General features: G+C 55.6%; 1 long non-coding RNA gene across 1 annotated transcript; it reads left to right on the top strand.

Moving 5' to 3' along the window:
- The first annotated feature begins 1538 nt into the window (after positions 1 to 1538).
- Positions 1539 to 45484, top strand: LOC119091290 (uncharacterized). The gene is made up of 3 exons (XR_005093398.1): positions 1539 to 1774; positions 32120 to 32425; positions 45358 to 45484. It is a non-coding gene; the product is annotated as an uncharacterized LOC119091290 (long non-coding RNA).
- Positions 45485 to 71721: the final 26237 nt, after the last annotated feature.

Below are 71721 nucleotides of genomic sequence, written 5' to 3' on the forward strand. Positions count from 1 at the left end.
ACCGACGTTTGGGCACTCCTCCGCTGAGGGGGGGGGGGCGGCCCCGTCGGCGCCCGGGGGGAGGGGGGGGGGGGCAGTGCGGCCTCTGCACCGGCGCGGTCTGAGCCTGACTGGGCCCAGATTGCGCTTCGGTGCCCATGACGGATAGCCGAGCCACCGGGCGAATTTATTGCGCGGTGGGGAGCGGTGATGGGGCGCCCCAGCCGGCTCCAGTCCGCCCCAGCTGCTGTCCAGACGGACCGGAAGCTCGCCGGCGCGGCGGCGGCGGCGCGCTCTAAGGACGGCGTCTGCTCCTGCGTGCGCCAGCCTCGGGGCTTTTGATGGGGAGGCTACGGGCAGAGCGCGCTGATTACGGTGACTGGGTGCGTCTGACATGCAGGGAGATTGGTCTTCACCAGCTGAGTGTGATCCGTGGAGGTTTGGAGTAAGGGCTCGTTGCGTGAACAATTCTAGAAGGTGTTCAGTCGGCTTACATGTGTCCTAGCTTGATGTCCAGATTTAAAGGTCTCTTGTCTTTTGGTTTATGACATAAGTGTCTCATGTGTTGAAGGTCTTTTAGTTTTTTTGAGCTATCGCTAACCGGGTAAAGTCACCTTAAATTCGTGGCAAAAATCCTCTTCTGTCATCCTGCCGTGCAGTATTAAATGAGTTGATGAAACGTATCGACAGTCGTCAAAAGTTTAGCGGACATTTAATGTGGATTGATTATTCACATTTCATTTAGTGTGCATAGCTTGTTTAGCTCTTCAGACAACTAAAATGTAACTAGACGGTATTTAGATATAGTATGGCTTGAAAAATCGCTGGTATTCATGGTTGACACAATCTTCAATAACAATTGTTTCATACATCAAGACGCATATCGTGTACCAGCCGTTACCGATTTTTGAGGATTGGTCTCAATAAACATCACCTTAACTCCCACATAGGGCACTGTAATTTTTGCTCCGACATTGGGAAAATCGTGGACAGTTTGCTGGCGTCATGCACGTTCGTTCCACTCTGGCGAGGAGGTTTCTGAAGCCCACCAACCTTGCTCAAAACGTTTGCCCCACGAGCATTACTCCACGTAGATATGAGGTGACGCGCTCTGCGCACACTGGATACCTTAAAAGGATATGCTAACGAATTAATAGAAGACCCAGGATTACTGCGACATCATCATATCAACTATCTTCCCCATGTTTGCTCAGTCGAGACGCGCTCCCGAGACGCGGCGACACTGTTTGCGCATACTTAGCGGGATTGAAATGCATACGCCCCATGAGAGCCGTCCAAACTTACTCGAGCACGTCTTACTGATCGATTCCAGGAGCAGGTGCTAGCGACAGGCCCTTCACAATGTTAATTCATGCTCACAGGCTTTGACAGCGTTTTAAATGCGTGCAACCTTCTCTGCCTTCCGAGCAACGGCTTCGACGCTGCCCGCCTCTCGGATTTCGGTGCGAAGCCCGGCGACGCGACGGTAGCGCCGCCAAGTGGCGGCCGGCGGCGACAACCCAGCGCCTCCGAAGCCGTCGCAGTACGGCCGCCGGCAGGCTCGCGGGTGGAGCGCGACAGGGGGCGATACGCGCGGCGGTGTCGGAGGACACGAGCTTCTCGCCAGAGGGTGAGGTCGGCCCGGCGGGGTCGGCGCCGTGACCGGTGACAAGTGACAGGCGAGTGCGAGCCGCGGGACGACGCCAAGGATCGGCCGGACCGAGTGAGGCTCCAAGGGCAGGCGGCGCAACGATCGGCTTTACGAACGACATAGGCGCGACCTTCAGGTTTTCAGGTGAGAATTACATGATTCGTGGCCTTGAATTGGCTGCAGCTTTGCGTTCCATCGACGTAAGAGGGGCTGACGCGCCTGCAATGTTCTCGCCGGTGATACGACAGCCCGTGTTGATTTACGGGCAGGCAACACACCGGAAGCCTGAGTCGGTCTCTTTACATTGTGCCGTTTGCTTTTTTAATATTTCAGACTCGGACACGGCTTATGCCGGGTGAGATACAAGGGTCTGCATTGCAAATACGGCGGTAGAATACTTGGTCCCTCGCAGTGGAACTGAGGCGCCAGACAATGGCTCGCTGGCTGCGTCGGTGGCCGTAATGGGCATTCCTGTGTAAAACTGGCTGCACCCGTTCGCCCCACTCGGCCATTACCCGGGCTCGTGGGAACCGACCTGAACACGAGGCGCATCTGCGGTGGAGCGCGCCGACCGCACAGCCTCGCTGAAGCCATCATACGCGGCGGCCGCCCGCCGGTGCATCGTCCGGTTCTCCCGTCCCCGCCCCGCCCCCACCTGCCGCCGCCACCGGCCGCCGGCGCCAGCTCCGGCTCTTGCCGATCGGGCCCGATGGGTTCAGTGACTGCGGCCGATCGGCCGGCCTCACCGCTGTGTCGGCGCCGGGCCGGTCATTAATTAGCGGCGGCGTCCTACCGGCGGGCGTCTGCAGGTGCGGCGCGCAGCGGCGCGCCGCGCCGCGCCCGGCGCCCGCCGCCCGCCGCCCCGCGCTGACAGCCGACCATCGGCTCGGAGAAGGCGGGGATGTCGGGTGGCGGGGACCGACGACGGGTGGCGGCATGGCAGCGTGGGATCTGCCTTGAGTTCAGATGTGGGGCCCAACTCGACGCTCAAGTCAGTCCTCTTTCTCTTAGGACTGATGCTGAACTTCCGTGACAAATTTTTCGGGGTGGGGCCAGCACGCCTCCCGACCCATCGTTTCCACGCGTGTGACGGCAGGTATCCCGGGAGGAGACCTTACTGCGAACGGACGGTGCCGCACTGTCGACAGTGAGAAAGAGAGACAGAGCAGAGAGCCGCTGGAGAGCACGGGGAGAGATAGGCGATTCGCACCCGACGCGGCGTCAGTTGGGGCTCGCTGGCAGGCCTCGATCCCCGGCACGCACGACGGTGTTGGTCGGTGTACGCCGTCGACGGCGGCGTGATTTGACAGACCACCTTGGTCCTCGCGCCTCGCTGCTGCGTCGCCACCCCGAGACCGAGCCGTTTTTGGAAGACCCGACACGAGACATCAGCGTTTTATGGCCAGATAAGATCGCCCAGGCTGTTTTGCACGCTCCCCGTCGGCGCACGGATCATTAATCATTTCGGAAATATATTTTCTTTATCGGAGTGGCTGTCGGTTTGACATGGCGCGGTAATTCGTGCCGGCGTTGACAGCATGTGGTGTTGCAAAACACACCGTTTAGCCCCAGCGTGCATATTATCATCGGAACTGCATGCCTTGGCCCGTACCCGTGCACAAGCCACGCCTGATGACATGAAGATGTCTCCGCGTGTACCGCTCTTCCGCCTGCACGCTGCGCGGCTGATGTCGGCCTGTTGAGCAGCGAGGGCAGATGCTGCGAGTCACGCAGCGCAAGGCGGCGGGTCCAGCGGAGACATGGAATGGGCGCTGCAGAGCGCGGCCGCGTCACAACCTGTGGCGCCTGTGCAGAGAGCGTTCAGAGGCGTGCTTTGCGCCGTGCAGCCGCCGCTTTGCATATAAATTCGTGGATGATGGCACCATCCAAATTATAGAGCCGCCCGCCGCGAAGTGGGCGTTCGATTGATGCTGTGTGGACTCGGCTGTAATCGGACTGTTCTCACCGGCTCCGTGGCCCTCGGTCTCCAGGCGGAATGGGCGACCCAGCGCGGTCCCAGTCCCCAGAGACCCGACGGCATGACTAACGCAGCACAGTCTGGGGCTCCGGATGCGCCGACCGAACGGCTTCCGCCTGGTCCGCGATGTTCTGCCGAATGGACGCGCGGGCGGCATCCACGCGGTCCTCGGCGCCCTGACCGGACGGCCGAGTGACCGTCCCGGAGGCTGTCCTCGCGATTCGGTGCCTCGCGTCGTGCCAGCTAATGGCGCGTGATACGCGGGCACCTCGCCGGCCTGTCCGGAACCGAGAGGGACCTGATGACGTCACCGCGCTAACGGCGGCGCCGCCGCCCGTCGACACCGCGAGACGGATCGCACGAGGAAGGCGCGATAAGTTATGACCTCGGTGAGTGAGCCAACCGGCGCGGTGCGATGCCGCGGCGGCTGGGCCGGATAATGGGCTTCCGTGGTCACGGGTTGGTCGGTCTGCCAAATCAAGATACGATGAGTGGAAGTGTGAGCTAATTAATGATGTAGGCAATGTGTCTGGCGCTGCCATGGAAGGTAGAACCCCCAGTAACAACATATTCCAATTTTGTCGGTTTTAAACATCTTCTTTCTTCCGGTCCGCTCGTCACTCTAACATCACCCATTAGTACTACTTTCCTTTTGCAAACAACAGAAAAAAACTATGCGTCATTTTTCGCCACTAATCCCGGTTTCGACCTTCGCCCTATGCCTGCCCTGCGGAACTATCACTGTATATCTGACGTGCTAAGAGATCTAGGGTGGTCCACCACCCGTCAGATGTATGATCCTCACTTTCCTGGTTTGCAAAGCTTCACCATAAGCCACATACCGATGAACCGTAAGCTTTCGCGTCGCAACTTTGGCCGACTGCCAGCTTTGGTCACAAAATACCCGGATGGATGCTGATCAGGCCTCCTGACGTCACACATTCTGGAACAGGAGCTCTCAAGTGCCGGCTTCGTGCGAAATCGTGTTGATATATGTATATATATATATATATATATATATATATATATATATATATATATATATATATATATATATCAAAAGTGAGGTAATCATACTTTAGGTTGATATGTGCGCGTGTGCGTGCGTGCGTGCGTACGTGTGTGTGCACCTGTGTAGGCCTGTACGACTGAATGTAACAACTTTTTTAAAGGTCGCTACCGGCTGGTGCTTTTAGTGTCTTGCCTGTTTTGATCTGGTGTGACACTTGGAATAGATCGTGGTGTGCAGGAAGGTTGAATGATTTTTTAAGTGCATTTGCGAGGAACGTTATACATATAGATAAGACAACATTATACATATAGGATAAATAGTTTTATTCCTAATAAAATTAAAAAGAGATTAGAGAGATAGATATAGTATTTCGTCTTCATGCCTTTATCGAAACGAGTATCAGAAGTAAATTCAAAGTTACCTGCCGATCCTACTCGATTTTTTAGTTTTCTTTTAAACAACGAGCTACAGCATTTACAGGTCACCAACATTCAGGGGTTAGAAAAGGAGCAAATGCCAGCCATTTTTATGATACATTGCACATTTAAGAATTAAAATTAGCGAAAAATACTTACACGTGCAAACGAATTCACACTAACAGGCATCTACATAACTAACTAACTAACAGGCATAACAGGCATCACACCTAGCATATCACCCATGAACGCAAACGATTTCAAGTTAGCGATCTTTAGTAAACAGGCATCACGTATCACGTATCACTTTAACACACAAACGATTTCAATTCAGCAGGCATCGCGAATGACGCGACACGCGTCACTTATACACGTCAGCCATTTTAAGCTAGCACACATCACACATCAATGCACTAACACATTCGCATAATCGGTGACAACGAACCCTGTACATTGATGTTTGGTCACCGACATTTTATGACAGAAGGTTCACTTATCTTCCTGCCTTGATGGTCCTGTGCTCTGTAGATGAATTTGAGCTCTAAAAGGGGTACAGGGTTCCTACCTCCCTGGATCTCAGCCTGAGCGTGTTTTGTCAGAAAATGCTCGCCGAAAGGGGTATTCTCTGTTTTGTTTTTAGCATCTCGCAGACAGTAGCGCAGGCAGGGGGCACAGGAGAGACGTGCCCCCCCCCCCTTAGGTTTAGAGGGGTCCGGAGGGCCCCTCAGGACCTACGATTAAGGGCCCTATTGAGGGCCCAAAGGTCCCGAAAAACCGACCGGAAGTCGTATTCAGGGGTCCGGCCCGCGGGGCCGTACACTTATGCCATCCAGAGGGCCTCGCGCGCTGATCAGGGGCCCTTAGTCGATAAGGGCCTATACGTCGGTCAGACCCTACCAATTACGCACAATTAGCTCCGTGTCGGCATGGGCCTGAGGGCCTATTCCCCAAGCAGGGACAAAGCAGGAGCCAGCGATGTACATTGGTCGAGGTCCCTGCGTCTGTCAAGGGCTCCACAGCACCTAACAGGAGGCCCTGTTTAGCAAGGGGCCCGAGTCAGCCAGAAGCAGTGTTCGAGAAGACCTGAAGAGCCCGGAGCGCCCACCAGAACCAACGATCAGAAGCCCGCTTGGAGGGCTTAAGGGCACGAAGTGCTGGTCGGGTTTTATTCAGGGTCCCCAGCCTGCAAGGACGGGCCTTTAAATAACAGTCAAAGGGCCCTTTGCGCAGGTCGGGGACCACTGAGTCGATATGGGCATGTCTAATGGTCATGAACCACTAGCACAACACAGTCAGCTCCGTGTTGAAATGATATTAAGAGCCCACTTTCCAATCAGCTACAAAGCCGGGGATAGCGATTTACACTGGTCGGTGCACCTGTATCTATCAGTAGCACCCAGTGCCTAATAGAGGGCCCTATACTCGCAATGGGTCCGAACCGACCATGGACAATGTTCGATGAGGCCCGAAGAGGGTCCCGGGCGGCCCAGCAGCACAGACTTTCAAAGGCCCGGCTGAAGGCGATAAGGGCCCACAAGATTGGCTGTAGATCACGTAAAGAATCGCGGCCCGTACGGTTTTGACCCAAAATATCAGTCAAAGGTTCTCTTGCACCGTTTGGGAACCTCCTCAGACAATGCGGATGTCTCGGTCGGCCAGAGACTACGAGCACCGAACGTTTGGATCCCTGTCAGTCTGAACCCTGGGGGGCGATTTCTCAAGCAGGAACAAGGTCGGGGCCACGATTTGTGTTGTTCTGGGCAACTGAAACAATGGCTGGAACCCCTGCATCAGTCAGCGGCCAACAGTGCCAAACAGAGGGTCATATGTCAGAAAGTGGTCCCGAGTCGGTCACAGACCTTTTGGAAGAGGTCCGAAGAGGGAACGAAAGACCCCTCGAGACCAAAGGTCAAGGGCCCGATTGAAAGGCTGACGGGCCCGAAGGGCTGGCTGCACCGGATGGCAGAGGACCTCTTGTGCTGGTCGGGGCCCTCTGACAATGAAAGGGAATATGATAATTCATTGTAGTGCCCATATTGAGACAACAGAAGAGTCTTGTGCCAGTTAGGGCTTCCAGTATCAAGCGGCGGGTCCCCGATCTAATTTCAGCATAGGCCCGTTAAGCCGAACTGGAGCATACGCGCCAATCGTCGGATAACCCGTGGCAACCAGATATGTTGCGGCAATGCGGGTTCCTCCGTCGATCCGGGGCCAACTGTGCGAGTCAGGAGGCCTTCTACGTCAGGAAGGGACCAATGTGATATGATGTATCCCTCTAAGTGCCTCCAGACCGACCAGGGGATTCGACCCGCGTCGCCAGAATGACAGCCGGAAGACACCTTGCGTTGAAACGGAATGGCCGTTCAGCTCCTGACCGGGACCACTAGTGTGCCTCCTAATGTTCTACTCAAGAGACTCTCTTGCCCACAAACAAATACAGAGCTTCATTAGCTTGAAAATAGTGGGTTGAAGTAAGTTTAAAGCGAACAAGGCCATCACATGTTTGCCTGAGAATGGTCATTCTTTTGCAGAATCAGTTAACGAAACGAATTACATCAAAAGGTCTGAGCCTGCGCGCTCGAAATCTCGGGAGCAAGGAAAACGATGGTCTGAGTCGCAATTTCCGGAAAACCGGCCGGCGTTGGCCGCTGCTAGTAACACTACGCACCACGCGCGAGAACGACCATCGAAAAGTAATGGCTCTGTATTTCTTTCAAAATTAATTCACACCACTTAAACATAAGACTGAGCGTGTTTTTCTCAACTTTGAAGCTGTTCTCTGGACAAATGAACAATTGCAGCTCCACAAAAATAGAGATTTTACCTTTACCCTTCCAGTTCCACCACCACATTCCAGCCAGTACCACTTTGCGGTACTGTAAATGCCAATCGGCTTTTAACATGAATTTAAAAATCGCACTGTTGAAATATACGTCCGGACTACTTTCTAAATGTACGGTTTTGTGTCCTAAAGCCTTCAAAGGTATTTCTTTCAGATTCATAATCATTTTCATCTACCAGTTGGCCGTAACTTAATGTCAGCTACCGGGCCGACACTGCGCGGCCTCCACCGGACAGACGTTGTGCGGCCTATGGAGACTGCAACGCCTGGCGTGGAGATCTCTGTTACTTAGATTTGCGAGCGCGCATGTTCAAAACTTCGTGCATAATTCGTGTCACTGATCGAGTTCGGCCAAATCTTGAATATTTCAAGACAAACAGGGCTTGGATAATTGTAGACCCATTTCGACCTAAAATCTACAATCGCGGGATCCCTTATATATATATATATATATATATATATATATATATATATATATATGTAGAACTTAAATACAAATTATGACAAAGCTTCTGAGCTCTATCGGTTTCGCAATAACCCACGGGACCATTGTGAAATAAGAGCACCGCCGTTGTATTTCATTCAGTCGTTTAACGCATGATTTTTTCAGTTAACTACACAAGTCAATCAGAATTGACCTGGCGGAAGCTTCTGACTTCTACTCCAGCTATGAAAAAAGAAGGAAAAGCATCAATGACAAGCATATTGTCATTGTAAAATGGGGCAAAACCTGCCGATTTTTGGGAAGCCTTTTCACTATCAGGGGCCCCTTGTCAACCATTCGCCCCCCCCCCCCCCAAGAATCTCGCTGCGTGACTGTTCGCAGGTGTTCATTATATATCAAACGAATAGGGCGCATGGACTCCCTGACAGAGACTATGTCCGTTCCATGTTTTTCACAGTTAACACTTAATTGTAAGCCACGTTTCTTGCGTGCAGACCTCTTGGAATGCAACATGCATAAATGATACCTGTTGCCCCCTAGGCACTAACAATTTGATACCAAGGATGGTGGGAAGACGGGACCACGCCCTGTCGGACGACGGCTTCTTAACAATACCTTGCATAGATGAACACTTGCTTTGGAAAAAACGTACCGTTAGCAAATCAGAATTGCGTGTGCGCATAACTTGAGAGAATGACAATAAGCTAAAAAGATTCTGTTGAAATTTTCTTTCTTGAGGCGAAGTGTCCCGGGGGCAACAGGTGTCATTTATGCAAGTCTGTGTTTCAAGAGGTTGCGCGCGGAAAAACGTGGCTTACGAAATTACGTGTAAGTGATGGGGAAAACATGGGAGGAACATAGCCTATGTCGGGGAGTCCATGCACCCTACTCGTCTAAGATATAGTAAACATCTGCGAGATGCTAAAAACAAAACAGAGTATACACCTTTTGGCGAGCATTTTCTGACCGAACACGCTCAGGCTGAAATTCAGAGAGGTACGGACCATTTACCCCTTTTAGAGCTTAAAGTCATGTACAAAACAAATGACCCTCCAGGCAGGAAAATAATTGGATGTATTATATAAGAAGTCAGAGACCGGACCTAAAAGTACGGGACTCATCATAGCCGATCATGCCAATGTGATTAGTGCCTTGATGTGTGATGCGTGCTAGCGTTAAGTCGTTTATATGTATGAGTGATGCCTGACGCGTGATGCCTGATGCCTGATTGCTTCAGTTCATTTGCATATATAATTGTTGCGTGTGCGTGATAGCTGCTTATGTGAAATTAGTTACTTGAAATCACCTGCGTGTGTCAATGATGTGTTGTGTGTGATGCCTGGTAACTTGAGTTCGTTTGCATGTACACGTATTTTTGCTAATCTTTATTCTTAGTTACATTTGCACTGTATCATAGACATGGCTGGCAATTGCTCCACATTCAACCTCCTGAACGTTGGTGACCTTTAAAAACTGGCTCGCTGTTTCAGAAATTACCTTGAAAAATCTAGTAGAGAGATCGGCAGGCAATTTTGAATTTACACCGATAATCGCTTTGATAAAGGCATGTGGCCGAAATACCGCATATGTCTTTCCATTCTTCTGTTTATTCCACGAGCCATTAGGCCATTAATACTATCTTATCTATATGCAGGAAAATTATTTGGCCTAAAATTCCACCCAGAAACAAATTGACTTGTTGCTAAATGAAGCGTACACGGCACAAGTTTACTCTGTTACTTTCTATCAAATGCAATGCACTCCTTCATTTTTAGCCATACCTAGACCGTTGAGCGATATTTTAAGTATCGCAAACGGATGGGGTCCCTTTCGTGCGGCACTGCATTCTTGCTTCCCGCTATTTACGGTCAGATCATGGTCAATGCTTGCATCAAAACCGTTGCATTTATTATCCACTAAACATAATCTCTCTTCATAGGCTCAATCTGAATCTCCGCCTCAGAATGCAATTTCTAATCCCGTTCGGTATATTTTATATGATTTTATTCAACTCATAGTGATGCGGTATAGGCTGGTTATTTTTTTGTTATCAACGAACAGTGACGTACCACGCAAACAGGATTTTATAAATACATTAAAACATTTGCTCATACCACCCAAACAGCTTTTACGCCTGATGACGCTGACTATTCTTCCCAAGTGGCGGATCTCACGGATTGTGGTCACATCCAATCGCTAGCGCGCTTCAACCGCACACCGAGGATAGGCCTGCGATGGCGCAAACTAGTACAAATTATCAGCACGATCGGTGCGGTCGATTTCCAGAACCTATGCGTGCCACATGCATTGCCGCTTTACGTCATACCACATCGCTGTAAGTTTAGCCGTCACGTGACATTGATAGCAAGCCTGGTGTTGGGTGCTGCTGCGTAGTAGTGTGCACCCGGTCAGTGGCTGGATGAGCGCATCTGGTTCGCCGCGACCTCGAGGCTCCTAACCTGGCCAAACGCCGGCTGCAGGCGTCGCACCACGCTCCTGTGGTCAGCCTGAGCCGTTGAACGTCACGATGGGGAGATCAGAAGGGACCGAGTTCGCTCGGCTCCGTCTCATCTGCGATCTGTGCTCTCCGTGCCGTGCCTGGCAGCAGGACCGAATGGGTCGTCGAAACACAGCAGTTGGTATTCTAGGACTATTGAAATGTTTTGTGCCCTTAATCTCATTTTGAAATTAGCAAGCTGCACTGTGGGCTTGGTATATCATAAGGCTGGGATCGAATATTGCCGCCTAGCCTGCTCGGCGTCCAATGCTGCATTACAATAGGTAAGGTTGCTGGGCACGCATTCATGGCCTGTCTGACGGCGTTGCCTTCCTTGTTCGGCGCAGCCTCCCCGCCTATATAAGTATCGTTCTCGGCTCTCAGTATATGTGCTCACGCTGCTGTGTCTCAGAGTAATTTGATCATTGTGGCCGCTGCACTTCTGTTCTGATACATATACGACGCACTACAAGAGCATTACCGTTCATGCCTCTCCGCATAGCTGTGCATTACAAGCATGCCTCGAATACGTGTGCACTCAGCCCAGCTTTGGCAGCACGGATGCACGGAAAAACGACAGAAAACAGCCGGGCCGCACTGTCGTCACATGCAGATGTGCTGAATTCACGTGTGTAATGGACTTATCGCAGAAATAGCTGTGATTAAATATATGCCAACGTAAAATGTGATACCAATTAGGGGAGAATTAAGCTCAGCGAAGTGCCAAGCAGAGCCCGGGACCACTTACGTCAAATGAATACGGAGAATGGCAGCTGGCCCCGCGTATTGCGGAACACAAAGTCTGGAGAGAGGAGAGGATGGGAGAGGAGGGGAGAGGAGAGGAGAGGAGAGGAGAGGAGAGGGAGAGGAGAGGAGAGGAGAGGAGAGGAGAGGAGAGGAGAGGAGAGGAGAGGAGAGGGAGAGGAGAGGAGAGAGAGGAGACGAGGAGAGGAGAGGAGAGGAGGAGAGGAGAGGATGGATGGGGGAGAGGAGAGAGGAGGGAGGAGGGGAGAGGCGACGGGAGAGGAGAGGAGTAGGGAGGAGAGGAGAGGAGAGGAGGGAGAGGGGGAGGAGGAGGGAGGAGGGAGAGGAGAGGAGAGGAGAGGAGAGGGAGAGGATGAGGGAGGCGGAGAGGAGAGGAGAGGAGGAGGGAAAGGAGAGAGGAGAGGAGAGGAGAGGATGAGGGGAGGAGAGGAGAGGACGAGGAGAGGAGAGGAGAGGAGAGAGGAGAGGAGAGGGAGGAGAGGAGAGGGAGGAGGGAGGAGAGGAGAGGAGAGGATGGGAGAGAGAGGAGGGGAGAGGAGAGGAGAGGAGAGGAGAGGAGAGGAGAGGAGAGGGAGAGGAGAGGAGAGGGGAGGAGAGGAGAGGAGAGGAGAGAGGAGAGGAGAGGAGAGGAGAGGAGAGGGAGGAGGAGAGGAGGGAGAGGAGGGGAGAGGAGGGGAGAGGAGAGGAGAGAAGAGGAGAGGAGAGGAGAGGAGAGGAGAGAAGAGGAGAGGAGAGGAGAGGATGAGGAGAGGAAAGGAGAGGGGAGGAGATGGGGAGGAGAGGAGAGGAGAGGAGAGGAGAGGAGAGGAGAGGAGAGGAGAGGAGAGGGAGGGGAGGGGAGGGGAGGGGAGGAGAGGGGAGGGGAGGGGAAGGGAGGGTGAGGAGAGGAGAGGAGAGGAGGAGGAGGAGGAGAGGAGAGGGGAGGGGAGGGGAGGGGAGGGGAGGGGAGGGGAGGGGAGGGGGAGGGGGGAGGGGGAGGGGAGGGGAGGGGAGGGGAGAGGGAGAGGGATGGGAGGGAGGGGAGGGGAGGGGAGGGGAGGGGAGGGAGGGGAGGGGAGGGGAGAGGAGAGGATGGGAGGGGAGGGGAGGGGAGGGGAGGGGAGGGGAGGGGAGGGGAGAGGAGAGGAGGGGCGGGGAGGGGAGGGGAGGGGAGGGGAGGGGAGAGGAGAGGATGGGAGGGGAGGAGAGGGAGGAGGAGAGGAGAGGAGAGGAGGAGGGAGAGGAGAGGAGAGGAGAGGAGAGGAGAGGAGAGGAGAGGAGAGAGGAGAGGAGAGGAGAGGAGGAGGGAGGGGAGGGGAGGGGAGGGAGGGGAGGGGAGAGGAGAGGCTGGGAGGGGAGGGAGGGGAGGGAGAGGAGGAGGATGGGAGGGGGAGGGGACGGGGAGGGGAGGGAGGGGAGGGGAGGGGGAGGGGAGCGGAGAGGGAGGGATGGGAGGGAGGAGAGGAGGGGAGAGGAGAGGAGAGAGGAGGGGAGGAGGAGGAGGAGAGGAGAGGAGAGGAGAGGAAGAGGAGAGGAGAGGAGAGGAGAGGAGAGGGGAGGAGAGAAGAGGAGAGGAGGAGGAGAGGAGAGGAGAGGAGAGGGGAGGAGAGGAGAGGAGAGGAGGAGAGGAGGAGAGGAGAGGAGAGGAGAGGAGAGGAGAGGGAGAGGAGAGGAGAGGAGAGGGAGGGGAGGGGAGGGGAGGGGAGGGGAGGGGAGAGGAGAGGATGGGAGGGGAGGGGGAGGGGAGGGGAGGGGAGGGGGGGAGAGGAGAGAGGAGAGGATGGGAGGGAGGGGAGGGGAGGGGAGGGGAGGGGAGGGGAGGGGAGGGGAGGGGAGAGGAGGAGGATGGGAGGGGAGGGGAGGGGAGGGGAGGGGGAGGGGAGGGGCGGGGGAGGGGAGGAGAGGAGAGGATGGGAGGGGGAGAGGATGGGAGGGGAGGGGAGGAGGGAGAGGAGAGATGGGAGGGAGGAGAGGAGAGGAGGGGAGAGGAGAGGAGGAGAGGAGAGGAGAGGAGAGGAGAGGACGGAGGAGGGAGAGATGAGGAGAGGAGAGGAGAGGAGAGGGGGAGGGGAGGGGAGGGGAGGGGAGGGAGAGGAGAGGATGGGAGGGGAGGGGAGGGGAGGGGAGGGGAGGGGAGAGGAGAGGATGGGAGGGGAGGGGAGGGGAGGGGAGGGGAGGGGAGGGGAGGGGAGAGGAGAGGATGGGAGGGGAGGAGGAGGAGGGGAGAGGAGAGGAGGAGAGGAGGGGAGGGGAGAGGAGAGGAGAGGGAGAGGAGGAGGAGAGGAGAGGAGAGGAGAGGAGAGGAGAGGAGAGGAGAGGAGAGGAGAGGGGAGGAGGGAGTCGGTCTCTGGGGCCACTGTCTCCTCGCCACTGTCGTGCTGTCTGTTGGTGTTCCGGCAGCTTCCGCGATGGCTTAAAGTGTTTCCAGGTGAAAACAAGACCCCTTAGGAGCATGGACAGCCTTGCCATAACCCGGATTGACCCGACCCGACCTGACCCGACTCGGACCGCGACCCGGCCCGGCCTGGCCCGACCCGACCCGACCCGACTCAACCCGAGCGGCTTCAGTAGCCCCGCCAGCTGACTGACCGTGCTCATCTGCTCCCCGCCGGCGGCCGGCCGCTGCTGACCCCCGCCCCCGCGGTGCCCAGCCGGTGCGGACGGACCGCCAGTGCCCTATCGCACCCGATCGGCCGAGGAATGTCACGTGTCGTGCGGTGGTCGCCGCCGCCGTTGGCACGCTATCTGTCACGCTCGGGACGACGTCGGCGGTCGGCGCCGGACACGGCAGTCGTTGCCGCGCTCACCTGCTCTGGAAGCGTGCAGTGAGCCGGTTGCACGAGATCTGCAAAAATGGCGACCAGCCGAACGCGGTGCGAGGCTTTCCGAATTTGCTCTGCGCTAATTGGGTGCAGGGAAGCACGTCAGGGGATTTAAAATTCTCCGCAGGGGTCAGCAGCAAAGGCGTCTCTCTAAAAAATATCTTTGGAAAAGGATTGGGGAAAATTAGTCTGCGTCGCCAGATTTTCCGGTCTTCCATCACAAAAGAGGCCGACAGCGCATGAATCAGTTAAAGGAAGCGCTCCCTCTCTCGTTTAAGTTGAATGCTATCATGGCTCATTTACCGGGACCATTGAGATGAATCCTACATTACTTCCACTGCATTTTACCCCGCGTCACAGGCTTGGTTAAATTTTGAAATTATGGCCATAAAACTACTCTTTACATATTCATTATGGAAGGTGATAAACTTGCCTATACACATATCCACGCTGGGATGGCACAGTTAAATGCGTGCGTGCATGTGTCAACGATTAAGCATGCGTACCTTGACCCCAGCACACCTCGCTTGTTGTGTTAGGGCAAAGAGGCTAATAAGTACTGCGGAGAAATGAGGGTGGCATGCAACTCACTGCCTCCAAAGGAGTAAATGGCTTAGCACTTTGCGGCAACACTCTGCTGTGGGACGCTTGTGTACTGCACGCTAAAACACCACCAGCGTTTTCATCGAATGACTGAAACAGGTGAGCACAGGCCAGACGCGCGGTGGCGGTCATCTGGCTGGGGCGGGTGGCCGGGGTGAGTCTCGTGCGACAGCCAAACACCGGTGCTGAGGGGTGCCGTGTACGCTCGCCCCATACAAAGCGGCCGCATCCCAGGTGATGCTCGTCCGAAAGCGCCGTAAAATGCCTGACTAATTACCGCGCCGTGGCCGCGCCGGCTCCGCCGACCTTTGCATGCCGCCGCCGCCTTCTGAGAAAGGTGCTCACCTTCGACGCCGTAATGATGGGCGAATTAGTGGGCGGCGGGCGCGCCCGCCCGGCCACGTACCGATCTGTTAAACGGCCGGAAACCCTGCAGAGTGACCCGCCAGCTGGCCGAACGAGTGAGTGCCCTGAGCAGCCGAGCGGGTGCCCTGAACGACCGCGTGAGTGCCCTCTTTGGCGTGGGTGCCCGTCTCGAAGCAGCGCCGGCCAGGGGCGTGCTCCGAACTGGGAGCACCTGCCGTACGGAGAGAATGCTCGTTGTGGAATGCTCGCTGAAACAGACATGAACGGAAACAGGCGCTGCCCGACGGGATGTCCTGGGGGAGGGGGGGCTTGCAGGTCGGAGTGCATAGCTGCCGGCTGGGACAAGTGATCGCCCCAGTAGCGAGCAACATGGGAATGTTTGAGCGCCTGCCAGGAGCAAATACCGCAACGTGGACGCTCGCCAACAGTCCAGCAGACCGAGGCCGCTGGCGAAGTAATCCTGGGCGTTAGACGCCGCCCGTGCAGCCGCCATCGGCGAGCAAAGAACGGCACATTTACAATGTTTACGTTTGCGGAAGACAAGCGGCAGACGGTGGAAGCAACCGGCTAATATTTAGACCCGCGTGTCCGCGAGATCACGGCAGACGCGTGAGCAAGAGGGCGGGGGGGGGGGGGGCAGCGTGCGTACGTTCCCCTTGTACGCACGCTGTCAATGCGTGGAGACGGACCGCGAGAAACTGAGCACTGGGTGAACCACGACACCCTAGAGACATGGTGCTGGAGTGGCGGGATCGTGGCTGCTTGGTACTGAGGACGGCGGGCGCTGCGAGCAGCCTCGGGTGGTGTGTCGGGCAGGTGGCAGCGCCGTCTGCCGGCTCCGTGTTATGTGGGCGGCGGCGCCGGGCGGCTGCTAATGACCCGAGCGATGCCGGCTCTGCGGAGGCGCCCTGCTGAACTATTGGCCTCCAGCGGCGTCTGGCGCCTGCCACGTGTGAACCGCCGGCGCCGGGACCGCTCGGCGCGGCGGCTGCGGCCGCTCGTACCGCCACCGCACACCGGGACGGCCGGCGCCGACAGAGGCGGGGCCGCCGTGTCACACCGCCCACGCTGGCAGACACTGGCCGTCCTTGCTGCCCGCCGTCCGACGACGTGGTGAGAGTCGTCTGTCGTCAGCGGGGTGGGGCGGGGCGGGGAGGGGACGTGACCCGCCTGCGACACAGCGACGATGGCAGCCCCCGAGCTCGGGTCGGGGACCGGGTCTCCCGGCCGACCAGGTGCCGACGTCCCCGCGCTGAACACGTCGGCTTACAGAACCGGCTCGATGACGGTCTTATCCGGGCAGTGCTCGCTATAATCGCATTATGGCTGTGAGATCTAGAGTACTTGAGAGGGAGACAGGCTAGCGTCATTACTGGGCCGGTGCCGCCAGAGCTCCCATAACTCATGCTTCAGTTGCAAGCGCTGTAAAAATAAATTTGGATAAGAACGACCTCTCCAGCACGGAGCCAGGGGAGATGCGCTCTGCGTCTTCAAAAGTCTCGCCAGAGATATGTCAGCACTGCTGTCCGTGCCAGAACTGGATTTCGTGCATATCTCGCCCACAATCTGTGACCGATTGCGTTTTCAGCCACGAGCCACGTCTGCGCAAGATGGCGTGAAATGACAAGCAGTCGCAGTTAATTCGAGTCGATGTATTTAGACACTCAAAAGCCTGCTAAGTGTTAATCTTCGTGTATAAGTTTCAACACCAGAAATGGTACGAGTCCTTTATCTTTGGTCAATGAACTGGTTTCTTGGCCCGGACTTATGCCCCGTATTCAGCCTTTGAAAGCCTCGTTTGATACAAGTGATATGCTTGACGTCTCACTTAGACACCACGGCTTATCAGCAACCTATGCTTTTCCCGTTCAAAGTTTCCGGAAACAGCGAGCTCTTTCAGCGTGTAATATGCACTTATGCCTGCTTATTGGACTGCGGTACTCTGTGTTGTGCGGTGCTAGTATGTTCCACGTGTCACGACGCGTATCATTTACGTGCTCTAGAATGGGAATATTAGCTCAAACATTTCAGGGCGTTTAGCCCATAACACCCATCAAGGTTGGCTTGTTGAGAGGTGATCGTCACCACCCTGGCCTCTGATCATGCCGTCAAATTGCCCTGCAGCCGCCATTTCAGCACAACACATGAGCAGTTTTGACAGAGCTTGACAATTAGTCATCTGGATGGTCTGGAAATTTTCGTCACTCTCATAACATGTCTGACCTTTTGAAACTGGGCGTCTGTACAAACTGAAAGATTGTTTGTTACGCTGTGCGGTTGAACTTTAATCCTTTCCTTCCACTCGCTTGAACGCGTTCTTTTTAGCTTTTAGGACAAACGGTCTTCCCGACATCAGGTCTCTTGTCCACATCCCTCTGCTTAATAACCATCGGCCGGGCCAGCCGAAGGATGCATCAAAGAGTTTATGCTATTGGTATTCCAAGCGCATAGTGGGACACGCAATTACAGAACAAGCTATCGATTCGTTAACTATCAACGCATGAGATATCGACCGAAAAGGTACTGATACGCGAAGCGTCGTCACGCAAAACATCGGCTCAGCAAATTATCGACATAGAATATTGTTGTGCAAAACATCCTCTCTGCAAAATATCGACCTTACAAGATATTGATATGCGACGCGCCGACTCCAAAAAATATGGAGAGGCAACATGCTAACTTGATAAAACATGAACACTCATAATATCGACGTGTTAGATATTGACAACATGAGCCATTGATATCCACTGTTGCATGTTGACATTAAAACGCTGTTATATCTGATAACATATTTATAATTGATCTCCCAGCGTACAATCACAGCAGGATGGTGATAATTCATTCTACTTCTGATGCTGGAGAGAATCGCTGAATTTAATGTGTTAGTAAGAATTGGTCTTGAACTGAGTGCGTGTAATTTATGCAACTGTGCAATGCACGGCGGATCTCACAAACGTACTCATTATTATTTTTGGGAAAAAAATGGCGCATTACTTTCTTGTATCAAGTGTATTATTTTTTTGTATGTGACATGGCCAAAAACGAAACAAGGGAATCTGGCAACATTTGACGATGGGGCTCAGAATGCCGCAACTGTTTCTGCTAGGCGCGGCACCCAGTATATCGTGTGGCTGCGAACGTGCATTTCGAGGGACGGTACCTACATACGAATCGCCACATCAGGACCCAAGGCTGAAGATCAGGCCTTGGCGGGCGTCATACTAGGGCAATGCTGACGTCTGTTCAGCTCTATGAAGGCAGCATGCCAGTCAGAGCAACTCCTTTGCCTGAGAAACAAAAGCAACGAAATTGGTAAAAATCGACAGGTTTGAACACATTAACCCTGGCCTGCCCACCGCGTTTCAACATTTATGTTTGCCGAGGTGAGAAAGATAACAACTTCCCTCCCCCACGAGGTGAGATGGTTACCAACTTCCCTCTCTCCTCCAACAAGGCATTTGGTCCGTGACCGAGCCAAGGAAAGCAAAAAAGTGAATGCTGACTTTTGCCACGAGACGAACGCATTAGCGTTGAGGTTTGGTTCTTGTTGTCAACGGACGACCTGCAAGTCCAGGTCGAAGGTAAATATTTTGAGTATACCAGATTTTTGGCTCAGCTTACAATTTCTGCCGAGATGATTGAGCAAACGGCGCCGAATTTGCACACATGTATGGCTTTGGCTCTTAAAAACTTGCGATTCACACACAATTTGTTCGTACACATGTCACCGTTTTTAGCACCATGTTAGTGAATCATTGCGCCTAGCAGCTTGTAAACCTGTTCCTGACCACATGCGTATATATATTTAGACTGGCGATCTCTTAAGTTGTTAATACTCTTCAGTGTCGATATTTTATGCCATCAATCTTTTTCCCGTCGACGTTTTGCCCGTCGATAGTTCGGGTGCCGATGTTTCCTTTTGCGCATCGTGCACGAGACGGGTCAAAGTTTCGCCTCTTAATCCGTCCGCTGTGCCTATCCACACGCCAGCAAAATCCGTTTCCCACGCCACAGCCGCTTCCAGCGGCCCGGAGCGGGACCACATCGGGACGGGCCTGTCCCGCTATCCACTTCCAGTTCCTTTGTTACCGCTTCCTCGAATCGGAAGCGCTGATGCCCATCTGGCCGGAGCGCGCTGCGCGCACCTTCGTGCGGCGTGATCGCCGCCGATAGCCCGGCTAGCCGGGTGCATGCGGCGAGCGGGTGTGGCCGCCCTTTCTGCGGCGGGGCCGCCATCTCCGGCGGGCGCCGATCGGGCTTCTCCTGCAGGGGCTGACGGCAGGAGTGGCCGGCCCACCACCCCCCGCGGCACGCTCCGGCCGCGGCACCCGCCCACAGACCGTCAGATAGGCCACGGACGCTCCTGAAGGTCGCTGCACCACCTGTCCACGCCGTCGCGCCGCGTCCGCCGCGGCTGCGTGTCCGCGGCTCGCTCCCTCTCCGCGTCCGGCGGTGAGGCGCTGACGTGGTGCGGAGCTCCCGAAGGCATGGCTAGGAGCCTGCACTGATCGCCGAAGGGGCGTTCACTCATGTCTCACTGTGAGCGTGCTCTCTCGCCGCACGTGGGGTGCTACGAGGGGCGAAGAAAAACCGCAGACTCCCGATCAGAGATAATAACGATGGGAGACATCCGGACCGCGGAAGACGATGCTGCGTGACCACGGACATTGTGCTCCCTGACAGCGGACACCGTGCTCCCTGACGGCGGACAGTGTTCCCTCTCGACAGCGAAGGCGTCGGCGGGTGGACGAACGCGGTGTGGCGGCCGGCCAGCCCCGCCGCCGCCGCCTCCCCGTGCTCCGGTCGCGCGTGAAAATAGCGCCGCTCTGCTGGTGTGCGCGCTTTGTGTCTGGGACGACCGCAGCGTCGGGTTCGTTTGCTTTGGCCTCGGCCTCGGCCCGTAAAACACCGCCCGCTTGTGCCGGGCAGCACCCGGGCGCTGGAACCCGACGGAGCCGGCGGGGCAGCGCCGCGCCGCGACCGGCGGCACGCGTCGCGTGTTTTGTGTTTGGTGCGATCCGAGCCGGCAGTCAGAACCGTCCGCCCCGCTCCGTTGTCTGCTCTGTGATTGATGGTGCCACGCACGGGGGCCGGGGGGTGGGGGGCCGTATCGTCGGTACGCTGCGCGTTGAGGCTGGCGCAGGACTAAGCGTCGTCCGGCATACCGGGCTGCCGACCACAGCCCCTGAACGGGTCGCTGTAGATGGCAGCTCGAATAAGTACTTCGACCCGAACCATGCTCCAGCGCCACACCAAGCGAACCAATACGACGACAACCAAACCAACAACCGGCATGCCCTGAGTGTGCTCTCTTCAAAACACGGACACCATTTGGAGGATGCTGTGACTGGTACTGACGGCCCACTATCGTGACCACTGCCCCCACACCCCTATCTGCCTCCCCATCTCGCCGTGTGCTATGGCCCCGGCCGCGCCGTCGCGTCGGTGCGATGCGGCGCGGTGCGGTGCGGTGCGGTGCGGTGCGGTGTGGGCCGACCAGCGCCCCCGGGCGTCACTGGCCGGATCCAGCTGGCCGTAACTCCGCTGGCTGCTCGTAGCTCTCTGTACCTGTCCGGCGCCATTAGGGCGCCCGGCGCCGCCAGCCGGCCGCCCTTGCAGCCATGCCGCCCCATTGTCATGCTAATTCCGCTGAATGGAGGTGATTGGGACGAGCCGCCACGTCGGGCGCCGCGACTCCGGCCGCGCGCAGCCGCGCTTCGCCTCTCCTTCGCCGCTGCCGGGCAGGACGTGTCGAGGGCGCCGGTCGGGGCTCTCTGGCCTCGGTCTCGGCCTCGGCCGCGCGCAGCCGCGCTTCGCCTCTCCTTCGCCGCTGCGGGGCAGGACGTGTCGAGGGCGCCGGTGGGGGCTCTCTGGCCTCGGTCAGCTGTGGCTAGACGGTCGGCGATGGGTATGGGAGGTGGCGGGGGCCTTTTCGGTAAAACCCGCAGCGGTGGCAGTTCGAAGTCAAACCCCTAAGGCGTCGTTTGGTCGCGGTGTCGTCGGCGGGCGAACTGGTGGGGTCCTCATGGCATACTTTGACGACAGCCGAATCTCACCGTGGTGGTTACGTGGCAATCTTGGCGACGGCACATTTTATGGTGGACGCATTACTCGCCTCGGTGTCGTTTCAAAGATAACCAAAGTCTAGCCATCTCCTTGTCCCTCTCCCTCCCTCTCTCCCCCTCTCTCTCCCTCTTTCCGTCTCTCTCTCTCTCTCTGTCCCTTTTCTCTTTCTCCGTCTCCTCTCTCGCTCTCCTTCTCTCTCTGCCCCTCCCTCTCCTCTCTCTTTCTCCCTCCCTCTCTTGCTCTTCCTCTCTCTTCCCCGCTGTCCGTCTTTCCCTTTCTCTCCACCTCTCTACTTCTTATGCCCTTTTTCATCTTTCAAATGATCTGTTCTTTCCAGATCTTCTCACCCTCTTTCCATTCCAATTCCTGTCTCTCCTCCTCCTCCTGCTCCTCCCCCTCCTCATCCTCGTCCTTCTCCTCCCCCTCCTTTTCTGAAGTCGCTGAGGCCTGCTATGCTGACGTTTCTAGTCAGTTTATTGGCCCGATGAGGCGCCATTTCGACCACGTCCTACGCAAATCTATGGGATGCATCTGAATAAGGACATGCATTCTGAAGCCGTGAAGCACTCCACGTCTGCTGAATATCATATCTCCGGCTTTATGAAACATCGGTGCCACATCTGCCTTTCATATTTCCTCTCCTTTGATCCGGGTATTTTCCGAATGAATTACATGACTGGGCGGATGGCTGCTCATCAATGTTCGACGCCCCGACATGGAGAAATTTTACGTTTCAATTAGATATAAGCTTCGATATTGAAAAATGCGCCCTCTTTTTAGTGTCATCATAAAACTCCCCACGGGCGGCGTACCTTCTCTTCAATACGCATCTCACTACCAAATGCGAGGCCTATTCCGCGGGGAGCAGGCCAGGCTGCACCTGAACTGGCGCCGGCCTCCGCGCGCCCGCCGCTCAGGCAGAGCTGAGGCCTCATCCGTCCGTAATTATCACGTCGCCGGTCGGCGGATAATGAAATTCCCCGAAGTCGCCGGCCGGTTATCAGCTGAGCCCGGGCGGCGGATCTGACAGCGGATCGGGGGCCGGGCGGGCGGCGGATCCCGGGGCTCGCGGCGGTGGGGCCCAGAGGAGCCGGGGCGCAATAACCGGAGCGCAGGCTTACGGGCCGCCGCCAATATGTCCCGCCTGCGCCCCCCGGCCGCCCGGTAAACAGACGCCGTTAAAGTGGGCGGCTGGAGGGCGGGCGCTTCAGGCCTGGCGTCGACAGTAGGGGTGCGCCGGTGGGCCGCTGCTGACGGTGGTACACCACTGCCCCCGGTGGACGGGGGACGGTGGACAGCTGACTGCCATGGACTCCACGCTCGGCGGACCACTCACCGCTGGGTTACAACATGGAAGATTCAAGGGGTAATCTTGCATCAACTGTTTGGACCGAGTCATTGACGAGCGGGATCGGACATCGGAAAGATCCCTATAATCATGGCATGTGTATCCCCGACAGAATGGCGCCTGTATCGTCACGTTATTGACGTTTTACAGACGGAGCAGTCAATAATCGTCGTGTCCCTGTCGCAAATCCATAGTAATCTGCTGGCCGTAACAGAACAGGCGCGCTATTAAATTGCACAACGCTTTAATTCCGTGCTGCATAATTGGTTTGGAATGGATCAACATTCAGCTGTGGCAGGTTTGATTGCACGAGGCATGCCGTTTAATCTGTCAATTAAACACAGACATGTATGCTATAGAGCTGAGCATCGCACGTTAATACAGATTGTGCTTTAGGCGTATGCAGTCCTGAACACGTGATTAGTATGCATCGGCTGGTAGTCTATTGTGATCGTCAACAAATAACTGCGGCCAGTTACCGGTGCGTACACCTAAAAACCTATACGGAACACACACGCGGTACCTCATGAATCGATTCACTAGCCTGCAATTGCAAGCCTCTCAAACATAGAAACAAACCAAAACTCCCGCTCGGTTAGCTCCGCCACTTGAAATTGTCTGGCTCTAAACTTCGGCTGCGTCGTAATGGCCGCGCCATGGCTTTCCATCAAGGAACCCCAACATTCAACGCACATTTCGCCTCCATCTGAGCTGGAACCCCATAATTCTTTTCTCCTCGGCCGGAAGATACAAAGAAAATATTGAGTTAGCTTGCCGTGACATCGTGCCGACCCGATAAGGCCATCGGGCGGCCGTCGACGGCGCCCTTTGTGCGGGCCGTGTCCGGATTCGAGAAATCAGATCGGCGTGCGCCACCCCGTCGCCGGCGTTTCGCTTGGAGAACTTCCCCATCGATTGTCGACGGGGATGGGGGGGGGGGGGAGAGGCGGCCCTCCGCGTCGCCCCATTGCGGGACGGCAAGCGATGGCGAGCAGCGACGCAGGAGGCCTGGCTCTCTGTAAAGCGTAACCTGGCTCGCTTGAGACCAGGCAGAATGTGGCCCGCGCACGCGACTCCCCCTGCCCGCTCCGACACCCCTTACACGCCCCTCCCCCCGACACCCTCACATGGCAACAGTGGGGCGCTCCCTCACACAGCCGGGGCTTTCACTTCTAAACGACAGCACGCACGTAAGGTGCTGATTGTAACGGCGGGAGGGGTTGAAGCGATTTTTTGTGGTGGGTGTCGTGAAAGGTAACGCACGAACCTCGTTCATATGTGTGGGTTCGATAGCTTAAACCCATCAATCATGGAGTGGGTTGTACAGAGCTGCCAGTATGGTCGTGTTCCTGCGGGAACCCGCTTTTCATACCATGAACGAATGGCTCGGCTGAAATATTAGTGCTTATCATAACACAGAAATGACGTCAGAAAACCATTTGTACTGCCGTCGACCAAATTAGAACCAGAACATGCAGGGTCCAAATTCGTAACTGATGTTACACGGGCACGTAATAGCTCACAGCGCTTGGTTAAATTGTTATTTATGAAACAGCTATCCATCATTGCTGATAAAATGGTTATCATTTCGTAAATGATGTTTCATGCAATATTTGCTTATACCACTGAACTAAGCAAGGGAACGAGAGGGCCCGCTGGCAAAGAGCAGGCATCCTGGCGCCAGCATACTCATTGCAATTTGTGAGCTGTCCGTAGGCCAGACTAATTCATAAATCTGGACCGAAATGAATGATTTGTTAGTAGAAGCCCGCTTGCGGTAAAGATCTGCCAGGACATTCGAAAGGAGGCATTCTTCCCCTCCCTCAGTAGGCGGCCACTGCTGCATCAGTTGAAAGGAAAACGTCCACCAGCTCTTTGTTACACAGTTTAGTCGAGGACTGACACCAGCACTTCACTCGTTCCTCACTTTTCGTTCCCCGCAATTCGCCATGTTCTCCCAGTCGGACTGGGACCGGTCGTGTCAGCCAATGGCTGTAGCACCGTGGCCGCAGCCACATCCCTGGATCAGTGCCGCTGGGAACGCACCGCTTTGACGGCGGCGCTTCCCCAGAACATCGCGGGCGCCTTTCCTCGCTCGGCACTCCTGCAGTGCGACCCCGGGTCAAGCTGGCCGCCCCGGGGCTCACGCTGTCCGGGCCGGCGGTCGTCGCCGAGATTTACCGCCAGCTTGGAGGGTGGTCCCACGCGGTGAGAGACGGGCGGGGGTGGTCCCACGCGGTGGCCAGGGTGGGTGCGGATGGCCCCGTGTGACGGTGGAGGCGGTCGGGGGGGGGGGGGGGGGGCACAGAAGGATACCGGCGGTAGCGGATCGGGCAGTGACGCGTACCATCCACACCATCTCGCGAGTGACGCGAACCACCCGCACTTCAGATAAGCTGTGTCAGAGCAGGACGACGATGACCAGCTACTGTATCTGTTGGCGCGTGTCATGCGCGACCAGCCACCTGGTCAAAATGGTCTCAGGGTCTATGTCGCACCGTCCCGCAACGCAGACGTGTCAACCATTACCCTTTCGGCAAGCTCACGCACCGTAACACGATTTGAGCTGAGGTGGTGAGTGATGCCTGCGCGGAAGTACAAACCGACGGACTGCGTCGGACACCGCCGGCGTTCCCTCGCCGAAGCTGACGGCGTAAGTAGTTCCGAAACTAACGTTGAGCGTAATCTCTAATTGATGCGCTGCGTCTCGGGGAGTTGGAGCCCGGCAAAGTCCGCCGAGCACTGGCTGCATTGCGGAGCGGTACCGAACGGAATGGGCGAACGCGGTCGAAGGCGCCGACGGCCGCCGCTCGCTGCTCACGCCGTCGTCGATCAGGGCACAGCCGACCCGGGTCCAGACGGACGTCAGCGTCACGGCCTTAATCAGCGACCGGGTCGTGACGCTTCTTTTGCGAGGTGTTTGTTGGTGCGAGATGTTTGTTGGTTTGAAGTCGGTGTGCGGGGCAGGTTTTTATGCTCTCGGCGACAGCGAGAATGGACGAGTTGGTGTAGCTTCCAGCGGTGGTCCCCGCGGAAGGAGTGAGTGGTGGGGCCATTAGCCGGCTGAGACTGCGCCAGAGTATAACGGCGTGGAGGGAAGTGCTGGGTTCAGTGTTTTCTTAACGAGGAGGCTAGGCCGACTCGACGCAGAAAATTGCCAATAAGGGTTTTCGCAGCCTATTAGCAGGCGCGCAGCGGTCCGCCGCGCAGGCATCAAAGTCGCCTCATACGATAACATAAACTGCCGAAAAACCAAGTCTATCGACGAAGCTGTCTAATCTTTTCCGACAGCGGAAATGATGAGCGAATCGAAATCCGGCCGACTGGCAGCGGAGAGGCAGCGTTTGGCAAGCGGCTGCGTTTGTGGCTCGGTATGATAAAACTGCCAGCGGGCATTGTGTGACCGCCGGCATCGTGTGTATGTGTGCGTGTGTATATGTGCAAGTCCTTGCGCGCAAACATGCACATGCTGTTAAATGCATGTGTGTGTGCTTGTCTGTAGTGACTGGTGTAAGCGTAATTTCTTTGATTCATTTGGCCTGGATGATAAATGGGTTATTTGCGGTTCGGATCCCGTGACAGCCACATACCGCTCACCGATAACGTTAAACCGATCGGCTGGACCCAGGCTCAACGATATTTACTCGATATCTTTGGGTCTTCTCCTTTCTCTCTTTGTTCAGGGCAAACATACCCGTGTTTGCTGGTCAGTTCTCGTCGGTGCATGTTAGATCTGATGCATGCATTGCTCTGAAATGTTTCATGCTTTAAAGTGATATTCGAGGGTTTGCAAACGCTTCATATCGGGCTATATATTTTTTGATATTTTAGGAATTTGTGGAACAATGGGTATCAAGTGACAAAGCCGACTGGTTTTCAAATCATTACTTATATTTTGAAGTGCTCTTTTCTAGTACTGGAAAGAACAAAATAATTACGATCCAATAGCTAGCTTTCTTTTCTGTTATATACCATTCCCTGCAATGCTTGAATAGGTTGTGGAGAACCAAGCAGCCAGATGTCTCCCGGAGAGCTCCCTATCGGTCGGTTACGTGCAGACACAACCGGACTGCGTCGCACAATCAATATCCGGTTTCAGGTTTCAAAGGTACTTTGCTGACACTTCAATTTCGCTCTCCTCTCCCGGACATTTCAATTTCCCACCGGCGCCGGCCATTCGCTTCTCTTTATTGACGGTCAACAGATTTAAAATGCCCGGCGACGGGCCCACAATATCGAACCAGGCTGCCGGGGAGGACACGCCGCGCCAAAACTTGGTCTGCGCCGGACTGAAAGCCGAATTGGACGGCGGCTATCTGGCAGATCTGAACATTGGTCGCCTTCCATCGGCAGCTTCCTTCGCTTTCGTCGGAACTACGCTTACGCAGGTTTCTGCGGGCCCGAATTTAGGTTTAGCTGTTTTCGGAAGGAAATCAATGACGGGAAGTTAGCAAGCTTTTAATGAAAACAGCAAATCCGTTGAATTGATTTGCTGACTTTCGGGAATCGTGCGGATGAAAAATGCAGCAGCTGGCGGCCGTCTGGAAGTTCGGCCAGTGGCCACCGGCCGCCGAGTCGCCGCCGGGCGTTGCCGGCCCCCGGGGCGCGGGGCCGGTGCGGACGGGCCGGGGTCGAACGCGGTCGGCTGTTTACGATCGCCGCAGGCGTTATCGCCTGCGGACGCGCACACGGTGCCGATAGGCGCTGCTCATCAGGCGGCCTCATCAGCGGAGGCGGACGGGCGAACAGACCGTCATCGCGTCCCAGGCCGGGCTGGAGGGAGTGGCTGGCTCCGTTCGGAGAGGAGACGGTGCCACAGTCTGGAGAAGGTGAACACGCTTTGTGTGGGATCTCTGGGAGGCGATTCTGGGTCTGGAGGACAGGGAAGTTGGCAATATTTGGTCTAGAGGACAGGGAAAGTTGTCTTCATGATCGAGATACGTCCCGAGGCCTCGAGGATGTTCCTCTGTGTGAGACTGATCTGGTGCGTCGAATTAGTTTAAAGGCGCCCTGTTCTGATACAAGCTCTCGTGAGAAGGATATGCATGAGCTAATCGCCATTCTTGTGGCGGGAGGGACCCCCGAGCCGGCCAAGACCGAAGCTTCCCGGAACGGTCGCCGGTCAGCGGCGATCGATACCAACAGCTGCGCTTTGTTTCTACAAAACCTCGCGTTATGCCCGCTAGCGGGAGAGTAATTGTCGTTAAGCGATCTGGCCGGCTTTACGAGCCATTCGGCCGCCATAAGCCGGCCGTGCTGCGGCGGCCGCTGCAGGCTTCCCTGCAGATCTCAGTGTGACGCGGCCACCTCGTCCGGCGGACAGCGCCGATCGCCCCCACGGCTACCTCCGCGCGCGCGCGCGCGACACGAGACAAAGGCGGCTGGCGGCGGCCAGAGTGGCGGACGCCATCGGTCGCCGCGCGGTTCTCGAGGCGAGCCGCTGACGACGCTCGCCGCGCAGCATCCATCACCGGCGCACCGAGCAAGAATGCCCGACCGTCAGCTATCGCAGCCGCGGCGAGGGGCGGCCACGGCCAGACGCATATGCGGCTATCAGTGATGCATGGGGCCGTCGTCGCAAGCGCACCATCTCCTCGTCGGGCGCCGCCCGCGCCGCCGGTCTGCGGGGAGGATTAACAGATCTACCGGGCTGGAGTGGTCTGGACGGCCGGGTCTGTTGCCGTGTGAGGCGCGAGTCTGGCGTCGCGGGGGATCAGCGCTCCGGGACTACATGGCTGGTGTGAGGGGAGACGTGCTCAATGCGCACGCTTTCAAATTGTTGTCCACGCGTCGACAACAGCCATTTCCCATTAGACAGCGGTGAGAGTCTATAACGCGGGTCGCCTCGTGGTGCATTGCGCACTGGTGCCGTGTTGAGGCCTCCGCTGCTCTGCGTTGCCTCTGATAGAGATCTCCCTACCAATGACGTCACTTGATCGCGCCGATGACGAATGGGCGCTGTGTAGAGGGACACGGCTGTTGCGGCCAGGCGCCGTGCTGTGACATATCGGACCGCCACCTTTGGGGGCTAACAGAGGCGTCACTTGAGCCGGCGAGTGGCAATGTCCGTCCGCAGCCGGTCCCCTGATGGATCGCCCTTGGGCGCGAAAACTAGCGGCGACGGAGACGGGGCGGTAGTGCCAGAGAGAGAGAGAAAGAGAGAGAGAGAGAGAGAGAGAGAGAGAGAGAGAGAGAGAGAGAGAGAGAGAGAGAGAGAGAGAGAGAGAGAGAGAGAGAGAGAGAAGGAAAGCTTCAGAGGGGGTGCGAGTTATAGTCTCGTGCTTAGCATTTCTGCCGTCATCCTACCGCTGTAAGTATCACGGACACCAGAGAAAACAATCGTGGCAGATGCGCTCATCACAAAAGAACAGGTTTTAAGTTGAATGATGCAAACCCGTGACATCTCCGTCTGAAATTATTGTGCTTTCATGCGTTCACTTAATAGCCTCCGTTGAAATTACGCTTCGCGTTGAAATTGATAGCAAACAAAGTGCAAATTAAGCACAAACACCGGGTAATGGTGTGGGCTTGTTAAAAGAAAGTTACGAAATTTCACGGATACACTCTTCAAAGAAAATCAAATAGATACGTCGTCATTGATGATGAAGTGCATCCCTGCGTCGCTGGCAGTACAAAGGTTATCATCAGCGATCCCATTTGGTCAAAAGACGGGCCTTATGCAATGATGCATGCACTAGTCGCGTCGGAGCACATTGAGCCCCCCGTCGGGCAGCACGCCTCGCCCACCGACCAAGGTTTTCCCGATCATGGCCGCTGACCCCCGCCGAGTTCACAAGCTTCAAACAGTTTGCGCGCCAAGCGGCTGTCCCAAACAAAGCGGCCCCCCAGCCTACCCGCCCCCCTTCTGTCTGGCCCTGGCCTCCCCACAGGGCCGCGCCGGTCGCCAATGGAAAATGCTATTAGCGGCCGTATCATTGGCGAGCGGCCGCGCCCTGTGTTTTGTTCGCGCAGCTCACCCGCCCAATATTCTTCTTGTAGAATACTGATTGCACCAACATGCCAAGGCTGCAAAAACACTATCAGTGCGCGCGGTGTTGGGCTTTGCCGAATGACGTTTATTCTTTTGCTCCTCCCCCCCCCCCTCTCTCTCTCTCTCTCTCTCTCTCTTTCTCTCCGCTCTCTTTCTCTCCGCTCTCTCTCTCCCCTCCCTCTCACCCTCTCTCTTATCCCTGCCTTCTTCTGCTTCCCTCCATTGCCATCTCCGTGCCCTCGTACATTTTTAAAATCACTCCATTAAACCCATAAGTTCTGTACCCCTGTAACCCCTGTATTCCGATAGTCGACGCCGGCACTGCACCAGTCCGCGTGCCTCGCTCTCGGCGGCTTCACGAGCCACAGCTGCGCTGTGCACGAACCTCCACCGGGCTTCCATCGGGCCTCCATGGAGCCTCTCTCAGGCCTCGGCCGGGTTCCCGCTCGGCGGCGCGGCGCGGCCCGCTGACGCGCCCGATCCGTCACGCTGACAGTCGGCCCGAGCTGCCGGTCAGCCGGCATCTGTCACACGGGCTTCGGCGCCGCGCCGGCGCTCGGCCGCCGGCCCCGACCGCCGCGGCGCACCGCATCCGTCACGCGCGTGACGCATGACGGATGGGGATACCGCGGCGGGGTGTCCCGACCGCCGGGTGGACCGGGGACGGACGTCCCAGAGAGGGACGCGGGCCCGGAGCGAGATTGCGGGCGCGGGACGGGATGAGTGCCGCCGGCGCAGATGGCGTGTTTGAGCGCGACAGCTGGATACACACGCGTTGATCGCGCAGCAATTGACGGGGCCGAGTATGTGGCCGCACGCCAACAGGCTGCGTCAAGACTTGAGTACCATCGGTGATTGGAGTTCTGCTCGGCACGTTGTGCTGTTGCATGGTATGAATGCCCGCCTGTACGGTATATTTGATTGGTTATGTGGACGGCTTATGGTATGGTAACGAGAATTCATCAACTCACGAAGGCGAGATAGGCTGTTCTCGCTGAGTATTCTCAGTAAACGCTGAAATGCATTTTCAATTGTCTATTCATCTTTCGCCCCATATGGTGTTATGTGATTTCCAACTGAACGGTGATTAACATCTGCCTTCGGTACAAACGTAGCCGAACAAACTCTAGAGTTACTGCTTGTTATCTTTATATGATATTTTGACAAGTCGCCGCAAATGTGACCGTTCACCAAACTGAACGTGCGGCACACATCTTCTCTGTCCTCTCAGACTGCATACTTTTTCTGAAGCAACTTCCTTGCCTCACCATACGGGCCCGCTCCCGACAGTCCAGCAATGAACGCGACGACGCAAACACTTCTAACGTCGGGGCGGCAGATGCACCGTGCAACGCATCTGCTGGCAGAAACCAACGCTGGATGAACAGAGCTCCTCATCAATAGTGCCGGCGTAGCATCAAATCGCTGCGCTGACCGCAGATTAAAACAGCGCACCACCGCATGCTCTGGTTACGGTTCCCATGTCACAGAATGCATAATTGTACGCGCCACCGCCGCTGTCTCTACCTTTTACGTGGAGTGTGGTTCGCTGGGGCCAGACCAGCGGGCAGGGCCATGGGTGGTCCGGACCACCCGATATCAGTTTGTAGCTGGCTTTAAGTTACCGAACGTCGCCGGTGTCGGGTTTATGGGAACACCAAATGGTTACATCAATGAGGGACCCAAGACCGTGCATCAATGAGGGGCCCAAGACCGTGCAGGAAATTCTCCGCATTCTGATTTGCTCTCAGCGTAACCAGAATATCCTTTTGTTGAAGTATTGTTTCTGGTTGATCCTCTGGGCTTATATCAAGCTAGTTATCCCTTTGCCTGGGTTTCTCACGCAGTGGATTAAACGATTTCATTAGGCAGATACTGCCTTACCCTCTGGGCTCATCTCAACTTAATCACGTCTTTGCCTGGTACTCTTCCGTAATGGATTAGATAACGTTTGATTGCACTGGACAGATACCATCCTGTTGCTAAGTATTCACCTTTCCATTCCAGTCACACAACTGTGCCGAGCAGTTTGGAGTTCTGACGTTCGATGACATAAGCTGGAGCCACTAGTGGAGCCGCTGGTCGTCTGGAACCAAATGACATATTTAGTGTGGAATCTGGTGAAATGACATGATATTTCACAATGAAAAGTCTTGGGCCGACATAACAGAACACGTATCTGTCTTTTCCACCTATAGTCGTTGACGACGGGGATGCCCGTTTGCGGCACACACACCCGCCTCAGACGGTTGCCGTGCCCGGCCCCAGCGGTGCGCCGTCCCCCCGCCGCTTGAAGGCCCTGCCCGCTGCAATGTGCCGCCACTTGCCCCGCCGTGACGCGAAGGCCTTTGTTTCGCAGGCTCGTTGGCTCACTGCCGAGACGGTCCTGTGCCCGGCGGCTGCACTGACTGTGGACTTCGACCTGTGGACGTCGGCCTGACACCTACCCGGCCCCACTGCGCCCGACGCGTGCCGGACACGCTGAACCCGAGCGTCTGGTCTCGGTGCGAGCCTGCCCGGGCGCGATCCGACTGAGTGCGCGCTAGGACGCCACTGGTGACGAGCGTCCCATCCCGGCCGTCGAGTGAAAGGCCTCGGTGTTGGGGCGGACAAAGGAGCGGCCGAGTGGAAGGCGCTCTGTGAACGCCGGGAGCTTTTCATCAAGGTGAGGATGCAGCGACACGCTCTTCTGGCCAAGGATCGGCCGAACACGCTTCTGGGATAACTGAGCGGGCAACGGGATCCTCCGGGCGCGCAACAACTGCCGCGAGCCGAGGAAGTGTCCGTTTGATGCCCCAGCGGCGATGAAGGCATTTTAATCTTCTTTAGTTGGCTTCGCCGGAGCGGAACAGGATAAGCCCGCCCATGGTGCAACTTGTTATCGGCTCCAAGATGACCGCTAAATAATAAATGACCGCGGCCACGCCGGCATTGTCTGCGCCGTGATATGAGGGGTGGGTGGGGCGCTGATGGACCGGGCGTCGATGGCTCCGACGGTATCAGGCCGGCCCGCGTCCGCATCGACAGAATGCTAATTAGTTTATTGTGCCGCGTCGGCAGGTTGGGCAGAACCGGAGCGTGCCCGACATGATGAGTATGATGCGGTCTGAACTGGGCGCAGAATTCGCTGACGCCACGTCGGTCGGATGTGCCGCATAAGCGCAGCGTGAAATGGTAGCCTGACTCGTTGACGAAGGATGCTAACGCTATTAATCCCAAAACGGTCGCCGTTGTCGTCATTGTCGTCAGCCGCTTCGTGTCCACATCGCATTGAGGGCGGCCGGGGGCTCGAATAATAACAAACTGACGTGAACACTGAACAAATTCCCCTGCACCTGGCTGGTGAACCAGTAACATCATCTAAACACGATCGCAGTGGATGCTATAACGAGAAAACTGTTTCGCTTTGGTTTAAAGGGAATGCTTTACAGTTGAAGATATTGAAGCAAACATCAGATAGGATGAAATAAGCTCACTTATAACTATTTGTATACTATTAAGTGGAAAATGCTGCTGCACACAACATAATTTTTCTACTTCGCAAATATGCTCCCCCGTACGTCGTTGTTTGATTTTGTCATCTTACCTTGGACAACATCGATTGAGAGCCAATTGATGGCCGCCAAATCTGGAAATCGTGCTCACGAACAGCGGATATGAACAACTTGACCTTTATACTTTACTGGCCTTGGTTGTCGCATGGCCAATGGAATGGCACGATTTGAATGACGTTATTATGACGTCATAGATGCCTGGGTGATTTTGAAATAGCCTTCCCGAACCAGTCTGTACATCTTCGCGAATGTGTACTTTAGAACGAGGAGGGCTTAGGTCTTAAGGACAGGACTGTGAACGGCACCAAGTGATCCTCAAGATGGCTATTTCAGTTCAAAACCTCATACAAATATGGAGCACTCCGTTTAAAGAAATGGAAATGAAATGACCGTCTGTTCCAAAAAAATGTGGGTGCATACTGGACAAAAATATAAAGTCGATTGAAACGTCTACGTACTTTTATGTGCGGCAGAGAATACTTGAGAAAGCTGTAAGGAGTTTTTAACGTCTATTTGCACTGGTGTGGCTCCAACGATTATCTGAAAGTTGGACAAATATGGAACTGGCGGTTCCAGACACATTCCGAGTTACAAACTTCTTGAAAGTTTGGCTTGACAAGCGGTTTGACAGAAAATCATTATCAATTGGAAGAAGTTACGCCATCAAAACTCTCTTTTCCGAAGAAGCAGAGCGCTTCTGAGATGGCCGGCGTCCTGTCTTGTTCGAAATGGTTTGATTCAGAGCACATAACTTCCTTGTAGCTTTGTAGTAGAGTCAAGACACTGCCAGCGGCATAGTGCCTCATGGGAGACATTTTCTTCCAGAGGCAGAGTCATCAGAGATCACAGAGGTATTACAGGTATTACACCATTAAGGAGCTTTATTTACGAACAACGTCTTATTGTGTCAGGTCATATTGTTACCACAATGGTTACAAGCGACTAGAAAAACGCTCAAGAAACTTTTCTCTTTTCCTTTTGCATCCAGCCAGTTAAGAGCGTGGACTGGGTTCGGGGCAAGGCGACAAGGCGAGGCAAACGTCGCTATCAACATTTCAGCACAGTTTCGCATTTTCGGCACATTGCACGTGCACATTTTCGGACTGACTGTGGGAGTCGGATAAAGAGCCGACCGATGACCAACAGGCGAACATGGACACGGCAGGGGTTGTCTGACCTGTATCATCAACGCCTCTCGGTGTTGATATCTACCCCAGCAGCAAGCTCACCTGTGCACACAGACTGCGCAGCTCCACGCCGCCAGACCTGCGCCTTACAACCCTCTGCGTGTTGCACAGCGCTGGCGCGTGAGTTTGCTGACGTGGCCCCTCTGCTCAGCGGCCGGCAAACAGCTGACGTGGCCCCTCTGCTCAGCGGCCGGCGAACAGCTGACGTGGCCCCTCTGCTCAGCGGCCGGCGAACAGCTGACGTGGCCCCTCTGCTCAGCGGCCGGCGAACAGCTGACGTGGCCCCTCTGCTCAGCGGCCGGCAAAACGCGTGCGGAGCGCGCCACTCTCTTGGCGCGCTGCAAATTTCCTGCGAATCAGATTTTCGTGCACGCGACGGGATGAAGTTTTGGACTGTGACGGGTTCCAGGAAGCGTTTCTTGTGAAACGGCCGACGGACATCAGTCCATTATCAGCTGGCGATCTCGGCGAAGGCTGCACGGAAGCGAAGTCGCCGTCACAGTTGGCAGGAGCTTCATACTCTGCCGTCATTCCGCGCCTTCCGGCCGGAAGAACGTTAGGGCACGGCGATCCGAGTCCGTCGGGGATAAGGAGACAGGCTGCAGGTCGACCGGCGCCTCTTGAAAATTGAAAAGACCGTGTGTAATATCCGAGCTCGGGTGAAGGCGTCTCCTTGCTTTGATGAAGTCCTTTGCTAGCAGAGGCTTCACTGAGGCAGACAGACCTTCAGCTGGTGAAGCAGGGGCGGGGTTGATGTTTGCTCCCGCGAAACGCTATCTGTTGGAGACCAGGGCCTCGGCAAACACTGAGTGCCATGAAGTTTCCGCCCTTCTAGCCTTTGCGTGGATCAGGGCTGGGCTTATGCATGCCAAGCTCTTCATCGCTCTCTGAGTATGTGTCAGACATGATAGCGCCATGTGGGTAACCCCCGCGTTTTCCTTTCCTTGCTTATCTGGTGTCTAACGTGCGGTCGAGTTAAGAGCAGACATCGCCGGACGCCTGTTGTCCATGCGGCACATCATGATGCTCCGCCTCGTGGGATTCTGCCACGCCGATGTGCTATCCACAATTCGGACAAACCATATGTGCCATGACAACCTGCCAGCCTCGCACACTGTCGTCACCGCGTGAGCACGCCCAGCGGTCCAGTGGGCCCGGCGCGCGGTGTTGGAGCTCGTCCCCAGCTGGGCCAGGGCTGGACCCTCCTCCTCCCGACCCCTCATGCCCGGTGGACATCCGCGCTGTCCGATGTCTCGCCAGGGGCGCCACCGGATTCCCAGCGCGTATTAAGCCGCGGGCTAATTGAGGTCGGATGTCGGCCTCCACGGACCGGGAGGCCCCCCCCCCCCCCGCCTACCGCTGTAGTGAAAAACGTGGCCGGCCGGCCGTCGCCAGATCATGCAGGCCGAGGCCCTTGGTTTGGGATCATTCTGGAGCCGGTAATGCTGAGTTAACCAACTGATGTTAAGTTTAAGAGCTGGTGTTGAAAGTGGGCTGGCCCGCTGTGGGCGCCTCGCCGGTCTCGTCTATCCTCAGGCGGTGCTACCCGCGCGCGGACACGCTGGCTGCCGGCAGAGCGGGCTGTCCCCGAGCAGTGTCAGGGCCGGGCTGGACCTGAGAGCGTGCGCCGCCGACCCTTGGTCTGGACCCCACGGGCCTCAAACCCGAACACCGGTCTGCCACGCTCGCTAACCGCGCTCCTGGCCGTGTATAATTGATGACCGATGCCTCTGCCATTATGCTCGGCCATCACATGCATAGCTATGCGCGGCTACGCCTGAAATGTTAATGCGCCGGTGATTAGGAGGGAGGGCCTGCCCCGTGGGCGAGGTGACGGCAGTGAGGCAGGCCTGGAACTGATGCGTACCGGCAGCCGGCAGCTGCCACCAATGGACGTGGCGCGTAGTTTAATTAGGGGGGCCAGACGCAAACATTTTAATTGTTTCCGTCTTGAGATGGGAATAACGGCACTTTCATTTTTATTTGGAGTGACGTTCGCGTTGTGGCACGCGTATTTTAATCCTGCAGGGATTTCAGGGTATGCGTCATACCTTTGTGCATGTTTTGGACGAAGAAGCGTACTGACGTACTTTACGCCTGAAGAAAAATCTTTCCTTGTCAAATGTAAGCATATTTTTATGCTCCGTGCCTAAAAAGAGCCGAGTTTTCTCAGACAGCCGCTTGGAAAACTGGCGAACTTCCCAACCCAAAGCCCATTAGTCTGCAATAAGAAGTGTCACCGCCTAAGAGGCTGGGTCGCCGCGCGTGCTGGTTGGAAATGAGCCGGTCCGATCCCGCTGGTGAGCGTCGTCGCTTGAAGTCGCCTCTTCACGAGCTGCGGGGGGCCAGAGCGTTCGTCGCTTGAAGTCGCCTCTTTACGAGCTGCGTGGGGCCAGGACGCCGGGTCGAGCTGCGGCGGCCTTGTGGCGCAACTGCCGGACGTCTGGTCACCCGAGCGGAGGGACGTGCGGGACAGTCTCCATCGAGGCATTACGGTGGTCCTTTAAAGCATCACGTCCAGTCCCGAAAAGTGGCCTCTTATATTTTGTAATTGGCTAAACGTATGCGATTTGCTTTTAAGCAATAAGTACGCTGACATAAACCACGTATGTTAGAGAACTCTGGCTGCACGATGCTTCCATTGCAGTAAAACAACGTCTGATTTAACGGTTTGTATACAAGTGCCTTAAAGTAGGCCCTAGGCTGCCTAACCAACGTCCTGCGCGACAGCTGTAGGTACGGTTTGTAGCTGGCATTGGTTGACATTAATGCGCTGATGAGTCTACGATATCCGCACTTCAGCGCGCATGCGTGAGGGCGCCTCATGGCGTCCCTAGAACCCTCCGCCGGACGCCGGCTGGGGCCACCGCCCGGTAACGCTCGGACGTCCAGTCTCTCCACCAGCCTGTCCCTGTGTGCCGCGGCGGCTCGGACGTCCAGTCTCTCCACCAGCCTGTCCCTGTGTGCCGCGGCGGCTCGGACGTCCAGTCTCTCCACCAGCCTGTCCCTGTGTGCCGCGGCGGCTCGGACGTCCAGTCTCTCCACCAGCCTGTCCCTGTGTGCCGCGGCGGATCGCTAGACGGAGCCAAGCACGGCTCCGAGCTGAGGGGGTTCTCTCGCTTGGTGACGCCGTCGCCAGCGTCCCTGAGATCGGGCGGCTCCGTTGCCGGTGTCGCGACAGCAGCGGAAGAGGGGGCTTTAGCAGACCGTCGGGCCGTGGTCGGGCTGTCCATGGTGAACGCAACGCTCCCTGTCCGGAAATGTCGGTGTCTCCGCCGGAATCAAGCCGACGTGTCACTGCGTTCCGAACCTACCCGGGCCACCACCCGCCGGACTGGATCCAGGAGGCAGAGGAGCACGCCGGCTGCAGCTGTTTGACTAACGAAGATAAAAACATGATTTCAAACTTCGCTCAACGAGATGTGCTGTTGTCGGCGCCAACTCATGACACAGTCATGAGGATTTTGAGGCATTTTTTTTTGTTTTTCACGGATCTCAACCTCTTTTTGCGCTCAACCACATTCCATGCGTCAGAATTAGCTGCCGGCATGTGTATCCGGGCCCGACCAGGCTCAGTGTCCGTCTCGATTTCGGCCGCAGTGAGATTATTTCGGGGCCGGTTTTGAGCAAGGTGACGTTGGCCGTCTCCCCGTCAACGTGCCCAAGGGTGGCGCGGCGTTGAGACCGCCTAGTGATCTACGGACCCTGCATTCTCGAACACTACGCAGTTGTCTCTAGGTTTGCTTATCTGCTTTGGTCGCCGAGATCTGACATCAGTATCCCCGACGTTTGTTCCGTATTGGCGGATCCACGGGTTATGCTGGCACGTGGGTGGCAGACTGCTCACGTCAACCCGGACATGCGGCAAATTGATGACCCGTTCCCCTCTCCGTCAAACGGTGCTGTTTCCGTGTCGTTGCGACGACGAGGGATTGGGCTCGGTCTCGCTCTGTACTATGCATTTTTCCAGCTGAAAATTGTATTTTTGATCTGTCGAACAATGCGGTACTTCCTTTACAGTAAAATAACGTCTGATTTAACAGTTTGTATACTAGTGCCTTCACCTGAAGGCAGATATGCAGAATGGCCTCCAGAGAATTGTGGTTATTGTCCCTGAAAAGCGCATGGAGCCGCAATCAGTGGTTGCAAAGATGCCGGTTTCTTGAAAACGTGACACTCCGGCTGAGCAGAGCCCTCAGCGCTACAATTTTATCACTTTAAATACAATTGGCCCGGCATGTGATCTCCGTCGTAGCATTGCTGAAATGGCTAGGACATTCTACAGTTCGCTAACAACGGTGGACAGTGGTGTCGACCAGGCGATGCATCCAGATATCGCTGTCGCGGAATGACGCCAGTTGCATTGCATGCGGTCTGGCCGACGAGGTGAGCGGTCGGGATCTGGCATGGCGACGGAATGAAAAGGACGCGGAGCTCTGCGCCCTAGCGGCTGTGTGTGTAACGACATCGTTTCGCAAGTGTAACCAATAGGTGGCAGTACCATCGGATCTTTGAGCCGCTGCCTTTAACCCGGATATTCGAGAGCACAGCGGTTTACCGGGGAAAGTTTGTGTTTGTGACGAGTGTACCCAGACGAATTCAATTAGTCCGCTAGGTGTACAGGCTTACACGGCAGTATGCGCGGGCTGTCAGGAAAATGAACGACACAGAGCCTAGTGCACCGTATGAAATGCGACTTGTGCATGGTTCAACCTGTCATTTCGTCAGAAGAAACCGAGCGCCCTATCAAACTATGCTTCAATGAACATTTTAGAAACATATTTATAAGACTTGGAAGAATACACTAGAACACCACCTTCGGGGCGGTATGGCGATGCTCCTTTGTCATGGATACATGGCCTGCCTCTGGAATCAAACATCATCAACCTACACGGAAACATCCTGACCGCAAAATGCCAGAGTCCTTTTTTGTCCGTAAGGAGAGACCAGGGTTAAGAAGTAACTCAATGGCTTGGCCTGTTTGTTGACATGGCAGTGTCACTCAGTGTCAAGGCCTGACCTGCCTATAAGTTTCATCCGTCCTTTTCGACATGCCAATGTTAAGGGTCCTGGGCTGTGTTTGTTATTAATCTCGCTATGCCAGTGTTCGCGGTGCATTTTGTACGTGTAAATGCTCATTGAAATATTTACTCAACATATTTTTTTTGACTCAGCGAGGTCTGGATGATATTTTAGCACGCCATAGGATACAATTTCAAAAGCGTTTTGAACCATATCTTAAGCTGTCTGCTGTACTAATGAAATATTTTTTAGAAATACCTACGGTTCGGATACAACATTTTACTTTGCGCTCATTTTCCTTTTTTATAAAGATAAAAGTAAACTGCGATCAGCTGATCATCAAACACTGCATTGGCATCATGTTCCTCGCGACAGCTGTGAAACAAGCAACCGATCTCTAGCATGTGCTCACAGAGGCTGCGGGGTGCATGCATACGGGATGATACTCGTGAACCTTGCGGACGTGAACCTTGCGGATGATACTCGTGAACCTTGCGTACTGAAATCACCACGCTCGTACTGCGAGGCGATGCTTCTATTATCACGTCGCTGCTTTTCGTTTGCTCATCGCTCGTTGCTCACCCACAAAAGGATCCTGCGTGTAAAGCTTTTGGATGCAGCAGCTGCTTTGTAGCGTTAGCAAATGATGAACATGGCAAAGTTGGTTCAGTTGCGCTGAAGCTGAAAAAACATACGTTCCTCTGTGTCACATATAGCTGGGATCAATGCTAATCAATGATGGTCCTCGCGTCGATAAAGGATCTAATACATCTCAGCTACAGAGTGATGTAATAATAAACTTCCCGGTTTTATCGGATTGTATTACCGAACTAAGCTGAAAATCCCGGCATCATATTTCAGCATCAATCCCGCCAGCCGATAATGCCTAACTTAACTGTGGCGTCAACAACGTAGTTAGATGAACTGCAAAACAACGGATTGATTGATGATGTGATTAGGCGGCGGATGTGACGGCAACTTTGGCGATTCTCTGGTCGAAATCGGCGCCGACGAACCGTTCAGAACCGCCGAACATCGGCCGTTTGAGACAACTTCCGCGCGGCTCCTGCATCAAAACATGTCGGACCAGCACTCAAACGACCAAACTTTTGCGGCGTTCATACGATTCCATTGTCCTTCACGTCAGTGATTGCGCTTGGCATCTCGGCCCCCGACCGTACGGGGAGGACTCGTGACCGCGCGGTGATCGATGACTGCGTGCCTCCGTGACTGCCGGGTGATGAGCTGGCGCTCATAAGTCAGCACTTGCTGTCAGTAGCAAGGAAAACCGATGCAGAACAGCCAGCGCCGGGCCTCCGGCTCTTCACTGCTGCCTCACAAGCCAGCAGTTGTTATCGGCAGCAGTGCAAACCAATGCAGAACAGCCAGCGTTGGGTCCCCGGCTCTTCACCGTTGCCCACCACTCACGATGGGCGGCTAATGTATTTTACATTATGTGATTACGTCATGTTATGGACCCACACTCATGCACTCAACACCATGTAAGTAATAACTATCACACGACGGAAACCGTGCACTCAGCATTTCGCCGGGTGAAATAATGCAGAGTGGTGTAAGGGTGCGCTGTCTTCTCTGCTGAGGGTGGCTCGCCGCTTTGTTTCGTGGCCCCGGGGTCCTTAAGTGGTGTGTCGGCGCGTATTGTCACAGCCAGACAACCCCGATGGATGGCGTGGGGCCGCGTCTGCTGGCCAGGGGAAGCGGCCCTCCTCCTCGGACTGTCCCCTCCGCCCCGCAGTTCATCAGTTGGTGCCCTCCGCCATTCTTGTCGGTGCGATGCCCATTTAATTACCATAACACTCGGGCCACTCGGCCAATGAAGGAAAGATACGCAACTGCGAGACAAACTATGATACTGGATGGAGACAATGACTCACACGAATCACTTAGGTCGGGTCTGCTGTGGCGATGGAGCACACCATTAGAAGCCGGGAATCAAATGAACCGGAAGAGACGCGGGAAGGGGAAGGGGGGGGGGGGTCCGGGGTCAGCAGTGGAAGTACTCGACAAGGACAGATTGACTGGTGCTAGATACCCGGGATTGTCAGTGGTACGCTAGTGTCAGGACAGTACTGGAACGGACACTGGTACCGGGACGTATACTGCTACCGGGACAGATACTGGTACCGGGATGGGCGCTGGCACAGGGGCAGACACTGCTACGACAGACACTGGTACCGGGACGTATACTGCTACCGGGACAGATACTGGTACCGGGATGGGCGCTGGCACAGGGGCAGACACTGCTACGACAGACACTGGTACCGGCGCGAAATACAAACACCCTTTAAAGGAATGGGGGGGGGGGGGGGGGGGTATGACAGGACGGAGAACCAAAGCAACCTATAACAGGTACTGGAGACTTAAATATCAAGAGTGATATATAACCAAGCAATTGGTTTACACAGTACACAATATAGCATGGCTTGGATTTATACCATACACGACAAAAAACGGAATTGTTTGAAGCCGGAGGCTATCGCTTTCATCTCTGCTGACGTAGTTTATGTCTGTATGTAATATATTGTGTTGTGTAATTGACAAATCACTCGACTCCGTTTGCTCCGACCCGCTACGTTTATTGCGGATCGACATGCCCATGTACATATTGCCGAGGTGGCTTGACAGCACAGTTCTGGATAGAATGTTTTAGAAATAATTGACGTTACGCGACGTCCTGCTCCCCTTACCGCCAGCTCACTACTCAGCAGTGCTATTACGGTGTCCCTCTCCCCTTACCGGCAGCTCACTACTCAGCAGTGCTGTTACGACGTCCCGCTACCCTTACCGCCAGCTCACTACTCAGCAGTGCTGTTACGGTGTGTCGCTCCCTTTACCGGCAGCTCACTACTCAGCAGTGCTGTTACGGTGTCCCGCTACCCTTACCGGCAGCTCACTACTCAGCAGTGCTGTTACGACGTCCCGCCACCCTTACCGCTAGCTCACTACTCAGCAGCGCTGTTACGACGTCCCGCCACCCTTACCGCCAGCTCACTACTCAGCAGTGATGTTACGGTGTCCCGCTCCCTTTACCGCTAGCTCACTACTCAGCAGTGCTGTTACGGTGTCCCACTCCCTTTACCGCCAACTCACTTCACAGCAATGCTGTTACGATGCACTCAAACATCCGACCCACGGGTCTGACCCACCGCACCCCCGCCCCTTGCGGCCCCTTCCGCAACTGACAGGCTTCACTGGCGTCGATCTCGACTGTGGGGCCGTCGGTCTTGACGAGGTGACGGCTGGGCTCCGTTTGAGGCCGACACCGCTGCGGCCGGCACAACCGCGGCGTGATTAAACGGCGAGAGCCGCCGCCGCCGCCGGCGCCGGCGCCGGCGCCGCTCACCCGGCTGGCACCTGTCAGGTAACGTCCCAATTTGGCGGCTGCCGCTTTTAAATACGGACCTCTCCGGAATAGCTGAGGACTTGATGGTCTGAGGGACAGGCTGCTCTCGTCCTCTCCCTCTCCCCCTGGCTTGAGGAGCTTTGTGTGAAGCTCGCCGGCGCGGATGAGACGTCTGAACTCGGTCGACCGCCGACGGTGCAGAAGTCATGCCGTGGGTGTCGAGGAACGCCGACGCCCAGTTGCGGCCATTGTCGGAAACTGCTCCCGCTTGACTGATGCCGGACGGAATGAGATTCCCTCCGCTTCGCTAATCCTGGAATGAACACGACTGTTCGGTCGTCAGTTCCGCCGGAGTGATCACGATTGCCGTCCGCTCGGCCGCCGCCGGGTGAAACAGCTCTACTTCCTCGCGCCGCGCCGTCGGCCGGAGCAGCATTGCTTCCCTCACGGCCCCGTGGGAAGCGGCAACGTCATGTCCCCAGTTCCGTAGGCTAGACAAGCTGTCTGCTTCCTTTTCGGCTACTGGTGGCGTGGAGCGAATGGCGCTGGTAGCTCCGAATGCCGAGCAGCGTCGATGAAGAGGAGACGTGCTCTAAACCGGGTATCCAGTCCAGGGCGATGTCCAAATAGAGGGAACAAAGCCTGTCACCACCAGGAAAATTCGTAACGCTTTTGCGTTGTCCTGTCTTGCTGAACAGAATAGAACAAGACGGCTGACGGTCCTCTTTCACTCACTCCCCCCCCTCTTTCCCTTCTACCTTGTCTCTTTCTTTATGTCTGTCTGCTTTTCCTTCACCCGTGTGTTCGTTCCTGCTGTCGCCTTTGCTTCTTTCTTATTATATGCCCCTTTCAACGCGTCTCATTCTTTCTCTCTTGTTTCTCTACTTTTCCTGCTATTTGTATTTCCCTCTTCCTTTTTTCCGCTGCCTTTTTTTTGTCTGAGTTTTGCCTTTCGCCGCTTGCACGTTTTTGATCAATTTTTCAATGCAGTTCAGTGCAGTGATGATCTTTTCAACCTGCAAGCGTTTCAATGTTTTGTTTTGTCCACTCAGGACGTTGAATGCTTGTAGATGCGAAGATATTTCGAAGGACAGCAATCAAAGAAGATAACTGGTTGAAATGTTGACCACACCGCGTGGCTGAGGCTCAGCCTACCTGTCCGAGACAATCAGTCAGGGCGGACCGCAGCAAGAAAGTCAAAAAGCAGACGTATGGGCTGCATTGCAAGGCACTTGGGCGTCTGCCATGTCTCAAGGATCCAGTCCTCGGGCTTGTCAAGCACGATGGTGGGCGCACGCATTCCACAATATGTAGGCATCGACCGCTGAGCCATATTTCTAACTTGGCTAGTGGGTGCCTGACGTGCCTTCCAATAGTCGTCTTTGCCGATCTCTCACGTCAGACGATCATATTGCTACACAAACAATTTGGTCGTCGTATTTCGCCTCACAGGAAGTGGCGCAACCCCCCCCCCCCCCCGCCATCGTTCTCCCCGCTTCCAGCCCGCCGTCAGTCCCACCGGCAGTGGTTTCGGATGCGGCTCTGGCTTGTGGTCTGCAATTCCCGTGTCGGGATATCGATGCCGACTTTTTGGTGGCGGCCGTGTGCAGTGGTTGCCATGGCGACGGAGTGGTAATGCGCCCGCGGGTATCTGACCGTAATCAGAGTGTGACTGGCTCGCCGGCCACCGCCGCCGTCCGTGTATCGACGCCAGGCGGAGGTCAACGCAGGTTTTTATGCCGGCGCTGACGATGTTCTCGGCAGATGGCGCTGCCCACCCGAAGGCGTGGCTAAGGACATCAGGCATCGGCTTTTTTAGCGGAGCTGTTTGGGAAGATTAGTGGGGTGATATTTCAACCCATCAGTTCTCATGGGGCATCATTGGTTTTTCACCAGGGAGGCCGCCAGACCAGCTGAATTGCGCTTTTGGCTCAGCCTGCTCCGACGGATAAACAGAACCGCTCTCACGCGCAGGCGTCAAACCCACTTACGTGAATTCACTGTAATGCACTTGCCATCCCTTTGTTATCACCGAAAGCAATAGCGCGATGGGATTTCCCTACCCATTCTCACAACTTCCTTGACCAGGTTCCTTAGTCGGTAGCGTCCACCCCCTGCCCTGCCCCCTCTTGGCTGGCATTGACAATGTCATGGTGTGACTCAGTCGCTCCCACTCGGTGGGTATTGCGGCCCGAAACCTTTTGCGTCGTACAGTTGGAGCCGTTAGGAATGCTGTTCACGACCAAACGAAGATCGCACGATGACAATTCAAAACCATCACCATACAGCTATCCTTTTATGGAGTACAAAGAACAACCACGTCGAGTTCATTTACATGCTTGCCTACCATGGGGTGTCTGTCAAGCACTGCCCAATGCTTGGTTTCTCCTCGTATCAGCTCCTCGTGTCAGTTGTCGTGTCGTCGTCGAGACCCTGTCGCGGAGGCGTTTGACCGGCGCCCTCGGTCCAGTTTCAGAGGGCCATGTGCTGACGGGCGTCATGCAGGCGTCGGGGTTCGTACTGTGGGTGCTGCTGCTGCTGCGGGTGGTGGAGCATGGCGCCGCGCACCGCATCAAGGTCTACTGGAACGCCACCAACCCAATGTGAGTACCGCGGACGGACGGGCTTGGGCTCACGTGGTTAGAGATCGTGGTGGCTCTGACGGTACTGTCACTGTTCTCCGTGCCGTTGGTCCCAGGGCATCAGTGCTACAGCCTTGATTCTCAAGATGCGTTGTGTACATCCTGGCCACTGTGCGCTGCTTTATCGTCCATGTGGTCCTCGTTCATCATGGAGCTGGATGTCCGTCGCATTCCCGCCCGCCGACTCATGGGTGGCTTCGCCCCCCCCCCCCTCCCCCCTCCCCGCTCTCGACGGTCGCTCGTCCCTGTCCCCGGCGCCATAACCCGGGCCAGGTCACGCCTGCCATGTCAGGTCGACTTTCAGGTCACGGTCAGCCTGTCTGCTGGTCTACTCCGGACAGGTGGGACTGTATCCCCTCGGGGTCGTAAGGATAGCCGCGGACGTCCAATATGTGACTTATAGCCGGTCATGCAAGCGGCGCGCCGGGCTCATAAGCCGTCCGCTCAGATCGGCGCCGGTCGGGCGTCGATCCACCGCAGCTGCGGACCCCGGAGTCGCGCAGGCCCGCCGCCGGCGGCGAGACGGAGCATCGCTCTCAGGGTGAGCGTCGATCCACCGCAGCTGCGGACCCCGGGGTCGCGCGGGCCCGCCGCCGGCGGCGAGACGGAGCATCGCTCTCAGGGTAAGCGTCGATCCACCACAGCTGCGGACACCGGAGTCGCGCAGGCCCGCCGCCGGCGGCGAGACGCAGCAGCACTCTCGAACGAGCGCCGTCCGGCGGCCATCCAGCCCGACGGCGGGAAACGAACCGGACGCGGCGTACGCCACGCATGCGGGCGTAAGAGCCTCCGCGATGTCGTCACCGAGCGAATCTGGCTAAGTTCCGGCCGTTGGGTGCCGGCTGGTGCTGCCGGCCGACGACTAACGGTTTAACTTCTGCGGTTGAGCCGGACGCCGGCGGCGAAGAGAGCACTACATCCAGCGGTGTGCGTCTGCGTCAGCTCTCGCGACTGCAGGGCGCCAGCGCCTCTCACTCACTGGCCTTTGAGTTCCGCGTGTGCAATCCGCAGGCGTTAAAAAACAGATGTCTTCTTCTGTCTTTTAGTGCTTTATTTTCATGCTACCTCTTATTGCCTTCCCATTTGCTTTCACTTCGATCGTTTTTCGCTGTCTTTTGGGGTAAAAGTAGGGACAATTGCAGTGACATTGTCAATTAAATCACACAATTCAAATGTAAAACTAGCATTTACACAAGCCTTTGATAATCATAGCAAAGGTTACATTTCGCCCTTGAAATATCATTTATCCCCACGATGTATTCGGCCCAGTAGAGGTTCGTCTCGCTTGGCGGCGAATCTGCCGCCAACGCGCCTGTTGCGTGTTTCGGTTTGGAGCCACTTCTCCTAGCCTTATTTACCGAACACCAGGGCATATCGTGGTTATGCTTTGACAGTTTCCAAGTCCGCAGAGTTTGTCCCACCTATCCAGCTGATTACGCGTCCATTCTCTCTCTCTCTCTCTCTCTCTCTCTCTCTCTCTCTCTCTCTCTCTCTCTCTCTCTCTCTCTCTCTCTCTCTCTCTCTCTCTCTCTCTCTCTCTCTCTCTCTCTCTCTCTCTCTCTCTCTCTCTCTCTCTCTCTCTCGCTCTCTTCTCTCTCTCTCTCTCTCTCTCTCTCTCTCTCTCTCTCTCTCACACACACTCTCTCTCTCTATTTTTCTCTCTCTCTCCTCCCTCTCTGTTCATCTCTCTTTCCTTCTCCTCTCGCTCTCCGTCCTTTCCTTTCTCTTCTCTCTCCCACCTACTCTCGTCCTTCCTCTCTAAGTTACCCTCGCTTTGGACTCTTTTTTCTTCACTTTGATGCCCTGCGATACTGCGCGATTTTTCTGAAAAGGTAAGAGCTGAAGGCGAGCCATACCTCTGCCCTGTTTTTCCGCCCATGCAGTAAAGACCAGACGGAACCGAATCACGGAGTGCCCGCGGCCAAAGTCGGCTCGTTTTACCGAGTCTGGAGGAGTTCTGTCGACGTCGCCTTAATGCGTGCCATTATTTGTGCGCTCTTCTTGCGCTAGTTTATTCACAAACGGCTGCTTCCATTGCCAGGGAAGCATGCCTGATAACGAAACTTTCTGGGCGCTTCTGTCATTTCCTACAACGTTGTTAGAATTGTGAGGGAGACAGCAACTACATATATCAAGCCAAGAGGAAAGGGACTTAAAGCACTACAAAATCGGACCTGACGGGCCAACACAAGCCCATGAAAAGGTAGGATGAATATGGTCTCCCGAAATAGTTTAGGAATGTGAATGAACTGCTGCGACCGGGAATTTTTGCTTACACGTCACTTACGCGCGTTGAACTTAAACGCATTACGAAACATTTCGACAACACTTCCACACTGGTCCGCGATACCGAACAGAAAGAGTTCCGGCTTTTTCTAACCGAATTCCAGACTCTTCTCCCTCAGCCAGGCCTCCGACTGTGCTGCTGTTCACCCGGACCACCAGGGTGCGAGCCCCCCCCCCCCCCCCCCACATTCCCGTCAGCTCCGTCCCAGCAGCGGCGTGTCCTGGCCTCGGCTCCGGCTTATTTTTACTCGAAGACGCCGCACGCAGCGCGACAATTCCGGCGCTCCCGCGGCAAAGTTGCGCCCGACGCGGCGTCGACCGTCACGGACGTCCCGCGCCGACAGTGCTCATCGATTGGTCACGACCTGGCCAATCAATGCACGGCCCAAGCCGATCGGCGGCGCCCTCGGACCTGGCGTTTGTCCAGCCGCGCCGGACTGACGATAAAATCAACAGTTTCCCGGCCGGTGGACGGCGGCGCCGTGCTTTTATAGGGCGCTGAGCGCAGCTTCTGGCCCGGCGAGATATGGACTGCGGTATTTGGGTTACGTTCGCCGTGTTATTGGGGGCCCATGCGGCGCGGTCGTTCGGGACGGGATGAGAGGCTGTCGCCGTGTAGAAGATAGTTTGAGTGCCGCATGGTGTCCGGGATGTCTTAGGGAAGCACTACCTGCTCCGAGTGCAATCCGCCTGCATGAGAAGGATGAACAGCTGAAGATGAGAGGAAGGATGAAAAGAAATGATGAGAAGGATCAGCACCGATTTGTTTTTGAAAAGCGACGTTTCACTCCCCAAGTAACAACATGAAGAGTCACACGTGTTGGTACGTCTCAGCACAAAACGATGCTCACCTGAGCCATGTAGTTCCGCCACCTCTGCCGGCGCCGTACCCTCGCCCGACAGACGAGCTCTGCCACCGCTGACGGCGCCACACCCTCGCCCGACAGACGAGCTCTGCCACCGCTGCCGGCGCCGTACCCTCGCCCGACAGACGAGCTCTGCCACCGCTGACGGCGCCACACCCTCGCCCGACAGACGAGCTCCTCCACCGCTGCCGGTGCAACACCCTCGCCCGACAGACGAGCTCCTCCACCGCTGCCGGTGCAACACCCTCGCCCGACAGACGAGCTCCTCCACCGCTGCCGGCGCCACATCCTCGCTCGACAGACGAGCTCCTCCAACGCTGCCGGTGCCACACCCTCGCCCGACAGACGAGCTCTGCCACCGCTGCCGGCGTCGCACCCTCGCCCGACAGACGAGCTCTGCCACCGCTGCCGGCGCCGCACCCTCGCCCAACAGACGAGCTCCTCCACCGCTGCCGGCGCCACACCCTCGACCGACAGACGAGCTCCTCCAACGCTGCCGGCGCCGCACCCTCGCCCGACAGACGAGCTCTGCCACCGCTGCCAGCGCCGCACCCTCGCCCAACAGACGAGCTCCTCCACCGCTGCCGGCGCCACACCCTCGACCAACAGACGAGCTCCTCTACCGCTGCCGGCGCCACACCCTCGACCGACAGAGCTCTGACTCGGCCCCCTCATGTGATCGGCGGCCGTCGCCGGCCCTGCCGACCCCGGGCCGCTCTCCCAGATTGGCAGTGCTCTCTGGACAGGAGCGCCGGCCAGCGCAGGTGTGCCTCTGGCAGCTATCGCCCCTAGTATCGGCCATTGCCGGCCCGTCCGCCCTTCCATCCATATGCAAATGGCGTGCTGCGTTTTCAATTAGATGGGCTGTGCGGTTCGGTGTGACGGCGACCAGCTGGGACCAGCCGAGCACAGAGATTCGGCTGTGGGATGGTGTAGAACAGCACGTCATAAAACTGCCTCGAACCTCTGCCTCACCCTGTCTCGCTCTTCTACTCTTTCTCATTACCTCTATCTCTCTCCATTCTCTGCTCACCGTTTTCGTCCTTTCTGTTGGCTTTCGACCATTCTCTTGGTGCGTGGTTTGCAATTCATTCATTTTATCAACATGTTACTACTAGCTTTTTCCAACCTTTTCATCGGCATCGTATACCCTTGAAGCCGAGCTCGTAGAAGCTTTCACACGGCTATATATGCCTTTCAGTGTTTGGGCCATGCTTACGGTAGCAATTGGAGTCGCGCCTTTATGTTTTACAGTGGGTGTGAGTCTACAATGAGGCTTGGAACAGATGTGCTGAAAATGATACAGTGCCGTTCATATTTCACAGAGACGTTGCCATCTCGGAGAGAGCCGTATTTCAACCACTGGCTACAGCAGCTTCTTCTCCCAACACTTTCTTAGCATCATTCCTTACTCGTATTTCCTTTCTCTCCCGTCTCTCCCGCTCTCGTCCGCTCTGCTCTAGATCGTCGTAAATCCGGCTGGGGTGATCATAGGTCTCCATCAGGGCCGCTGTGGTGCCTTCCGCCTCTCACAAAAAGCAAAATCGCCGAAGCAGGCTCGTGCGCTGAAATGATGGCGTCGCCAGATAGGATTCTGTGGATTCAGATCGAGACATTCGAGAAAAACGTTTGGCAACCGACGACAGAAGCGAGCCATTACCGCACTCCCCAGGCACCTGCGTGCGAAAACGAAGCTCTAAGGACTCTCCTAAGCGAAATCTCGCCAACTCAGACGCGTCCGCCAGGTCGCCCGCGCTTCCTGGAGTCGTGTAATGCGGCGCGTCCGCCCAGCCGTCACGCCGCGGCCCTCATTCGACAGCGCGCGGCGGCGCCGGCGCTGGGGCCGTCCGTCACCTGTCTGTTCAAGGGGACACCGGAGCCGGCGTCGGCCGACGCGTCGGCGACGGCGCCGAAAACCGACCCGACCTGGGCTCCCCTGGGCCGGCGCCGCGGCTGATTTGAATAGTGGCTCCCCGGGGCGGCCGTGACGGGGGCCGCCTGCTCGGTCGCGAGCTCCGTTTACCGGCCGTCGCCGAGCGCCCTCCGATCGAGCGACGGCGAGGTCGGGCGCGCCAGACGGGTTCCGCCGCGCCGCCAATGGTGGACTGCACCCGCAGTTCGGTGGACGGCTCCGGTTTGTGCTTGGCCGGTTGTTTGGGTGGCCTACTCTCTGTTGTCGGAGCAGCCAGAGGTGGACTGCACCCGCAGTTCTGTGGACGGCTCCGGTTTATGCTTGGCCGGTTGGTTGGGTGGCCTGCTCTCTGTTGTCGGAGCGGCCAGAGGTGGACTACACCCGCGGTTCTGTGGACGGCCCTGGTTTGTGCTTGGCCGGTTGTTTGGGTGGCCTGCTCTATGTTGTCGGAGCGGCCAGAGGTGGACTACACCCGCAGTTCGGTGGACGGCTGCGGCTGGTGGTTGGCCGGTCGTTTGGGTGGCCTGCCTCCTGTGGTCGGAGCGGCCAGAGGGCGGGATGTGGCGGCGGCGTTTCAGCAGGTACGAGACCAAGAGAGGGGGGGGGGGGGGGGGAGGTGCTCGAGCTCTCCCGCTGACACATGGTTAGGAAATGGGACAGGGAGCGAAATGGAGCAAGGGAATGTTGTTGCGTGACGCCTTACTGTGATTGTCATAAGACATTCGCAGCCAAGTGCCGGAACAGGTAGCTTCAGACTGCTCTCATCACAGTGCTGGATGTGGTTCAGCCAGTGGGTCACCGCCCGCAGATGCCTCATGGGCGCCGCATTGGCGGGTATGGCTGCTGCGCAAGCTGACAGTGATGGCTAGTTCTAACGGATTCGTTCTAATCTGCTCGTAACGGTATTGGAGGCCCCGGCCCTTTTACTCGAATTTTTGTTTGGAAGAAGGCGGAACATTACAAATATGGGACTGGCAGTAGTTCATCGATCTGATGTACAAGACGCGGATATTGCCGACGCCAAACAGTTGACGGCTGCATCGCTCCCGCGTTTTATGTTCTTGCCTCCGGTTGGGCTGATGGGCGACACACATCTGATATTTGATGTCGCGGACCGACATGTACCCTCCTCAATTTTGCCTTTCACAGCGCATGCATCTAAAGCCGTTCGGGTCCGTTGGTGCCGTATGTGGTTAATTGGCAAGGCGTTTCCAGTCAGTCAAGACCGGATCGAATTCCGCGTGGGCACGATGCTTAGATGCTACCTCAGATTTTGAATGTTTTCTGCAACGGCACGCGACCTGCAAACACGAGTCGACAGTGCGGCGCCAATGACGTCATTGTGGCCGTCACGGAAGGCGCAGGACGTCCTCCTTCGAAGCTGTTTGAACTCTCGGGGATATTGCAGCGAATGAGAAGGGCCAGAATGGGTACGAAATGCGTTTTGCATATGTGCCAAGAGTGATTGATCGCAATTCAATTGGTCACTGTTGCTAGAGCAAAAAAAAAGAGAACTTATAGCGGTGGTGTAACGTATGTTTCCCTACGCTTGGTTACAGTTTTTTGAGCCTTCAGTAGTTAGGCTGTTGGCTGCAATACAATAGATGACATACACACTGAACAACATGTATGGAGTTATGCATCTCTAAGACTGGCTGCGGCTAGCTAAGACTGGCTGCGGCTAGCTAAGACTGGCTGCGGCTAGCCGTATCTGATACCGGAATGTCGCCGACCAGCACCGGCAAGCCGCCGGCTGGTCGGTTTTGTGACCGGCTGTAGGTTAAGGGCAGTGCAGAATCGCAGAGCTTGTTTTGCTTTGGGGTGTGGCTGGAAGTATGTACCTTACTCATTCAGATTTGAGTGAAGTTCATTTCGCTTCTGAGACACCAGTGCTAGGCCAATTTACAAAAGTTTTGGCAGACAGTGCAGTGGCCTGAACGTTACCCGAGAAGCACCTCACCTACTTTGCAAACTTAATAGATCATGGAGAAGGGGCCACCAGGAACAATTACAATTAGCTCATCTCTTAAGACGTACAATTAGCTACTTACTTCATTCTACTTGCTTAATGACTGTTTTCCGTCACATACAGCCGCGATAAAAGCAAACCACGAAATGCAACTTACATGATCAGTTTAGCATCGGCAAGCATTTGTGATTGTGTTCCAACCATTATTTGAGTATAATTGCTCGTAGCGTATCGGCCGCTCGAATCGGTGTGTCGGTACACGTTTTCAACAGCTCCCGTCCGCCCACGGTGATTAGCGGCGTCGGCGAGCCGGCCGCTGCAGCAAGCGAATCGATCAGTGACTGGCCGGCCAGCTTGGTGCCAATCTTAACAGCGCTTAGGAATAGCCTCGCTCAGTTCACTCCGGTGTTTGTGGCAGCCCCCCCCCCCCCAATATTTGACCCAAAATCGGAAGAAATCCGCCAAACCCGCTGAAAGAACAGCAATACTTCTCTTTTGGGGGAAACCTGATCTTCGCAGGTCAAATTGTTGCCAATTTTCGGGTCTCGTAAATCCTCTTGTCAGCTGAAAACGGTATGAACTTGGAGGCCCGCGGCTTGGGTCAGCCTCGCGCTACAATTTCCAACGACTTGCGTTCTCCAAACATCGCTGATCCACCATGCGTCCGTCTCGTATGGTGCTGCCACCTGCGATCTATCGGTTCAACATTTGGCCGCTAGAGGGCAGCAGCTGTTTCACGGGTGAGTCGAACCGCTTTGACTGATCTCTGCTGTTTGTTGTTCACTGCCTCCTCGCACATACTGAGTCCCGCAGTATCTCCAAATGAAAGCCATGATCGTTGCCTTTGGCCTGATGCTACATGCCCGTCACGACACCCTGACTGCTCCACGGAGATAATCTTGGTGCCCGAGATTGCAGAAATTCGCCAAATGATTAGCAGAATATTCAAATGGCAGACATTTCACGCTAACGAGTGTTACAGTCTTTCCCTGCTATTTTCAAATTTCTCACATTGGTTTCCCATAATAAGGCTGGGTGGTCACTGTAAGTTGAAAAACCATAAATAACAAGACGGTGACATTGGAGCCATGCATTCCATGTTGTAGTTCATCGGTATGACATGAATTACTGATCATTTCTGCTGCATGGACAACTTAATTGGACCTCGATCGCCGGTGCTATTGAATGCACACAAAAAGGTAGTGGCTGCATCTGGCGTCATGCAAAGTCGTGGACTATGCTCATTTGCGAACTTTCGCAGTTCAAACGTATAATATAATTCGTCTCCGCATGTATGAGGTTATCCCGTGTAACACGATGACGACGATGATCAGTTCAAACGTATAATATAATTCGTTTCCGCATGTATGAGGTTATCCCGTGTAACACGATGACGACGATGATCAGGGTCTAAGGACGCGCTGACTTCAAAATGAACATGACAATCGGCGCTCCCTAAGACTCCAATAATCATCATCATCACGTCACACTGGATAATCGCATGCACATGATTATGTCGCGTCTTCTGCAAAATTAACACCGGTCCCGGCACGTGCCATCAAAAAAGTGGCTCAGCATGGGGGTAATGTTGGTGGCCTGTCCCGGTCATCACCTTTTCTAGTTGCTTGAAAACATTTCCAATCGCTGATCGCTGATATCCTTGCAATCACTGATTGCAGGCTCACGCAGGTTTGAGCAGGAACCATAATGCTGTTAAAATTGTGCTTTGACACGCACCCGGGTGGCCGGTTGGATACCCTACGCTCGGGTGGGGTGGGGAATCAATTTGCCCCCCCCCCCCTGAGATCTCGGAAACTAAGAGAGCTAGAAACACTTAATTCACAGAGTGTGTTGACCTGTACGTGAACTTTCTTAGGTCGAAGTTTGAGGTTCCTAGATCATGATATTCGGTTCAAATAAGGTCAAACAAGGTCAAATTCCTGATTGGTCTCGAAAGGGCCCCTTAAACCTAGGCAACTGTTCTAAGAAAAATTTCACACGCCCAGTTAAGGTCAGTGACCTTGTCTGACCTTTTAACACACACCTGTTTGACCGTTTGGATACTCTTTGCTCGGGTGGAGGGAGTCAATTTTACCTCCCTGAGATCTCCGAAACTAAGAGAGCTAGAGACACCAAGTTCACATAGTGTGTCGACCTGCACGTAAACTCACTTAGGTCAAAGTTTGAAGTTCATAGGTCATGACCTTCATGGCAGATAAGGTCAAACAAGGTCAAATTCCAGCTTGGTCTCCAAAGAGCCCCTAGAAACTGGGGAACTGTTCTAAGCAAAATGTCACACGTTCAGTTATATTCAGTGAACTTGTTTGACCCATTGAACGTCATAATGACCAAAATGATATAAGACTTGAATTTTGCATTTGGATAAGCGACAAAGATTACACCAGGCAGTATGTTCCTAAATACAAAATGTTGACCTGGGTCATTTAAGGTAAGTGACCTATTCTGACCTATAGGAATATCTCGGAAGGTGTATATGACGGTTCCTGCTATCAAAAGATTCTAAATGAGGACCAGAAACCAGCCCATACAGCGAGCCTAAGAGCAATAAAACAGGTTGTTTTTGACCTTGGTCTGACCTTCATGCCTGACTCTAGGTCTATGCTATTTGTTTATTCAATTGTTGTGTTTCCTAAGAAAGTATCTCAGAGATGGCTGGCGTCATCTGACACTCCGTTGTTTGATCAGATTGAACGATTCCCTAGAACGTGATTTCGCTGAAGCCATGGCCTGACTTTGACCTGCCATGGATCAGCGACCTTACTAGGTACATCTAAGTTCTTTATGTCAGACTATCGGCTATTTAATTGTCTACAGCTATGGAAAATTTGACGCGGACCCCCGCCCGAGTGCGCGTTAAAAACTGCCAGACGTTTGCATGTAAAGTTCTCGGTCAGACGGGGTTTCCCGCAACGCATTGTAATGTCTTAATTCCTATTCACCTAACGTGGAAAACGCTAAATTCTCGAGTTGCTAAGTAAAAGATGAAGAGAACGACTGAAGCCAGATAAAGACCTAGAAAATTCAGCGTCGCAGTGACACTTTGCTAACAAATGCTGACGTATCAACACAGAACAATCGTTCTACCCGGTGTTGACCGGGCGTCGATATGTGCAGGTCACCATGAGCTGTCGTGCGCAATCCATCAGTGACTCACCAATGAATACTTATGTGCCTGTGGTCATGTTTTAGTATGCAGTTGTTTACATTCCTCCACAATAACCGCTATCAGACTAGGTCTTGCTATGCTTTCAACGAGATGCTTTGTCCTTCAACCGTCCTCGCTGTAACCCCTGCAACCCATTTATTTGGTCTGGAGGCTCAGGTTTTATGTCTTAATGAATGAAAACCTCATAAAGGGAAAAAGGGTGTTTCATTTTTGAAATCCTCCGGCGGTGGCAAAGTTATCTTGATATGATTTTCAATCTGATTTATGCTGCAACGTTTTACCAGGTTGTAAGAAGGTCGATTCAATCTATCAAAATAACATGACTTTCTCATGACACCGACCTCTTGAAGAGGCATTCACAACCAGGGATGCAGTTTCCTATTCAGGCGGGGGGGAGGTGTTCAGGAGGGGAGGGGAGGTGTTCAGTTCTCAACATGGACTCCAGCTGGCCCCACACTCTCACAATGAGACCAAGTGTGCTAGCTCCGCGGAGGAACACGGTTTTGGACTATTTTGGGGCAATTTGAGCTATTTCCGCCCCTTTGCTCTCCCGTATTTAGTTGGCGAAACTACACCACCATCCAGGAGAAAGCGACCTATCCAACAAGGTCTCAGGATCACGCCGCCAAAAAAAGACGGGAACTCACCATGTGCCCGACCAACAACCGAGCACAGCGTAGCACCCACTCATCGGACGCTATTTATTCCATCGACGCGCCGATCGCTGCCTGTCTGGCCCCTAATTAATTGAACGAGCCGATCGCGCCGTCCGGGCGTCTGGCTCGTCCGCCCGGTGTGCGATTAGGGGGGAGCGTTTTTATCCGCCACCCCCGTCCCACAGGCCTCCGGCGCGCCGCCGGCACACGGTACGCGATCAGCGAGCACGCCGCAAAAACTCACCTGCTTCAACCCTGTCAAAATAGCCCGCCCGCCTCGCGTTCGACGACCACCGTCGCTATGGTCGGCGCTGATTCCGTATGCACCGTCCTTGACGCCGGGGTGGGTGCGCGCTCTCCGAGCGCGTGAAAAATCGGTCCACCCGATGAAAAATGGTAATTTCTGGGGGTTTGTGCCCGGGTCGGCGGGGGGCGCTGAGAAATGGCGGAAAAAGCGCTCCTCCCCCGCGGAGCTGGCCGGGTATGAGGAAGGAGTACGCGGCTAATGGCGCTGAGCGGCGTGAAGTTTCACGAATGGGGACTCCCGCTGCCTCCCTGGAGGTCTGGCCGGGCCGGCGGCGTAGCCCTGAACCAGACCTGGCTGCCCACTGGAAGTGACAGGAGACGGACGGAAACCTGACCCGACCGGTCCTGAACAGACCGCAGAATCGGCCCGCCGAAGCCACGCCCTCATGGCTGAGGTGGTCGGTGAGCAACTTTTGAGTCTGTTCAACCCGGAGGGTTAACTCTGCTCTCCACGTTGGTTAGTGGGGGGGGGGGGGGGGGTCTGTGCCCCACTTTTGACACGCTGGGTCTTTTTCACATCGTTCCGTCGGGAGCCCATGCAGAACCTTTTCATATTCGGGGTGAAACGCTCGCCCCAACAGTCGTGCCCGCCAGTCTCCGGCCCGCCGCGGTCATCTCCAGCTGTCTGACGCCCGAGGGTAGCCGCTGATGCCAGGAAGACAGCTGTCTGACGCCCGGGGGTAGCCATTGGTGCCAAGAGGACAGCTGTCTGACGCCCGAGGGTAGCCGCCGATGCCAGGAGGACAGCTGTCTGACGCCCGGGGGTAGCCACTGGTGCCAGGAGGACAGCTGTCTGACACCCGAGGGTAGCCGCTGGTGCCAGGAGGACAGCTGTCTGACGCCCGTGGGTAGCCGCTGATGCCAGGAGGACAGTTCGGTGTGCCATCCCATTGTGTTCCCGACCTGCTTGGGCTGGCCGGTCCGCAAAGCCGGCCACTTTCTCCCGAGAGAGGCGAGGGGTGGGTCTCGTGACCCGGTGCTGAATGCCGGCCACGTGGTCGGTGCTGCCGCGTCGGGGTCTCAGCGAGGATGAGCCGTCCCTTGTGATGCTTAGCGCTCCGCCAGCGTGCAAATTGGGATATTTACATAACGGGTGTGCCGACTTCCTTGCGACAAGGAGATGGGCTACGCTATTAAGGCCGTCTAATGAAGTCAGTCTGCCAGCTAAAAAATGGACTTGGCCTTCGTGGTCCGATTTTATCACGGGGTGTTTCTTAGCGAAACGCCTATGCGATGAAGGCTTATACAAATTCTGTCTTAATATCAAAGATCGCGACAGCGTCACTGATATCCGCTGGGCAGAAGAGGTGCGGTTGTTTAATTAAAAATACTAAATATATTTGCTGTATGCTAAATGGTTGGTCAGAATTAATATCAAACGCGGCTCTTAGTTGGTTTACAGGGTCTGTTTTGACAGCCGCCGGTTCCGATGTTAACACGACATATGTTTATGCGATAAATGTGTCGATCTCCTACCCATGGCAACTGTGAATATTTTTTATATTTGATTGAAGCCACAGAGCACGACTTCCTAACGTGTAGTAGCCGATAATGCTTAAATCACGGATAAATACCAGGCTCGGACAGTTTTGAACGGTCCTGAACAAGAGGCAATTATGAACCAAGGCTATTCCGGTGCGGTATTGCGGATCCATAAGCTGTTGTTAGGTAATTATAAGGACGCGATGCGGTACCGCTGTCTTCTCATCGACTCGGCAAATCATTAGCATTGTATATTTTGCATTGATATGCGATGTTGCGAAAATCGTCTTCTTGCGAAGATCAGCGATCTAAATATTTGTGGTTACGTCACTGAGCCACTGATCAAGTTTTACTCCGTGTGGGGATGTTGTTGATTAACATTGCCCGATTTCATTGCAACACTTGGATTGTGTACGGCATTCGTCCGTAGCATGACGCTGCGTCGGGGTGTTTCATCCTGTCGGGCACAACATCGAGGAGCATCAGCATCAGGCACAACATCGAGGAGCATTAGCATCGGGCACAGCATCGAGGAGCATCAGCATCGGGCACAACAACAAGGGGCATCAGTATCGGGCACAACATCGAGGAGCATCAGCATCGGGCACAACATCGAGGAGCATCAGCATCGGGCACAACATCGAGGAGCATCAGCATCGGGCACAACATCGAGGAGCATCAGCATCGGGCACAGCATCGAGGAGCATCAGCGTCGGGCACAGCATCGAGAAGCATTAGCATCGGGCACAACATCGAGGAGCATCAGCATCGCTGCTGATCATGTTTGTTGACGCGATCCGATCTCAGGACCATGTGCCGGCGTGCATCAATCTGGGAGCTTCCGACCAGTGATCCCATACACCCGCCATTACCTATTCTACCCTCCGGGTCTGTGCACACGCATTGCTGACCTTGTGTCAACGCTTAAACACGCTTAAACGTATAACAATCACAACTGTTTGGTGTAAGCGCGCTGTTTTGTGTCAGCCGAGGGCACCGCCACGCTTGCAGGTCAGTCACTTTAATCTGGCTATCCGTGATTTATACCAACCTGATGTTGTTTTTTAAAAGTTGCGGTGGACTGGCCATGTTCGTTGAAAGGGTCGTATATTTTATCCGCTTCGGCTGGGGACACGGGTGCCCTGAGGGTACTTCCTGTCAGCTTTGAAAACCTGACATGGTGCAAAAAGGTCAGTTTTAATTAAATCTTCAAATATCTGACGTGGTGAAGCCACAAAAACGCGTTCTGATTCAGGACTGGGAACAAAGTGGACACGCGAGACGCCTGTCCACCTTGTCTACTCGCTGAATCGTGAGATGACCTTGCTTCTTGCGACAAGACTTGCCGGACACGAGGTGATCTCAGGAGACCCAGAGTCTCCTTAGCAAAAAGCAATCACGCTTACACGACTTGCGCTGTTTGAGCGCCAAGCCGAGCGGTACAGAACTCAGTCTCGCTTCCGAGGCAGGAGCAACTCGGCGAGACATACGACCTGAACGAGACCGCCCTCCAGCTCGCGCCTCGAGCCAGTGCATTGAAACGAGGGGAGTCAGACCACCAGCGAGTCGCCGACGCCGCAGGCCCCGCGCCGACCGCCCGCCGATCATCCGCCCGCCGCGAGAGGACGGAGGACGGTGCGCTGAGGACTGGTGATCGAGGACGCCGCGCGCCGCGATTCCTCACCCGCGCCACGATCGGCGCAGCAGCCTCTGGCGACCGGCGCGGTTCCATTACCATATAGACGCGGCCGAGCCGCCCCTGCCTGACCGATCGACGCACGCCGCCGTCGATGACGGATTTATTTGGTGCCCTCGAACTGCGGCGACACTCGAACCGCGCACGGCTCCGGTCGCCGACGCCCCGCTCGCAGCATTAGCATAGAGATGCGCGCTGGCCGGCGGCCGCCGCGCCGGCGCCTAATAAGGAGCCACGCAATCAGACGTCCCGCGTCCGGGGACCGCCGTGGCGCTAAAACACGGTCATGTCATTTCGGGGCGAGATGGGCCTTTGTGACGGGTGTAGTGAGGCGGGGACTAGCGGGCGCGAGGCGCGCCACGGCCCAGTCGGGCACACAGGCGACGGGGCCGACCCGGGCGTCGCGCGCCCGGCGCAGACACGGTCGTGAGAATAGGACCAGCCGGCCGCGCCCGCCACCGTATGATAGATGGCGCAGAAGGGTAGTTACGATTCATCTATCTGCTGTCAAAATTATCAAGATGCTATCGCCGGTCCTGGCCAGAAAAAGCCCGCTCGGCATTTAACGAACGGTGTCTGGCATTCCTCCACGCTCATGGGCCGGGCGACAGAGCTTCTGTCAGCGGCCATGTCTGCATTAGTCGGGGCGGTTGATATGCCCTGCCGCGGACCGGGGCGCCGCGCGTCGGCCTCAGCGCAGTTGGCTATGGAAGGAAGCAGCAGAGGTGGGTGAGCGGGCCGCCTTCGTGAACTGTGAGAATGAGGCATGCTTTGGATGCAGGTGTTTCGTGGGATGATCTTGGGTAACGTTAGGTTTGCGAGAAATTGTGCATTTTTACGCGTCTTGTGTTTCTAGGCTGAGCTGGATTCAGCTGAATCTGAGCTGAATTCATTTGGATCACATACCCGTAATGTCTAAATGTGCAATCCGATATATGCGCCTATACACCGATCCGATATATAGGTGTGCAATCCGGTACATGATGAGGAGTGCAGACGAAGTACAATGATGGGGTACAGACAATGGGTGTGACCTAAGTCAGTGACGTCAGATCATCCTGCCCCAACGATCATAGTCAGTCTTTCTTTTTTCTAAAGAAATGACGCACCGTGAGGCTTCTAAGCCACAAATTGTTTTCACCACGGATTACCACGAACTTCACGGCATGGCAGTGAGCTGCTCGTCTCCAGCGGGCCGCATTCCGCGCCGCGCTGGCCGTGCCGGCCGGCCATGCTGTTGCCGCTATCGGCCGATCGGCTCCGTTGATTAGTGCCGCGGCCGGAGCCGAGCGTCGGGCCCGATGCGGTTCCGGTTCACCGCCCGACCCGGGTTCAGAGACGCCACGACCGTTACCCGCCTCCGACGCTGCATGGCTGTCCCTGCCCGTGGCGGCGGCGGCGGCGGCAGCGGCGGCGGCGGCAACGGCGGCAGCGGCGGCGGTGGCGGCGGTGGCGGCGGTGGCGGTGGCAGCGGCGGCGGTGGCGGCGGTGGCGGCGGTGGCGGCGGTGCCGGCCGGGCCGTCCGACCGACCGAGGTGCTGGAGCTGTGGTCGAGGTCGGTCGCTCCAAACAGCCGGTCTGGTTTGTCCGTTCGAGGATGTTGTTGTATTGTTCAGGAACGCCGGGCCAGTTTGTCTGCGCTTCACTGTCCGCACCAGTCCTCTGCTTGTCCGGACGATCGTCGCAGGCTGCCCGACGACAGGCTCGCTGTGAAGACTGCCGTCATCCGTTAGAGTTCCGGTTGAACCGGGGCTCAGGGCCGGTGGCTGGTCGGACAACCGGGCTGTCAATTGACACTAACGTGGCTGCCTGTAATCCGGGCTGTCGGAGCACCTCGGTAGTGTCTGTGTCTGTCCGTGGCTGTCAGACAAATTGTCGGTTTATTGCAGCAGTCACGGTTTTACGGCGCCGGACTTGGCCATCGCTGTCTGTCAAGATTGTAGGATTCACGAAAATGGAAGCGCAACAATAATTGCTGTGATAATTTCAAGGAATATCATATATCTGTCCATAAATATAAAATCAAATTTCGAAACACCTCAACATCATGATGTGATCACACCTGAGTACTCCTCCTGAGACCCAATCCTAGGAACTCCTGAACACCTGTTCCTAAGTACTCGCATGACACAGAATCGTTGTCCTGAACTGTCCTTCAGTTCCACTCTGTTCTTTCACAGATCCGCATCCCTGGTCATTACTATCGAAACACCCCGTCCTGTCCGCTGAAGTCCCGATCGCCCCGTCACGACGGCCAGCCCCGCCGCTGAACCCCTCCACTGACCTCCCCTCCTCCCGCCCGGGGGAGGGACGCCCGGTCGCTGACCGTCCCTCCCCGAAGCGAGTGGCGCCGGCACTCAGCGGCGCCGGCGCGCCTCGTTGACCCGGGCCCACTCGTCGAATTCGACGGGCGTCGAGCGGCCCAAAAACGGGCGGTAATCGCGTTAGGCGGGCGGCCACTGCGGCCTGACGAATGACCCGCTCGCGGCGGCCCGGCCGGCCCAGAGCCGGACATGACTCACGGACGCCGAGATGGCCATTGAATGACCGTCGGTGCCGACTGCCGGCGTGGCGCGGCGGGCGGCGGCGCGGCGCGGCGCTCTCGTCGACGGACGGCGCGGTGCTTTGTGGGATGATCCCGCCGGCGGGCGCGGTGAGGCTGCTGCTTTGGCTTGGGCTGTGGCAGATAATTGATTTTCACCTTCCATTTTTCTTCCATTCGTTTTTCATTCGGTCAAAAAAGTTTTTGAGGTTCATAAACGGGGTAGGTTTTTTGTGATTTGCTGGATTTTGTTCTCGTCACGACAGCACGATTGCTTCGATATCTGTGAGGTCGTTGCTGTGCAACATTTTACAGGATATCATACAGACCGCATTTCGTACGCTGCCGTCCAATTCCTTTGGAGCTTAGGCATCGGGTTGCGTAACCGAGAGTACCTAAATGACTTAAACGGCGGGCGAAGTTGTAATAAATCTATTGATAACGACATCTCCACCCGTAGAAATGACATCAGCGCTTTGTCACACCCGAAAGCCTTCTCATTTGAACGGCTGTTTCTTTTATCCGTCCGTAATGAAGAGTAAGCTCGTTGCGTGCGGAGCTGTGAAGCCACTGACTTCAGGGCCGATTTGGCGCCGCCGGCTCACCCGTCAGCGGCGTCTCGCCTGTTGCCGGCCGTCACCAGCTGGCACGTCATTGTGCTGCACGGCGAGGCGTTCGCGGCCTGATCGGGCGGGTCTTGACAGTGGCCGTCGCTTAGACACGCGATTAGCGATTTGGCAACGTCTCGAAAATGAACAAAACGAAATAATTGTGTGACTCGAACGTGGCTGCTATGTGCCGTACCGTGCGAGAATGGGAAACCGGTATGCTTTTTGCCGCGGCGCGGACTGATGCATTTAATGGGCCTGTTGCAGCAGTAGATGAGTCGTTTAACTTTCATGCGCATCAGAAAAATCTAGTCCTCAGTCGTCCCTCAGGTCTTGTGAACCCTGTTGACCTACCGCAAATCCTCAGTCAGTGGCCTTGGGCTGGAATGTGGTCACCAGTACGTGCTGCTTCTGACAATCACTCAGCAGCGCCCTGGCCCACATTACACCCCCGGTATTTGGAAGCCGCGTGAAGTGATGCATTGAGCATTGTGCGCGTCAGGTGACCCGCATAGCTCCACTGGCAATCGGCTGCTCCACATCCGGCTCTGTGCGCGAGCGCGGGCAGCTTACTTCCTGTCAGCGGCTGTGTCGGGGTGTCTGGGCCTGGGGCCGAGGGCGCTCGTCACGGATCACATCTTCGAAATCTAGCCCAAGCTGATTCGCCGTGTTGATTACAACGGGCGACCCGCCTATTTCGCGAAGTCAAAATGTGATCGGGCCCTACCCGCCATGGGTGGCAAATCCGATCGGGCACTACCCGCCATGGGTGGCAGATACTTCTGAGGATGATCTGCATCAGTCCGTTACTTCTAAGCCCAATTTCACTTAATATGTCACACGAAGTGTACATGGGGATAATTGCTTCTCCTAAACTGCGATCTGGCCAATGCATTCCGATATTTTAGACTTCCAATTTTTTAATACAATCCAATTCTGGGCTATCGCATCCAGAATGGCAGCAAATGTCCTGATCGTGCCCAGTTCAGCCTATGAGTTTAACCCCTGATCCATGGATTTATTCAATATGTGAAGGTCTCTAGTGCTCGTGACTCTGTCAAGGCTGTGTCCCGGACAAATGGGCGTAAAATTGTAACGCCTGCGGCCACACGACCTACATGTCTGGTCATAGATGTGAGCATGTAATACAGTTGTGTATGCCGTACTCCGATGGTCTATTGAGAGAAACTTTGCCTTAGGTCTGAGTCACTTTATGAGCCGCGCAGATGATACAATGTCTTCCTACAACATACGTTTTGTGGTGACACCAAAGGTTCTTCGCAACACCCGCGTCCCACCCACCACACACGTCATAAACTCTCCTCACCATCGCCGGCATAGAGCCGGCCCACACACCAGACACTCACCCGTGCAGCCCACCGCTCCGTTTACTCCTGGTCAACACAAAACATGACGGGCGCTGAAACCAGTCGGCTACCGCCACCACCACCCAGCGCGCCTCCAACGCGGCAGTTTGTAAAACGGTCCATCGGGGCGGGTCATAAACGTGCTTAAGTGCGGCCGACCGGGCCGGGTCGGCGCGCGCGCGCTGTGGCCCGTCTTGCACGCGCTTTGTCGGCCCGGTGATTTAGGAGCCACCAATAATGAACATGGAAGGCGATAAATTGCCGGCCTCGTCTCCTGTTGAGCGGCACATATAACTGCCACAGCCCGGCGGGCGGCCGCCGGCCGGCGCACGGCACGCGGGGGTCACCGGCCGCGCTCCGCCCGCCGGAGCCGGCGCCGTTGGCACCCCGGCTCGACCGACGGCTCCCGCGGCAGGGCCGATGAACGACGGGCGGGGATCCTGGGGCTGTCGTGGCGAGGCTCGTGGCCCTCCTCTGGGAAACACACGCAGGTGCGATGAAGTTCGGGCAATGGCGGTGCTGTTGCCTTGGCTCTCTCGACGCGCTCCCTTCTCTCAGTTCTGTTAGGTTCTCTTCCCCAGCCTAGCAAGAAGACAGACCCCAGACGGGCGTTCGCTGTGGGCTTTGCCAGAGTCCAGAGAACCTACCCGTGGGTGTGAGCCGGTGAGAGCGCCCCGAGCACATCTCGTGCCTCAGTGATATCACTACGGGCGCGTCTTGTGCCTCAGTGAGAGCGTCCCGAGCACATCTCGTGCCTCAGTGATATCGCTACGGGCGCGTCTTGTGCCTCAGTGAGAGCGCCCCGGGCCCGCCTCGCGCCTCAGTGATATCACCACTGGCGCGTCTTGTGCCTCAGTGAGAGCGCCCCGGGCACATCTCGTGCCTCAGTGATATCACCACGGGCGCGTCTTGTGCCTCAGTGAGAGCGTCCCGGGCCCGCCTCGCGCCTCAGTGATATCACCACGGGCGCGTCTTGTGCCTCAGTGATACGAGACGTTGGGGGAGACCCCGGCCCCGGCTCGTTTTACAAGACGTGCAGGGGCGCGTTCGCCACGGGCGCGTCTCGTGCCTCAGTAAGAGCGCCCGGGCACGCCTCGCGCCTCGGCGCGAGCGTCCCGAGCGCGCCTCGTGCCTCGGTGAGATCACCACGGGCGCGGCGCCGACGGCCGGCCCCGGCTCGTTTACCAGATGTGACGACCGACCGCGGTGGTCGGCGATCGAGTTTACGACACTGCAGTTGGCACGTAATTGCACGCGCTTATATCAACCGTTACAACGGTACGGTCTCGTAGCCAGCGGCGACGTCTGGCGCGCTCCCGGTACGGGCCAAACGTGGCGTCTGGAATACTGCAGAGCAGGGAGTGACTGGGTTGTCAGACTTCTGGGAGCTACCAAACACCCATCATTTATAAATTAAGTACGGAGGAAATGGGATGCACCCGCCCGATTTATGTTGTCTTTGTTTTTATTAGGGGCTTCTTCCTTAAACTTCTCTTTAAACTTCAATAATTCTGACAAGTGCCTGCCTTAGTATGTACCCTAATTATGTACCCCTGTGTATGTACCCCTATGTATGTACCCCTATGTACCCTATGTAAGAAGGTGAGCAAGTAGTAGTGCTACTTTCATGATGCTATCGTTTTAGTCCATAGTTTCACCGCGAACAATTGCTGAGGCTATGTATTTCACTGGGAGGGATCTTTTGGAGCAGAAAGCTGCTTCTGTAATCACAATGTGCAGGAAGCCGTTTTATGGAGAATGCTATCATAAGACTTCGTTATGTTAAGGATAAATGCCATTTAAATTCACTGAAACTTTGAATCGGGTTTCAAAAGAGTTGCTGACACACCTTGAGACAACAACGATGCGTTGGTCATTCATCTTGCAATTATCTGGCGTCCATCTCCGGTAAGATACCTCTTCGACGAAACTAGAAGAGTGTCTTTGACTTGTAATGAACCTCCCACAAAACACTATAAACAGTTAACAACCCTCCAGCTCTAAGGCAGCACCCATAAACGTCACCTGGAAAGCCTTTCTCCTAAATGCCTGCGCCGCCTCCGTGATCCTCTCCTGTTCTGTATAAAATCGCTGCATTTGGAGGTTAGTAGGCGAGCCCCGCCGTTTGAAGGCGCGTGCTGTGTAATCAACGGAAGAGGTCGCTTTTTGTGGCGCCTGGCCGGCGCCTGACCTGGACCGGGGTCACGGCTCGACGGCTGGGTCAGATGAGGTACCGGCCGTGGGCTGGACAGACAGGCGGACAGTGCTGTTGGGTCTGCGGTGTGACGTCACCAGTCAGCTGACGGCGCCGGTTTGCGGTCAGACGTGTAGTGCAGCAGGGGATACAGCACAGCTACGTCAGGGCCGACATCTTCCGCTTGATGACTGGGTTGGCTCCTGCAGTCTTTTAAATATTTTTCAGGCTCATTATTTCCATGCATCGCCATATAGGCCGGATGTAAAAAAACTAGATTGCTGGTGACGCTTTGTATAAGCGCCGGGAGTGTTTCTGGCAAAGATAGGTTTAAGGTACATTCCGCGCAGAGGCATCGGGATTTACCTTAATCACGTGAAATCGACTGCTCATTTCTGATAAAATTGTTTCTCTATCGTTAGGTATTCATGTCTCACCCGCACCCATACATGTGTATGTGTAGTGCGGATGGAAACCATGTGACGGCGGAATGGAAGCCACGGCGAATGACACGTTGGCCCGATAACCGGCCAGATAGCCAATCGACCCCGACGATAATCCTTGGCCAGGGTTCGGGTGATGACGTCATGACCACTGTGCTCCTCACAATACAAGTGCATGCTTTGGGCTTAGCCTTATCTGGAAGCACACTGAAGTGTCGGTTAACATAAGCCAGCCCTAATGATCTCATCAGGCATGTTTGTCCTCCGATTAAAGGATTTTGTTGTTTGGGTTTTGTGATTTACTGTGCCATAATCTGCGCCGAAAACGTATGTAATAAAACGGTGCATTCCTTGCATTGTCCCGTGGAAGGAGCTTGTCGGCCACCGAACAGAAGCTCGGTCATGGACCAGCAGTGATCGCTGCACGCAAACGACACCAGCGTATAAAGGCCCCTGCAACCGAAGAGCAGCAAAAGCGCGAACACAAGGCCGCCGGGGTTACGTTATCAGTATGAAGACTCCTCTACAGAGGAGTCCTCGTCCTCGTATAGCCCAGTCCTCATTCGGCCGTAACTTGATCAGCCAGTGCTAGGGGAGGTGACGTGGCTTTGCTCGGGCTACGCGAGATTCAGTGGGGGGGGGGGGGGACGTGCAGATCGGATTAGGAGGGTTAGAGTAACAAGCTGGGCTGGCCAGATAACCTGACGGTTTGCGGTCAGTGGCGTCCTAATGCTAATCCGAGTGCTTCTCCTGACGCTTGTGAGAGCTCTGTCGTCAAGCTGGCCTCGGGATAAGCGTCTGGGCTCGGTCAGTAGCAGTGACAGTGGCCCGCATGCCCCTGCTCATACTTCTTCCGCACTCGTCCAGAGGTCACTCCAACGCGGTGTCCACGCGCTCTCCGTACGCTTGTACATATGGGCTCCGCCAGAAGGAGGAGCGGAGGGGGACCCTTCCACCCAGCTCTTCCGCCCAGCTTTTGCGGAATTCAACTTCACGCTCGTGGATAATGCCTGGAAAGAAAGCCTTTCAATTCTCAAGGCCCCACTTTCTGGCCAGTGGTCCAATCTATAGTTGCACGGGAGCTGGCCGTAGCCCTGTCCATCGACTCGTCCAGCTGGTCCTAAGCTCGTCTAGCGGCTGGTCTCGAGCTCGTCCGGGGGCTGGTCTCGAGCCCGTCCGAGGGCTGGTCTCGAGCTCGTCCGGGAGCTGGTCTCGAGCTCGTCCGGGGGCTGGTCTCGAGCTCGTCCGGGGGCTGGTCCCCAGCACGTCCGGCGGCTAGTCCCGAGCTCGTCCAGCGTCGAGCCGGCCGGCGCGCGCGCGGTATGCAGCGGCTGGCCCACGCGGCGACCTATGCATTCTTACACGCTATCACGCCGCGCCTGGCCGATAACAGGGCTCGTTCGATCACGTGCGTCAGCCGATCGCTGCTTGATTGTTTATTGGTTTTGGGCCGGACGCTCCTATTTACTCCCCGCGCGGACTCGTAGGGGAGGGGGCGGCCAGGGAGCCCGGGCTCCCCCGCTGGGAGGGCTGCCCCCGCCCGGCCGTCGCGGCCGGTGACCTGGCCTCGACGTGACCCCGTGGAGTCAGTAACCTCTGGTTCCCGGGAGGCGCCTGCAGCTGCACCAGGGACGCGTGGTATCGCCGCAATGGCGCTTGCCAAAAACAGGTGATGCAGGGATGGGGTGGTCTTGAATTTACGTGGAGTGGAATCACTTGATAAGTGTGTTTTCGAAATAGCGTGGGCGGTGTGGGGCTGTAATAACATTATAAATGTCATTGCACAGCTGTACCAAATGACACCGAGTCCCGATAAAATCGATTGTATGAGTTCGGGTGTGTGTGTGCGCTTACTGCCACAAGCAGCATAGTTGTGTGTCCTATCTAGAATGCGTGCAGTGGTAGACGCATGAGCGGTTGTCGATCTGTATCGACATGTGATGTAGCCTCTGCATGATCAGCTCATCCGACACCTGTCTATGACGTCAGGATGGAAGCGTAACATTGCCGGCGCGCGATCCCGATCTTGTCCTTTAAGCTTATCATTTCATAAGGTTGATTCATTATTGCGATTCGGGTCACCCATTAGCACTAAAAATGTGTAATTTGGTTCAACTAGTCTAGAGCAGTGGTGCTGCCACTGACGCCAAAAGCAGCATGGCATAAGGCATCTCCCCGATCAGACGATGGCGCAGATATCGGCTCGTTACGACAGCACGGCCGCGTGCTGCCGTCTGCCGTCTGTCCCACGTGCCTTGGCCGACTTCAAAGGGCTGCCGTCGGACGGTCGGCGGCCGGCCGCCACCGTTGGCTGTCTGTCGCCGCTCTGTCCGTCACGGCGGCGCAGACAGCCTCGGAGGCTGATTAGCCACCGTCCGGTCCCGGCCCCGGCTCGGGCGGCGCCGACTGACAGCCTTCGCTCAGGCCGCCTCTTCAAAATGCTAATGACCCGGTCCGGCCGGCTAATATTTCGGCGGCAAGTATGTAAATCTGTCGCCGGTCCAATTATGTATGGACGGGTTGGCTGACGACGGTGGGACAGACGACGCGCCACGCGCCGGTGACGGTCATAGCGTGGACGCTCACGGGTCACTACATGGCCACTGCGGAGCGTCCGAACCAGACCACCAGAGGCTACGTCGGTAGCGAACGTCCATATCAACACTAGCCTTAATATCAACGCTCACATCAATATGAACACTAACCTCGATGCTAACAAGACGCTCAAATTCGCTACCGACAGGACCACGAACATCCATGCCAACAAGACGCCTTATTCAAATGGCTGCTTTAACGCGGCCACATGACTCATTGCTTTAACGCGATCCCATAAGACGCTGCTTCAGCGCTGCCCCATCAGACGCTGCTTTAGCGCAGCCTCATCAGACGCTGCTTTAACGCTGTCCCATAAGACACTGCTTTAACGCTGCCCCATCAGACGCTGCTTTAACGCTGCCCCATAAGACGCTGCTTTAGCCCTGCCCCATCAGACGCTGCTTTAACGCTGCCCCATAAGACGCTGCTTTAACGCTGCCCCATAAAGCGCTGTGTCACACTGTCGCGTAACATGTTATCGTGGCAAGATGTCAGCGTCCACCGCGGCGGGGCAGTTCGCGTGGTCGTAACCCGCTGTCGACCTGGTCGTAAGGCGGCCGCGACGACACCTGTCGTTACGCGGCTACACCGCACGGCCAGAGAGCAGTTGCCGACCAGCAGCTACCAGGACACGACCGGTGGTCGGCGATACGACCGTTTGACAGCGAGGGCTCCGGTCGTAACGCGTCCCACAACGCGGTCGTAGCAGGCCCGCCGACAGCGGTCGTAGCGGCACGGGCCGGGGCCAGCCGCCGCCGAGCGCACGAGCGCCGGAGCAGGAGAGGCGCAGTCCGAGCCGGACGTAATGGGCCAAGCCGCTTAAAGGCATGATGGATGTGAGCGGTTTCGTTATGGCTCCATGCGAGGACCTCACAATGGTCTCGGAGAATGGACGCCGATCTCGGGCGGAGAGAATGTACATGTATTAGTCAAGCGCCGCCTTTCAGGCTGCTTAGTTAGCAGTGCGTTTTTGGTGAGAGTCGTTACGGGTTACCACAACCACTTTTCAGTTTTCATTTGGCGTCTGGGGGCGGTTTGTATTGTCTTACTGCTGTGTATGAATAAACTGAATACTTCTCATGCAATCGTGATTGATGTTCTGCCAGATGTTTTACACGCTTAATGATGCCGGGTTTGGTGTTATCATGAAGCAAACGGCGACGGCTTGTAGCATCGACCCAGCCCGATGTCTGGGCCTTCGGAATGCTTTTGGCTGCTTAACGAGCTGTCGTTTATCTTCACCGAGTGTTCGCCAATCACTTTCGGATCTAGCATAGTTTCTAGGGCATTTGGCTGACTTTTTCTTCTACGGACGTGATATGCCCATTAACCAGGTCAGCCGTGCGCTCTTAAGTCAGACGTGAATAACCTTGCGACAAAAAGGAGAAATTAGGACAAGGATATGACGTTAAAATGTACATAGAAAGTCTCAGAAATGTGGAATGTCCTTGTGCAATGAAGTGACGGGCAATGCAGTAGTCGTGCGTCACCCTTGAGGAATGTCTGAAGAGGAGCGCATCAAGCCTTACCGTTAGATCCGTGCCGCCGGAATGATTCGTCGGTGTGAGGCAGCCCTGGCAAATGGGAGCTGCCGTATGTTCAAGAGGCTTACGCCAGCGGGAGATCGGCGGTTTTTATGCGAACGGTAGATGGTTTTGTAAGCCACCCTCGCGGCAGTTTGCTGGGATTTACGTCAGTCACGGTAGTTGCCTGCGATCAGCTTTGTGCCCAGTCCGCTCCATACTCGGCGCGGGCACTGCGTGAGCCGCGTCACTCACTCTCCTACATTTCGCAAAACCCACGATGGCTGAACAGTGATAGAATGATGTGCGGTGTGCGAATTCCCGTGTGTTCTTAGTGCGCACGCGTGCGTCGGACCGCGGAACTGAACTGTTCCGCCCCGACAGAAAAAGCGAGGTTTGCTGAGGACTAGTTCAAACGGACAGTTTATAAAGAACGGCTTGATGAACGACATGTAAAAGTTTTGGTTTTCCACGGCTATACTAATGCTTAGCCCACATGTTAGAAGGACGCGTGCGTCGTCATCCGGCGGAAGTCGGGAGGGCCTCTCTCCTCCCCATCC

This window comes from Pollicipes pollicipes, unplaced genomic scaffold (genome assembly GCF_011947565.3).
Source record: "Pollicipes pollicipes isolate AB1234 unplaced genomic scaffold, Ppol_2.1 Scaffold_3447;HRSCAF=4054_pilon_pilon_pilon, whole genome shotgun sequence".
Classification (NCBI taxonomy): Eukaryota; Metazoa; Arthropoda; class Thecostraca; order Pollicipedomorpha; family Pollicipedidae; genus Pollicipes; species Pollicipes pollicipes.